Source organism: Brassica rapa, chromosome A07, assembly GCF_000309985.2.
Source record: "Brassica rapa cultivar Chiifu-401-42 chromosome A07, CAAS_Brap_v3.01, whole genome shotgun sequence".
In the NCBI taxonomy this organism is placed as follows: domain Eukaryota; kingdom Viridiplantae; phylum Streptophyta; class Magnoliopsida; order Brassicales; family Brassicaceae; genus Brassica; species Brassica rapa.
The window spans coordinates 7737353-7809441 of record NC_024801.2 but is presented as its reverse complement, the minus strand read 5'-3'; the positions used below and the strand labels follow the sequence as shown (position 1 = coordinate 7809441).

Sequence of the window (72089 nt, the reverse complement as noted above, 5' to 3'; positions counted from 1 at the left end):
AAAAGGTAGATTTCGTAGGAAGTTTATATATATGTAGATTTTTTTTATTACGTGTAGACTTCCGAAGGATAGAAGCGTGAAATACATTTCTGTTTTTTTTGTTTTGTCATAAGGGTTAAGTAGTACTTTCACTACACCTTTAGGTTGGTTTTGCATTTGACTGCAAGTGAGGTACACTTTTAGGTTTGACTTGAATATTTAGGTTGGTTTTAGCAAATGTCCAAGGGAGGATAAGAAGTTGAGGTAGTCCTTGGTGCCTGAATCTTAAAATATATTTTAGAAAACAAAATATACTTTCTCATCAAGTTGGAAAATATTCATTCCTACTCTACAACAATAAAACATTTTTATTTAACTGATATTTATGAGTTCTTTTTCAATTTGTGAGTTCATTATTTCCATGATGATTCTTGATAACAAATTAATAAAATTTGAAAAACTGATATATGACCCGTACAATGTACAAATGTATCAGTCATATTAAAGTGACACTACAATTAACGGGAGAAACGGCTTATTGATGCCCGAACTAGGGATTGCTGAGAAAATACATACTCTAACTTTTACTACATGCCAAAACATACCTTCACTAACTAAAATTTTTGAAATTCATGCCTAAACTAAGAGTCGATAAAAAATACATATCTCAACTCCTATTGCATGCCAAAACATACCTTAACTAATCAAAAATTTGAAATTTATGCCTAGTCTTTAGAAGTCAACGCTAATCCCAATCTATACTATTATTTGCGAAGTAATTTCTCGTAACGGAGCTCTCACGTTAAAAATCAGGGCAATCTTGTAAATTGGTGAAGACTTGGGCTTTAAGTCGGCTGTGACCAAACGGGCTTTCTGCGCGCTTCGCTGTCGATCGATGTCATGATATGAACATCGATCGATTATTCCTCTTCAATATCGACCGATGGTCGAGCTCGATGGTCATCTCGGGTGCTTGCTCCAAATATCTCCAAAATGCTTCAAAATCACACTTATTTCCAAATCACTCATGATCTTATAAATATAGTAAATATACTCTATAATATAATAAGTATTAGTAAAAGCACCTATAAACCATGGATAAAAATAGGTCAAATCCATGGTCTATCAACTCCTCCAGACTTACCATTTTGCTTGTCCTCAAGCAAAACAAACAGGCAGTTTTTCTGAAAGAGGTTTTAAAACAACAGGGACTCACATGATTTAAAACTTAGAATCATAACCTCTACAATATTGCAATCCACATCTAAAAATTCCTAATCACAAAAGCACATTATATCATATCCTAGTTTAGCAACCAAATTCATCTAGCCAACAACTTAGCAAATCTTGTTTGACATTCCCCTCTACCAACCTCATTTCTTAGCATAAATAAAAGTGTAGGCTTTACCTTGGGGGTATCGATCACAGGATGCAAGGACTTCCAAACAAGTATCTGGACATGTATGTAAACATTAGTTTCTATCATCTCTCTCTACTAATTTTTTCTCTTAGTCAAAGTCTGCTTATATTAGCAAGATCATTGACTAAGATTGGATAAGCTTCCATGAATCAAGCCTTAATGGTGGTTGCCACTAAGTCATGTTCACTTCTTTTTGATCTATATTCTAGGATTATTTGTGAAGCAATCCTTAATGGTTGTAGCCACCAAGTCATGTTCTAATCCTTTACCTATAGAATTCTTATGAAGCAAGCTTTAATGGTTGTAGCCACCAAGTCCTGTTTGAATTCTGATATCTTGCATATTTCCATTGTTTTATCCATCCATCCATGTGCATTTTGATCATATAGATTAGGACTTAGCCATGTTTAGGTTGCATTTTGCATACATGAGTCCTTATCAGGTATTGGAGTACCACATGGAGTTCTTGGAGACATTTGGGTGCATTTGGAGCTCAAAAGAAGTGTTTAAAGTGATCATTGGACGAGCAGCGCATGGGAGCGACCTTTCCGGAGCGACACCGTCAAGTCGCTCTGACCTCCCTATCAGAGCGACCTTACCAGAGCGACGGGGAGAAGTCGCTCGCGTTTTCATCACTCGGAGACTGCGAAATCGAGCTCGGAGCGACCTCTCGCAGCGACCCATCCAGGTCGCTCCTGAAGCCTGGAGCGACGTTTCGGAGCGACTACTGGAGGTCGCTGCGTGCCTATTGTTTGCTCGAATTCAAGTTTACTCAAGGGCCTTTTGGTCATTTTATTATGTACGTTTTTACTTTCTAAACCTATGTTTTAATACTCTGTAAGCCACCAGGAGGAGATTATCTTTTGTTCTTAAGAAAACCACCAAAAACCTTTGGAAAGTCATCTCTTTGAATCAATTGATCAGTTTGTTATTGCAATTCTGTGTTCTTATATCTATTTTCTGTATTTCTCTACATGATTAATCTGAAATCCAATATGGGTTTAAGCGGAATCATGGAGATTAGTGAGTAATCACCTTTTGAATTCATGGGTTAGAGAGATTAAGGATAATTAGGTTAGAGTTAGGATGTTTTAGTGTAGATCATTATTATTCCTTGCTAGTAGAGTATTCATAATGCATCCTCTGAATTGGCCTCTCAGAAGTTGATCCTTAGGCATTTCCCACCCGAAAGGTGTTCGAGGAAATGCCCGAGACAACTCTTCTAAGCTTTTAGCATACTTTGCCAAACACATTTGTTGTTAGATGTGCTAAGATAGCCATTAGACTTGTTAGTAATGATTGTTTTCATATTATTCAACCAAAGACATTTGATGTTTGAAATGTGTTAGTAGATGAACATTCATCTAGACATAGAGTTTGTTTAGGATTGTGTCTAAGCTTAAGGTTGTTAGTTTGATTGATCGTTTGCCATCCTTAGTTTGAAACTTGATCACCCAAGGTCGTATGCCCATGAGTTCTCTTTTCCCATAGTCAAGAAAGTATCATTCCGTTATTGCTTTTTAGTTTTAGTCATAGTTTAAAACCCATCAAATCATTGGTTGCACTTAGATTAAGTGAGTACTTGCATTCTCGGTGCTTTGATTTCTCTCAGAACTGGTTCGACAATCTTTTATACTACATCATTTGTCTTAGGAGCCTTGAAAACTCCTAACATCAAATTCCTTCCTAATAAATCTCTAATAGATATATATATATATAATAGTAAATATTTTTTTTCTTTTTTTTATCTATCTATAATTTCGAAAATAGTGAAAGAAATAGTGATTAATCTATCTACACAAGGCTTTACCTTCCAGACTTGTTTGAAGAATCTGATCACATGCATACCAAGCCCCAAGACAAGCAGTTGTATCAAATTTAGTGTTGGAGGTCAGCTTTGGTTCCTTCAAACAATCTCAGCAAGTGTGAATAGTTGACATGTTGATCCACTTTAGTATCTCTAGTACTATCTGCAATTGGTAAATCTAGAATGATGCAAAAGAGTAGTTAGATAACAAGCAAAATCTATAAGTTCAGTATTCCCTTCTTGACTTAATAAAACTTTTTGAAAAACATTTTAAAACTCATAAATAAATTACTATCAGTAAACCTCCCCCCATACTTAAACTACACTGTCCTTTTTGTAAATTCAGTCGGAGTTATGGTGATAACTAAATCATAAGAACTTAATGTAACCAGTTAGAACGATATACCAGACCGGAATGGATGTCACCTGATGTAGAGATGTTGATATCGGTCGCGGCAGATTCGACAATGTCGATAGATGTCGACAGCTTCTCGTCGGTCGATACTCACGCCAATTGTCTACTCGGATCTTTTTTTATGACCTGCAATAATTAAAAACCAATATGAATAGTTTATAAATAAAAACTAAATAAATATTACCTAGTAGTGGGTTGCCTCCCACTCAGCGGTTTGTTATAGTCATTTAGCTTGACTTTAGAGGTGATTGGGCTAGTAGTGTTGAAAGCTGGAACTTGTTGGAAAACAAGTATCCATCTCTTCTTTGCGTTTGTTGAACCATGTACCAGTGAAATCTCTCATAGCTTCATCCCCTCTACGCCATTTTTCTTTCATTGTTGCAGTTGTGTTTTCCATCCTATGCGTGTAGCGTAAGTGTCAGCTGAGATCTCCTCTCCATGGTAGTGTGTTTCGGACATGTCTGATGTCATCTTTGGTACTAGCTGGCCTCGGTTTGTAGCGTCGTCGACCGATGTTCTTTGGTGAATGTCGGTCGATTTGTTGTTGCGTCTGTCGATCGATGACGATGCTTCTGGTCGACGGGCAATGTAACTCTGAATCTCCACCAATTCTCCTTGTATAGCTTTAATCTTGGAAGTCAGCGCACTAATGTCAAGATCGATTGGAAAATAGATGTCATCACATCTCCCACCAAGCCTCTCTTCTGTAGTTTCCAGAGCTCTATAGATCCCTTCTACCATATGATCTATCTCTTCCCTGGTGTAAAAAGTTTCTTGTGACTTCATCGTATATAGGCGTGGTGGAATTTTGTCGACCGATGTTAGCATCTGATGTGTGTTGACGAACGTCGATTGATGTATGTTGATCTTTGTCGATCGACGACGATCGAGCAACGTCGGTATAATGCTGAATTCTGGCTATGTCTTGCTTCATCTCCTCTATGCAAGTAGTTAGCCAACTGATATTATCATTCAATGAATAGTAAACACCATCAAGCTTCATCTGAAAAGCTTATTTATTCTTCTCTTGTTCTCCACAGATTCCATAGAACATCTCACTGATCTCGTCCTTGGTGTAGATCTCTGGTGCCAGCTTGGTCTGTGTGAATAAGTTAGCATGTTCAGGAAGACATATATAGCTTGGCTCATCTCTCGAAGTTCTTTCCAGAACTCTTCTGATATCCATGTTGTGAAGACGGATGGTGTTTCCATCTAGATCTCTGGCGTATCCCTGTTCATCTCTGTAGACTCCATACTCATCCTTTTCTTCCAGAAGAATTTTCTGGTACCGTGGGAATCGAAGGATCTTCTACAGAATTCTGGCTGTCTGTCGACCGATGTTGGGGCGTCAACGTCGATCGATGGTCGAGTGGGATTGCGAGACCTTAGTTTGAAGCTTTTGTCTATGCCACCTTCTGTGTCATAGTACTCCTTTGTATCCTTCTGATGGTATTCTGGAATATTGCGTTGATGAACGAACAAATTTTCTGCTCCATTGGTTGTCTGAAGGATGTCTGCAATATCTTCCCGAGATACATTCAGTATATGTCCGTCTATTGCTCTTGCGAGGCCATCTGGGTCCCTGAAAATACAAAATTCGTCTGGAATTAGATACTCGTTATTAAATTTATCTTTTTCCCTTACAGTGGTTTTTTGTTTAGAGCGAATGTCGATCGATGTTGAAGGATTTAAGTCGATCGATGGTGAAGGGTTTATGTTGATCGATGGACGGTGTGTACTGTCGATCGGATGCGTGTATCGTGTTCTTCCCCAAGCAGTTTCTGATCGATGTTGGCTTGTTTCATCGCGTCTTTGCATGTTGAGAAGTTCCTCATATGTGAAACCTTCATGTAGTTCATCTGCTCCTGGCTCATAGACTGATGTTTCTACGGCATGGCTTTCGTGATGGTGATCATCTGCCCAACTGCCAATCGAATAGTCTCCCTCTCTTACTTGGTTCACTTCCGCGTCGATCGATGAGTAGTTGGCGATGTCGGTCGATGTGCGTTTTCGGTTTCTCTGAGGAGGTTGAGTATCGATCGATGGTGAGATAGGTATGTCGATCGATGGTGCATTCTTTTTCCAAGAGGAATGATATAGAAGTGTATCCTCCTCATCAAGTATGGCTTTGTACTTGGTAGCTCGTTCATCCTCATAGTCTTCATCACACTCTTATGTATGCATGTGTTGTCTGGTGTATGCGGCAATAGTGGGGTTGTAGTAGTCGTTCTCCCAATCATCTGGACAACTATCGACCGATTCTTCATGTGGTGTGCCAGTCGATTTATGATGGCCACTGTCGATCGATGTTGCTGTGTGAGTCTCGATCGATGCTGAGTATTCTGTCTCGTACTCGGCTCCACAATGGCAAGCTGCAATGATTCCTTGACATTGATTCTTTTGGAGGACATCTGTGGCTTCTTGACTGGAATGGGGTCATAGTGGGCATTAGGATCTATGAGTGTTAGACACAATTTGTTGGTTTGCAAGTTGCACACTGCTCCCACTGTTAACAAGAAGGCTCTCCCAAGTAGCAGAAAAGATTTCCAGTTTAGCTTGATGTCCAAGACATGAAAATCAACTAGAACTATGGCGTTACCAATCTGCACCTCTAGGTCTCTCACAATTCCTCATGAGTTCCTCTGGGAATAATCCACAAAAGTGAACAGTTCCAGCGAAGGCTCCACCTGCAAACCCAGATGGTCTGCCATGACCCTAGGTAGGATGCTGACTGATGCTCCTGTGTCGCACAAGGCATGTGGGAATTCAATACCCTTCACCGTGCATAGTATTATAAACCTCCCAGGATTACTCTTCTTCTTCAATGTAATCCTCATCCTCATATTCTCTCTAGCTTCACAGAACATTCTCTTGATGTCTTCTTCGTTCTCTCTAGTTTCTCTGAAGAATATCCATAATATGTGGGTATAATAAGCATCCTCGAACGGCTTATCTATAGGAATCCTGAAAAACTCTCTTTCGGAAATTTTCCTTTTCCTTTTCATTAGCCCACCCTCCTCTTCAGATGTTTCGCCATTTTTCCTTTCTTCTCCTTAGGGTTCTTCCAGTAGGAATCCTATCCTCTTCTATAGGATCTTCTCCATCATCTGAAGGCGTCCTGACGGTCTCTAGTGGGTTTTCTGAAGGTTTGGGTTTGGGCCTGAGTGCATCAAGATGTGCATCATCTATCTTTGGCATATGTACTCGGTAGGTAACAGGTGCTCGTCGATCGATAGGAGCCAGAGGTTGTCGATCGATACTGGCCTCTGTTTGTCGAGCGATAGTAGATTCTCCATGTCGATCGATGGAGGTATCAGCTCGTCGAGTGAATCTTACTTTATCAGGGCTGGGCGCATGTGGATGTTTCGCTGCGAACTCCTTGTGAGTCAGGATCCTCACGGCATTGCAAGATACGGTTGACTCCGTTGGTGTCATCGGTCGATGCCCCGGATATCCTGTCGGTCGATTCGGACTGGGCGACGTCGATCGATGTTCGAAGTCTAGCATCGATCGACACCAATTCGATCCGCCGAACTCATCAGACTTTCCACTTCGAAATCTCCTTCCTGCAGCTTCTCTTCCTTCACCACTTGCCAAAAACCATTCTCAATGATAGCATTCACGTGGTGTTTCATCACATCATCCCCTACCACTCTTGTCAGGGCTTCCTGCTTCTTGACATCATCTCATGTCTGCACAACCTGCATCTCAAGCTTCTTCACATGAGTTGTGGGAACCGAAATTCGAACTGTCGATTTCCGTTTAAATTAGGAAAGTAGGAGAACCCTAGTTTCCCAGTCCATATATCTGCTAATACCACACTCCAAGCAATCAAAACACGAGATAACAACGATGAAAATATAAGAAATCGTAAAAAGAGCAAAATGTGTCTTATTCCGAATTCGCGTATGAGCTTTACAACAAGGTAGAAGCCCCGGCTATGAGAGATGTCGACGAGATTCCTAGTTCTAACAACCTATGACTGCAAAACCTAGTTGAGTCGCAGCTCGAAATAACAAAAACGGAAAGTTGCGTACTTGCTCTAAGTGATAAGTTTTTTTATGTGCCTCTCGCCTAGGACTCTTTATATACTCGCTCCTAGGTCGGTTTACGCTTTTCTCTTTCTGTCCTTAAGCCGTAATAGCTTAAAAATGGAGATATTCCATTTTTCTCGATCTTCGTAATTATCTTCGAAAATTTCGTATTTATCTGCGAAAATTTGACATTTATCTTTCTTTTCGAACCAAGCATAAACCGTCCTACGGTTTACGAGCTTTTGGTTAAGAAATCGTAAGTGGGCTTCGAGTCATGTCTTAGGTCTCTTTGGACTGCCTTTTGACTCGTAACGTTTATTACGGCTTCTTTCGATAAAAACAAACTTTCCGCGGTTTTTATCGTAAAGTTCGATTGATGACAACGAGAAACATGAAATGGGTTAGCCATGGCATGCGGGAGATATCATTAAAGAGAAGACGAGAATACACGGATTCATGTCGTATCGACGTTTTGGGAGAACTCGGTTGCTACATGCTCGGTCGCTACGTGCTCGGTCGATACATGCTCGGTCGCTACGTGCTCGGTTGATACGTGCTCGGTTGCTATGTGCTCGGTCGATACGTGCTCGGTCGATACGTGCTTGGTCGCTACATGCTCGGTCGATACGTGCTCGGTCGCTACGTGCTCGGTCGATACGTGCTCGGTCGCTACATGCTAGGTCGATACGTGATCGGTCGCTACGTGCTCGGATGCTACGTGCTCGGACGATACGTGCTCGGTTGCTATGTGCTCGATTGATATGTGCTCGGTTGCTACATGCTTGGTCGATACGTGCTCAGTCGCTACGTGCTCGGGCGCTACGTGCTCGGTCGATACGTGCTCTGTCGCTACGTGCTCGGTCGATACGTGCTCGGTCACTATGTGCTCGGTCGCTACGTGCTCGGTCGATACGTGCTCGGTCGCTACATGCTCGGTCGATATGTGCTCGGTTGCTAAGTGCTCGGTCGCTAAGTGCTGGGTCGCTACGTAGCGACCGAGCCGTGTACGTACTCGGTCTGACGTAGTGACCGACCCATGTTCGTGCTCGATTGCTACGTAGCGACAGAGCTTGGCTTGTGCGTGGTCCGATGGTCATACTTGAGCTTGTCTGTGGCCGATTTGGATACATGTCTGTTGCCTTCGGACAATCGGTATTTAGTGGTTCGATTGAGATTTGAACAAGATTTTACCGCAAGGCTCTTTGTAAAGATTTCTTTATGAAGATTACTTTTCGTAAAAATGTTCATACCGATTTTTACGGACTTTTACATTGATTCCGTCGTGACCAATTTTGACCCCAACAGTTAGCCCCCCAGCTCATTAGAACCATGAGCTTCTAGCGTGAGGTTCTAGTGAGTGGCTTGGCATGTTAGCCAAGTTAGGTGCGTTAGGCGGAATTAATGGTTGAAAAGGTCCGTGGTAAATGGTCTTCTCGCTCTTCTAAAAGTAGACTGCGGTAAGATTTGGGCTGCGCCTTATGACGGCTGCCTACGTACCCTTGTTTAAATGGATCAAGCCTTTCGTAGTTCGTCTTGGACTTAAGGTTCTTATGACTAGTTTTCCAGCGAGACCTTTACGGTCTAGCTTTTATGTAGAGGTTATCAGGCGTGTTGCTGCCGATGGCATTTTATATGGGTGTAGAAGGAAGACTACGAGTTGTCATCTCGTAATCTAAGTCTGTGTAAACTGCTATATCTGTGATCTGTTTCGAGAGTTTTATGCAGTGTGTAAACTTGCGGAATTTCTGAAAAGGCTCGAATATTGGCAAAGAGACAAATTTTGGGATCTCGTATCAGGGTGTTTGATACTATGCCTAGAGATGTTAGAGACCAGTGCGCTGGGTTTAAGGCAAGACCTAGGTTTACTCTTGGTTTTAAAGGGTGCGATGACTAATTCAACTTACGTATCCCGTTTTAAAGGGTGCGATGACTAATTCAACTTACGTATCCCGTTTCAGTTTCATCTTGATTCCATACCGATTTAAAGTCCGCGATAGGTTCTCGGCTTATACGACTTGTATGGTTGGAACCGAGCATCTCTCCAAGGATAATTTTAAGCCTCCTGGAAGTGCTGACCAAAAAAATTTGGGTTTCTTTTAAAGCGCTAATATCCTTGTGTCGGAAGTACGAGAGTCATCTCTACGAGATGGTTAAGTATGTTTAGGACGCTAAGAGTTTCTTGTGATCAGCAACAAACTTAATCGTAAAAATTATTATTTTGTGTCTTCGCGAAGGATATGTTTTGAGAAGATGTTAGTGCGCATGACTGTCTGGTCTTCCAAGAAGGTGTTTTTTATCGAGGAAGGAAATTTTGTCGAAGAATGAATGTTGAGGTGTCTGCGACGTCTCGCGATGCTAAAGATTTGTTATTCTTTCGTATGCCGCGTTTTGTGCTTGAAATGTTCGCGGGTTTGAAGATGTTTCGCGATGTTGCAAGGGTTTAGTCTTAGCCCTGCGTTTGCGAAACATTCTGGTTTGACTACAGATGTTCGCAGCCAAAATTGTTGTTCCTATTTGGATTTTAATAATTTGATATGCGATCGAAGAATTAGGACTGAGGTGTCGCGTAAATTTGCCTATTGGAAGAAATGTTTTCCTTCATAGTGCTTTGTGAAGTGTTGGCCTTCCGAGATCTATTTCGTGCATTTTTGAGGATGTTTCGTATAGTTCTAGAAGCTTTGTTACGAATTTTTTCATACATGCTGCGTATTATGGGTAAAACGTTGCGGACTTAAAGTGAATTGTGGAGCGTATTGAACTTGGTCAATTTTCGAAAAGTTTAGATTTTCCGTTAACCGTTTGGTTGTTAGGACTGAGTATCGTTACGAAGAATTTATCATATGACTTCCGACTGTGGTCTATACGATAGTTATTCTCTTAATAATCACACGACGATTTTAGACAAATCGTAGATTGGCCTTTAGCCGTTAAGTGATGGAACGATGGTTTCTCAAATAGTTTGGCTTGGCGTGAGGGATGTGTTCACTCAGATAGCCAAGGATGTTATAGGCCAAGGATTAGACCATGGTATTTTAACATTTAAGGTCATGTTAGTTTACGATCGTCCTTAAAGGGGACGGCAAATATTAGTTTGGACCTTTAGTGGAAGGACCGAGGGCCAAATAGTGCTTGTCGAGATTGATAGGCCAAGTTTGCCGGGGTTATCCAAGCTAACATGGCTGTTAGTCGTAGAAAACGATTCTCTGCTCTAGGTTTCAGTTATAAGACAAATATTTCGTATAATGTGACCTATAGTCTTATGAAAATCAAGTGTTTTTTATCTGAGGAAGACGAAGCCCAAAAGATTTGCTACATAACCAGTGTGGAGTCAGCGGCGGGATGACTGCTTTTTCGGATGTGACCAAGGGAAAAGAAAAGCAGAAGCCAGCGAGCCGTAGGGTTCTTCATAAAGCATGTTAGGTTAACTTTAGAAAGTTTCTTCGTAAGACTTGGTATGATTGTACAAAGGATTTTTCGCGTAAGTAACGGGGACTGGTTTCACGAAGGTTGTAAATCGGTGATATGTTTACATATGTCAAAGTAGCGTTGTTTCTGCGGGTTTTACGAGAAACGTTTCTGCTGTGATTTTGATCTTAGGTGAAAGTCTCTTTGAGTTACTCATGGAGTGTTACCGAAGTTTATTTCAATAGGATATAGTCGCAGAACGTTTTTCATAGGTTTTTTGAGAGGATTCTCATGACACATTCGTTTCTGGAACAAATTGGTCAACCAGAGGTGGATCTAGCCAACCATCGGAAGGAAAGTGCTCCTTTTAATGTGCACGATGCTACATCTATTCTCGAGTTTTCTTCGTCGCAAATGTTTTCGATGCTTTTCCGTGACTCACTTGGTAGAACGAAAACTGAAAAAAAATGCTTTGGTGATTGAAGATTTCTCTCAGAAAAATTTAAACGAAACTGGCTTTCTAAAGGTGGAAAGGGCTTCAATACTTTGGCTAATCTTCGAGTTTCAGTTTGATATTGGTATATGTTTTCTGTACGCATGATTGAGACAAGAAATGATGTATAGTATTTGAGATTATGTTCATGATCGTCTGGATATGTTGCTAGTGTTTAGACGAATTTTAGATTGTCGTTTGCCTATTTGGGACGATTTGTTTTGACGAAATCGTTTTCTTGACAATTTGCAAAAGTTTTTGAAGTTTGGGAGTACGAGTATAGTATACGTACCTACTCCCCTTTTTTCTTTTATTTTTTTTACGAAAAAAAACGGTTGAACTGATACTTTGAAGGGTTGTGTACGTTTTTTCTTCTGAGGTTTGGAATAATCGATAATCCGACAAAACTTAAAGACGACGCTTGGACTGTGATATGGTTGTTTCCACGTTGACGACTTGGACTATGGCGGTTCCGAGAAAATTGCTAGTAACGAATCGGTTTTAAGACGACGTTCATGTCTAGTTTTTTTCTCTTTAGGAAGCGAGCTTGATATGCGTGGCGATCGTTTCTTGATTTTCGGAGAGTTTAGATCAGTTTGCAAGATCTGGCTGAACAGTTATGGAACGATATATCGAGATAGAAAAAAGAGCCAAAGACTTAATTCAGTTTTACGTTTCCTAAAGTTCTATGGCAGTCTCAGAGGCGTTTTTATTTCTTAGTAATTTCCTATGAAGATTTCAAGTCTGATTTAAAAAATTTCAAGTCGGAAATACCTTAGTTCTTTCGAAGATGCAGTTTTGTCTCTTCTCATTTTTGCTTGCTTATTTCTCCTTCCTCTTCTCGTGTATGTTCGCCATTTTCGATATTGGTGTTTATCCTTTGAAACTTGACATTTATCTTCCGAACTTGACTGTTATCTTCTCCTTAGATACGACGTCGATTTTTATAAAAAGGTTCAACGTAATCGTATAGTTGAGGCGGCTAAGGTGTTAAGTTGACTGTTGCCGTTTTATACCATTAATTTGAATCCATGCGAGAAAACAAGTCTTTGCGATTTTTTTTTATCGTAAAGTTTCAATGGCAACTCCAATCTAGACGACACAAGAGATGTTTTGATCGAGATTCGAAGGAGAACGCAAAGATGGACGTAAGGGCGAGCAAGCCAAGGAGTTTAGACGAGTCTAACTTGTTGTCGTCGTAAAATCTCAACCGAAACTCCGATTGAGACGAAACGAAAAACGTTTCGATCGGGATTCAAAAGAGAACACAAAGGAGTAGCTTTTTGAGGCCTGAAAGGTCGCTATGTAGCGAGCTGGAAGTCTGAAAGGTCGCTATGTAGCGATTAGAAGTAAGCCAAGAAGAGTCCTACTTGTTTTCGTCGTAAAATCTCAACGGAAACTCCGATTGAGACGAAACGAAAAGCGTTTCAATAAGGATTCAAAAGAGAACCCAAAGGAGGATCTTTTTGAGGCCTGACAGGTCGCTATGTAGCGAGTGGAGGTCTGACAGATCGCTACGTAGCAAGTAGAAGCAAGCCGAGAAGAGTCTTACTTGTGTTCGTCGTAAAATCTCAACGGAAACTCCGATTGAGACGAAACAAAAAGCATTTCAATGAGGATTCAAAATAGAACGCACAGGAGGACCTTTATTAGGCCTTACAGGTCGCTACATAGCGTGTGAAAAGTTGGCTTGAGCTTGGTTGCTATGTAGCGACCGAGCCGTGTGCGTGCTCAGTCGCTACGTAGCGACCAACCTGTGCGCATGCTCGGTCACTACGTAACGACCAAGCCGTGTACTTGCTAAGTCGCTACGTAGCAACCGAGCCCTGTCCATGCTCGGTCGTTACGTAGCGACCGAGCTGTGTGCGTGCTCGGTCGCTACGTAGCGACCGAGCTGTGTACTTGCTCGGTCGCTGCGTAGCGACAGAGCCGTGAGTGTGCTCGGTCGCTACGTAGCGACCGAGCTGTGTGCGTGCTCGGTCGCTACATAGCGACCGAGCTGTGTGCGTGCTCGGACGCTACGTAGCGATCGAGTTGTGTGCGTGCTCGGACGCTACGTATCGATCGAGCTATGTAATCGATTTGTTGTGCTTCCTTTTTCCGCGATTAACCTAGGGGTTTTCGATGGTTTTTGGGAGAACCAGTTTTACCCTTCCAAAATATTTTCGAAAAATGTGTTTTGGTAAAATCCTTACGCATTGAGATTTCTTTTGTTCGGTAATGAGCCAAACTTACGGGGTTTGATAAGATTTATCATTTCCCTTTATGTTTAGAAAGAGAAATCGCGAGCTTGTTTCATCGCACTTCCTGTGGCGAAAAGTCGCAGCAAGGTTTTCCATTTTCTCAAGAACTGTGGCGTTTGCGTAGGCTTTGGCCATAGGTGCAGTGGCGGCTGGGGTTGTCTTACCAGCGTTATTGCGAATTGCGATTTTGTCTTTCGTATTTCCAGACATTGTTTTGATCAAGCTTTTGTGGCTGAGAGTTAGATTGATCAGTATTCCCCTCTTTCTAGCACCAAACTGTGGGAACCGAAATTCGCACTGTCGATTTTCGTTTAAATTGGAAAAGTAGGAGAACCCTAGTTTCCCAGAGGTCCTGAATATCTGCTAATACAACACGCCAAGCAATCAGAACACGAGATAACAACAATGAAAATATAAAAAATCGTAAAAAGAGCAAAAGGTGTCTTATTCCGAATTTGCGTATGAGCGTTACAATAAGGTAGAAGCCTCAACTATGAGAGCTGTTGGAGAGATTCCTATTTCTAACAACCTAAGACTGCAAAACCTAGTTGAGTCGCAGCTCAAAATAACAAAAAACGGAAAGTTGCCTAATTGCTTTAAGTGCAAAGTTTTTTTTTGTGCCTCTCGCCTAGGACTCCTTATAAACTCGCTCCTAGGTCGGTTTGCGCTTTTCTCCTTCTGTGGTTAAGCCATCATAGCTTAAAAATAGAGATATTTCATTTTTCTGATCTTCGTAATTATCTTTAAAAATTTCGTATGTATCTGCGGAAACTTGACATTTATCTTTCCTTGCGAACCATGCATAAAATGTCCTATGGTTTACGGGCTTTTGGTTAAAAAATCGTAAGTAGGCTTCGAGTCATGTCTTAGGTCTCTTTGGGCCGTCTTTTGACTCGAAACGTTTATTACGGCTTCTTTCGATAAAAACGAATATTCCGCGGTTTTTATCGTAAAGTTCGATTGATGACAATGAGAAACATGAAATGGGTTAGCCATGGCCTGCGGGAGATATCATTAAAGAGTAGACGAGAATACACGAATTCATGTCGTATCGACGTTTTGGGAGAGCTCGGTCGCTACATGCTCGGTCGCTACGTGCTTGGTCGATACGTGCTCAGTCGCTACGTGCTCGGTCGCTACGTGCTTGGTGGATACGTGCTCGTTCGCTACATGCTCGTTCAATGCGTGCTCGGTCGCTACGTGCTCGGTCGATTCGTGCTTGGTCGCTACGTGCTCGGTCGATACGTGCTCGGTCGATACATGCTCGGTAGCTACATGCTTGTTCGCTACGTGCTCGGTCGATATGTGCTCGATCGTTACGTGCTCGGTCGCTACGTGCTCGTTCGATACGTGCTTGGTCGCTACTTGCTCGGTCGCTACGTGCTCGTCGCTACGTGCTCGGTCGCTACATGCTTGGATGATACGTGCTCGGTCGCTACGTGCTCGGTCGATACATACTCGGTCGCTACATGCTCGGGCGCTACGTGCTCGGTCGATACGTGTTCGGTAGCTTCGTGCTTGGTTGCTACATGCTCAGTCGCTACGTGTGCGGTCGTTACGTGCTCGGTCGTTACGTGATCGGTCGCTACGTGCTCGGTCGCTACGTGCTCGGTCGATACGTGCTCGGTCGATACGTAGCGACCAAGCTTGGCCGGAGATCGGTCGCTACGTAGCGACCGAGCCGTGTACGTGCTCGGTCGTGACGTAGCGACCAAGCTCGAGCCAAGCTCGGTCGCTACATAACGTCTGAGCCATGTTTGTGCTTGGTAGTTATGTAGCGACCGAGCTTGGCTTGTGCGTGGTCCGATGGTCATACTTGAGCTTGTTCGTGGCCGATTTGGATACATGTATGTTGCCTTCGGACAATCGGTATTTAGTGGTTCGATTGAGATTTGAACAAGATTTTACTGCAAGGCTATTTCTTTACGAAGATTACTTTTCGTAAAAACATTCAGACATTGATTCCGTCGTGACCGATTTTGACCCCAACATGAGTGCTCAAAGTCTCAAATTTTGTGTTTAAGTTGGTGTTGACAGAATCAATCTTCCCATTTAAGTCCACTGTCATTCGCTGCTATGTCTCAAAAACCCAATCAAGCATCTCTTCAATCTTGCTCTCTTGAATAGGTCGCGGTGGCTTCTGGTAGTAGAAACTTCCATAATATCTGTTGTTGATGTAGCTGTTGCTGTAGGGTTTCTGATACTGTGAACTCTGGTTGAAATTACCACTATTTCCATAGGAATTTCTGTATCCACCCTGGTTCCCAGAATCTTGGGATACAGTTCCACCAATGTTGTTCACCTCTTCTTCTTCCTCTGCTCTACCCTCTGTGTCTACAGCTTCTGCATCTTCAACCAAGCAGACCTGCTTCTTGAGAAGCTTGTGAACACTGTCCAGCTTTGCCTTCACCTCATCCATGTGATCGTTCCCAAGGATGGTGGCAGACTTCTTCCTCTCAAAATCAGTGTTCTTGGTGCTGTTGCTAGATGCTAGGTTTTCAATGACCTTCATTGCCTCTCCTGGATTCTTGGTGTTTAACTTCCGATTGTTGGAAGCATCAAGAGCCATATGGTACTGCACCGCGATGCCTCTGTAGAAAGTACTGAGAAGTTGTACTTCATTGAATCCATGGTGCGGACAGTCTCTCTGATAAGACTTGAATCTGATCCAAGAGCCTTTGAACGGTTATGCAAGCTCCCGAGAGACGGTAGTGATCTTGCTCCTCAAGTCTTCAGCGCGTACTTCATCAAAGAAATTGTATAAGAATGCATTCTTGATGTTGCTCCAGGATGTGAGAGATCCTGGTGGTAGCTGCTTAAGCCAATGCGAAGCTTCTTCAGCAATAGAGAACTTGAAGAGCTTGCATAGGAGACAATCTTGAGGGACTCCTTTGACTTTAATAGCAGATATCAGATCATCGAACCTCTCCAAATTGTCCATAGGATGCTCGTGAGACAAACCATGGTAGGGTATCTGTCTCACGAGTGTGTAGTATTGTGCCTTCAACTCAAAATCCCTCTGAATAGTGGGAGGACGAATGGCTGATCTGTTGGTATAGAACTGATCTGGACGGTTGTACTCAGCCAACGTCTTGGGTCGTGCAACCTCATCTACGGGTGAAGTAGCACCTGTAGCATTAGCATCAGACTCAGGGATTGCAGCCCCCTGAGCATTTATCCTCTGACCAGCTGCATTACGCAGATGACCCTCCTGGTCATGCAGGTCTCCATTATCATCTCGCACAAGTATCAAAGTCGCAACCATGTCTCGCGGCTCAGTATTGATCGATGTCTGGGATGGAGTAACGATTGATGTCGGATGAACGATGTCGGTCAATGGAAGATGAGTGTCTTTGGTCAACAGTGGTTAGCGAGTATCGGTCGACGAAACTAGTGTCTGGGTTAACTGTGGTTGAACGAAATCGAGCGACGAACGGGTATTGTTGTCGATCGATGAGGAGCGCGCTTCTTTTCAGATTGAACGCTCCAAACTTGCTGGATCTGGTGAGAATAGTAGTTGGGTTTCCTTGCTGAGCATGTACCTCAAAATCCATGAAAAAGTTTTTGTGTCAGAAACTTAACAAAAATTGGATCGAATAGGGGATCAAAGCTCCCCAGCAACAGCGTCAAATTTGATACCACTCAAATTACCCTAAGGAGTGATTTATACTCTCTCAAATAAGAGGTCGAGTTGTAGTACTTAGGGATCAAATTCACAGGGAGCTACGGAAACTAAGAAATCTAATATGATTTGTTAAGCTAGATGGTTTTAGAGATTTAAATGTAAATTGCAGCTTTATATTGAACAAGTGTTTGTTCAATAGATTGATTCAGGTTTTGGTGCTTTAAAAGAAAATAGTTAGACTTAGAGTTTTTATTCAGGAAACTTGAAATTATAATCTTAGAGATGCCTAATGAGTTGCATGCATGATAATGTAAAGCTCAACTACTTTATATCAGACGTTTTATGCCATGACATTTTAGTATAACCTATGATACTCTTTTTCGCTCAAGTATTTTTACTCATCCTTAACATTATCCGGTAACAACTATAACTATGATTTCAAGTTACCTAAATTGATAGCAGTCACTTCATTTTGGTAAGGGTTAGTTAATGTTTCTGTTTTTTTTTTTATCATACCAAGTTTCGAGTCAATAATTCTTGAACACGAACTATATCGACTCATCATTTAAACCATGTTTTTCCACCTAACATATATATTTGTACATATCCATAACATATATTTCAGCTACTACTTTACGTAACACATAACAGTTACTTTATCAGATAACTTTTATCTTAGACATTAAAACGTTTTACTACATTGGAGGGCAATCTTATTCAAACCCCCACTGTGCTTACATATTTTCCAATGAGGGGCTGCTTAGAGGAACATTTTCATTATATTACTGATACCATTCAAATTATCCTAAGGAGTGATTTATACTCTTTCAAATAAGAAGTCGAGTTGTAGTACTTAGTGATCGAATTCACAGGGAGCTGGTGAAGCTAAGAAATCTAATATGATTTGTTAAGCTAGATGGTTTTAGAGATTTAAATGTAAATTGCAGTTTTATATTGTACAAGTGTTTGTTCAATAGATTGATTCAGGTTTTGGTGCTTAAAAAGGAAATAGTTAGACTTAGGGTTTTTATTCAGGAAACTTGGGATTATAATTCTACATATGACTAATGAGTTGCATGCATGATAATGTAAAGCTCAACTACTTAGTTAACAAGTCCATCAGTATTCGCAATGTTTGGACTTGTCTATTAACTAGATCTAATGATCTCAACTATCGTATATCGATCAATAGAAAGTGTCGATCGATGATCCTATAGGGATATCGATCGATACACCTTTCCCTCCGTCGATTGATTATTCAATAATAATATAGATCGACGCGCTTCTAGTCAAGCATTATGAGCAGGTTGATTGAATGTTTACTAAGCTCACTAGATCAGCTCTCGCCTTACTCATTGCAAGAAATTTAGCTCAGTTAGAATGTTTTCAGGATGAGAATGAAGATCTCGCTTTTATCTATCAATCCTAGGACAGATTCTAGATAGCTAATCTAGAGACATGCATTAAAGAATAATTTAATTGACAATTACCACAACTCAGAAATCTATAGTTGGGGCTTATCCCTCTTAACCTATTTAAACCCTAAAATCTAACAATGGAACTACTCAGACATGGCTAAGCAATTCATAACAGCAATTACATAAGAAAACTTCATTAGAATAGTAAATAAATATTAATGGAGTTCCAATCACAAATTATAACTTTGGATCTTCTCTCCAATCTATCAAAATCCTAGAAAACCTTGCTGTGAAAATAATAAAACTAGAAAAGCACACTTTGCCTCTAACATGGTGGCAAAACTTATATAATTAGGTTAAAACTCGTCAGGGACAATCTTGTAAATTGGTGAAGATTTGGGCTTCAAGTCGGCTGTGACCAAACCGGCTATCTGCGCGCTTTGCTGTTGATCGATGTCATGATATGAACATCGATCGATTATTCCTCTCCAATATCGACCGATGGTCGAGCTCGATGGTCATCTCGGGTGCTTGCTCCAAATATCTCCAAAATACTCCAAAATCATCACTTATCTCCAAATCACTCCTGATCTTATAAATATAGTAGATAGACTCTATACTATAATAATAATTAGTAAAAACACCTATAAACCATGGATGAAAATGAGTCAAATCCATGGTTTATCAATTACATAAGAAAATCAAGGTCGCCTCTGATCAGACCTTCAAAAGACCAATCCTTCCTTCCTATTTCTCCTCCCCGCAAGCCTTCCTTATCATTACCTTACTATATAGGGATCATGCACGTAGCGCGGTTATGGTCAAGCCTACCGCACCTTGTGCACGCCCTACATCTCTTGAATATCCGGATCCCTAGTATAGTGCACAATATTTTAATTCAGTTAATATTCAATGTAACATCTAACAATATCTAAACCCTTGATGTTATTAAATTAATCACATACCCTGAACTCTCCAGCCAATAAGATCCTACTCTTCCGTGGCCTCCCCGGTGGCCTACGTGTCCTTGGTGGGAGTAGCTTCATACCATCACCACCGGTGGCTGACTCCGAGTCGAACTGACAGTCGTGGACCGGGTTAATTGTGCCTCCGTAAGCTAGCCGCCAATATTCGTTACTGTACTCCTCAGCCACGAGTGTTTCAGCACTCTGATTGGAGTTAACAGCGGCTGCAACCGCATGAGTGCACGGTATGCGTAGCGTGTCAAATTCCTTACAAGAGCAACTCTTCCTTTGCAAATCCACTCGATAATATATCCCCCCATCATCACGAACCTCAAACTCTGCAATGATTATATGCCTAACATCATACCCAGTTGAGACGGAGAAGTTACGGGTCAAGACCTCATGGACTTTAGGCGTCACGGCACCTGCGTTAGAAACTGATGCTGCTCTTTGACACGAAAACCAACCCATCATCATTGACCGTATGGACACGATCAATGAGACAATGGGATACTCCCGGGCTGTCGAAAGTGCCGCGTTAAGAGACTATGCCTGGTTGCTCGTCATTATGTTGTACCTCGCACCCACGAACTGCGACCTGGCCCAGTGCTCCAGACCAGTCCCCATTATTTCTCTTACCAATCCTGGGCGTGGAACAACCCCCAGGCCCCCCCGTACCTCTGGCGTATCATATCACCAACGATACTAGTTGTTGCATGGTGGCGGAACCCCCATCTTTCATTCACAGAGAACATGTGTGCTGCCTCAACTGTCCTTATCTCAAACCTAGTGCTTCCTATAACCTTAACCACATAGACTCGCCATCCGCAGTTCGCACCCCCCACACTGTAGGACCATCTTCCCTGGCTCCGAAGGTTTCACCAGGTATTTGAACTTGTTAGCAATGGCGTAAAGATACATATGAAGTTTAAAGGCATCCCTAGTCTCGAATACTCGTCCAACGTATAGCTGGTCCTTCGAAGCCATATCACGCCTCCTGTAACGTCAACAATATGACTCTTCATGTTAATATGTAACCCACAGAATATCATTTAACCTTCTATGTAGCGCCTAACTTATCAGTTACCTATAATCTGGCAATCATCAGCTCCTCCTTCGTAAGGGATGCCCACGGGGACGCTGATCTTATCAGCTTGACTACTGTTCCAGGTGCCCATATTGAATGCCAAACCAACGTCTTCTTCTTGCAACGACAGTTTGTCAGCAGCCTTATCATATGGCAAACCAATACTAATAACATCATAACATGTTATCACTAAGTATTACATGTAATTCTCATTATCCGTTACTATTATTTGTAAACATCAGTAAGTTACCCACCATCGCCATGACAAGTCTGCGTTTGCCCTGAAGGCAGGCCGTCCTGTGGCCCTACATCTGCCCAAAGCGTTGTCAGGCTGACCACGCTTGCCCCAGCAGGCTCTTTCTCCTTACCCTTTCCAGACAGCATCTCGGGGGTTGGTGCAAGCACACCGGTACCTGCTAATTATAGCGAAAAAAGTAACTGCTACCATGTGGGCCACTTAAAAATGGGGCATACATTGGTTCTCACGGTTACGTATTATCACTGGCGGAAACTCCTCAGGCGCCATCTCTGATAGGCTTATCACCCCCCCCCCCCAACCGCCGCTGGCTCGTCAGATTGTAGTGCCAAATGCGACGAATCAGTATACGAGTCACTTGAATCGCTATCATACATATCATCCCTGCATCCCTCCCCCTCGTAAGGCACCGATGCCTTTTTTATCCTCTCGAACTCTTCCGTTGTGCAGATTTCCCTGAGAACATTTTCGCTGGCCAAAAAGTAACCGTCACGACGAAAATCTGTCACACATTTTACCAAATCTTAGCACACTCCAACTATTTTAGTATCTAAACCACATTGCTAACTATAATTACTTTTATTTCCTTACCTCGATGTTGTCTGCGCTCGGGAGGCCTCATCACAACCTCATCTTGTTTGACTTCATCTTCCTCCATTCTCTGACGCCGGTATAAAGATACATCTCGGTCGCCAAAGGTTATGTACAACTCCAGACCCCCATGTTCAACCCTTACCGCCATAAACATCTCCACATCGCCGTCTGCTTTTATCTCCACCGGCGGAAATGTGTACTCTCCAGATGTGGTGGTATACTCCGAGAAGTCGTAAGTTAACAACACTGGCTTGGTAGGCAACAAGATCTGATCGAGTTTGTATTTTGCCCGAACTATACCTATGACTGTGCTGTAGCTATCGTTTCTTTCATGATAACGTCATATTTAACCCTAGTGTGATCCACATGGAATTTTCAAATACCTGGCCCTCCTCTTTCCCAGTCTCCGACCTCAATTTTCACCAACTGGCCCATAGTTCCTGCAACGAAGAAAATCAGTTATAGTTTGTCTAGTTTTATCAAATAAAACCGGTGTTTTTACACAAAATCAACCTCTCCACGAACGAAATTAGACTGTGGGGATATTTATTTTCGCATACCTTCCTACTATGGCGATAACGTTTACTGTCAACGGAGATCCAAACTTCTTCACTTCCACTCACAGGTTTCGTTTTTGCATATCTCCCAAACAAACACTCTCTCAAGCAGCTAAGTCTTACAACCTATCTCTACCCTCCACAGTGCAGCAAATTTAAAATTGTAAATATCTTTGGTTTCTTTACCGATGCCACAGAGATTATTGCGTCTAAGATTTTCAACACACAAACCGGAAGAAACGTGTGGACCGTATGAGTGTAGGCCAGGCTATGTTGCACAGTGAAGTATGCTTTCTGTCAGGAAATCCAGCGCGTCCTTTTCCAAGCTGCAACTCGACGGATTCTGTGTCAGACGGGAGGGGCAAAACCGTCCATACCAGGCGAGAGAGGTAATGCTTGGGCCGCTAATGTCAGTTCACGGTCACTATTCTATAATGGGCCTGTGTTTAGGATATTGAGCTCATTGTCCCTATATATATTAAAATAATAAAATAAAATAATTTTGTTTTATGTTTTCGAATTATACTTTTCAAGTTTGAATTTTTTTTAAAAAAAATTTTGATTTTTTTTTCAAAATTTCTTTTTGTAAATCGAAAACTATATTTGAAACTATTTTTTAATATTTTTTAAGTATTTATTTTGATATTTATTAGAATCCTAAATTTCACATTCTAAAAATCCTACTCTACCCCTCAACTCTAAACCCCAAGTCTAGATTAGTTAACCCTATGAGTATAAATGTTTTTTTATCCTTCATTAAAAATGAAGGTAAAAGTGGTTAGTGTAAACATGAAAAGTGGTACTATGAATGTGGTATTTGTGGTAATTTCTCCAAAATCTTTTAAGAATCTTTTCAGTTGCATTTTTCAAATTTATTTCTGAAAATTGATTAATTTAAAATTTTCTTATCATAAAATATAATCATAAATTTAATTTAATTTATTTTTAATTTATAAACGAAACTTAAAAATTATATAAAATATATTAATGATAATAACAACTCAACATTATTATTTTTCAAAAATAGATTTTACAAAGATTCTGTTGGAAAGAAATATCCATTTCTATTTCTATTTAAATTTTAAAATAAATATCTTATTTATTAAACACATAAGTCATGACTTATTACATGTGTCATTTTTTTAATTAAACTATCTTTTTGAGGTCACAATTTTAAATGTATCTATCATGTAACATTACAATTTATGTCAATAATTTCTAAGACAACTATAATATTCTTATTAATGGTTAAATTTTAATTTACACCCTCTTTCGAAGATGAAACATTTAATCTTTTTACATATGGTGTATATAAAGTTTTACTCAATTATTATTAGCGTTTATATATTTTACTGAGTACTATGTCATCCATACCTTCTGCATGTCGAAGGTAGAAGATACGGACAGTTCCGTCATTCTGCACTCATTAAACCTAAAATTAAAATATAGTCCAACACATGCACCAACTCCTTCGAACCCAAGACCATAAGGTTAACCAACACGGCTATAAACACTAGGGCAAGCTGATTTTCTTAGTATCATTCATATAAGATACATATTATACATTCATGTATTTTAAAAATTAAAAATAGACTCAAAATTAATCCATGAGTAATCCATGATAAATCCTTGATTTTTTCATTAGGTGCTAGGTCATGCCCGAACGTACGGATAGCGCCTAGCGATTTTATTAGCAAGCTCTAAAACGCTCTCTGTGCACCCGCTTATTCGCCAGAAAGCTGTTACATGCTGATCGACCATGGCGAATTAGATTTATTCGAGCAATTAATCGCCCCAAAGTGAAAAGTTCATTGTTTTGTACTTGTGCATCTAAAAATCGCACGCTATGCTATAGATTTTATATACTTGGGTTAAAACTCGTAAGATTATGACAAAATACAATGAAATCGTGAAAAACAAATACAAAAAACAATTGTTGAGTTGCATGTCGAAGGTAGAAGATAAGGACAGTTTCGTCATACTGCACTCATTAAACCTAAAATTAACAAATAGTACAAAACATGCACCAATTCCTTCTAACCCGAAACCTTAAGGGTTAACGTCCTCGGCTATACACACTAGGCCATGCTGATTTTCTTAGTATCATTCACATAAGCTACATATTATCCATGTATGTATTTAAAAAAATAAAAATAGACTCAAAATTAATCCATGAGTAATCCATGATAAATCCCTGATTCTTTCATTAGGCACTAGGCCGTACCCGAACGTACGTATTCCGAACAATGATGGTATGGTATACTTATTATTATTTTGTTTTCAAATTCTTAATGAATAAATTAAAGAAAAATAATATTTTAATAGAAATATTTTATTTTCTTGTAGGAATATTGTAAGGGATAATGTATCTCATGAAGGAACAGAATGATCAATCTTTTTCCAGTGTCATTTCGATTATGGTTGATTTTTTACATTCAAACCATGCAGTTGTAGTGGTGGTTTAGCTTAGGTTTGTTTAGCTAAGTTTTTTAAAGGTAAAATGTTAAGATTTTCTAGCTAAATTTTTGTTGATGGTTTTCTTTTTCAATAATAACATTATTGGTTTAAAATCATTGATTAATGATAACACATACATTATTTTTATAAAAATTTATTATTTTTAATTAACTTATTACTTAGAAATAGGAAAAACTAAAATAAGTAAACCATCCAATGAATGCATAACCAATTTAGCAATTTATCTATAAAATTCAATGAATATCTAAGTAATAAAAGAAAAAATGAGAAAAGAGACAAAAAACATAATTTATTTAAGATATTATGAAGTATTCATAAGACTTTTAATTAGATTTGTTAATGTATAGATTACTTACACTATTTTAAAGATTTATATTAATTAATTTATTTATTTTTATTAAAAGAATAATCTTTTATGATTTATATTTTAGATACTAGAGTACTAAGGTTGCTCTTACATAATTTTATATATATAATGTCTCAGCTGTACGTCCCTAGAAAATACAACCATCAATTAGAAAACAAACACATCATTAATTAGAAGAGTATTAGGATTATGTCATCATCACATCTTGCTATCATGTGTCTCATCATGATTTCTCTTGTTCCTCTACATCAATGTATGTATAATGCAATGATGCATATATAAAATATATTCAAATTTCTATCATTTTATCATGACAGGCATTGCAACTATGCATATACAATTATATTCGCAATTTTAATCCTATTTTTTCTTATATAGTGGGAAATGCAGATGGTTTAGAATTCGACAGAAAATGCGTCCGTCTCCTTGGATGTACCGGAAGACGTTGTATTTGCTGTAACAACGCACCGGAAATATTAAAATGTTATGATACACAAGCAGCATGCATGGCTCATTGCACGAACCCAACTATTTGAGTGGCTTAAATGTTAAAAAAAAAATAAAACATAACCATGTATCTCAATAAATATAATATATATTATAAAATAAAGATGTTAATAAAATTTTACTTTGGGTATCACAATATATTTATATATATATATCTAGCATCTAATTTATAATATACGTATGATTAAGAATAATACAAATTTGTGTAGCAGAAAAAAAAATGATTTTGTCGTTGTGTGCAACACTGTTGACATGCTTCGACATTCACATTTTCTCTCTTCTTTTTCTTTGTATTTTGTATTCTTGATCTGCTCTTTTTTTCTCTACTTGCAGTTTGTACATGGTTTTAAGCTTCTCAATAAAAAAATATCTTAAGCTTTTCTTTCTCGCTAAAGTTTCCCCTACTATATACTACCATGTTCCTCGTTACTTTTCCTCATACTTCCACACAAACAGATATAATATCGATCCACACAAACCTCTCGTCGTCAATCGATGGTGACGTGCTAAGACGAGCCGACTTGTTCGTGGCCAACTTAAGCCCAGAAGATCCACATAATTATAAGACTACCATTGGCCGCCTTTTACCTAGTATTTATGTGTCTGCCATTGTATTAGGAAAAATACAATGTTTTATATCTTTATTCACATCATATAGTTTTAGGGTTTTCAGTAGATTTGTAACGAAGATCCAAAACTCCTTTAGAGCTCGTATTGGAACTCCATTGATTTATTACTCTATTCTATTTATTCATTTTATTAAGACTATTGATATGTTTTGCTTTATCATATCTGAGTAGTTTTCCTTGTTAGATTTAGGATTAATTAATGTTTTGATGCATTAGCCAAAACTATTGAATTGCTAGGATGATTACATAGATATCAATCATTAGAATTGCATGTACATACTACATGTCGAACAAATAAATATCAATCATTAGAATTAATGTTTGACATGTACATACCACATGTCGAACAAATAGAAGAGATTCCTTCATATGAAACAAAATACCTCTCACCATTCACCATCACTGTCTCCTTCAATGGCTTATTAAAGTTTACCTCCACACAAATTCTCGCATATCTAGCTCTTTTAAATTTTAAAGTTGTCAAATCTACTTTGATCGGCCGCCCTAAACCTTTGGCTATTCCCATCAGTATCGTCTTATGGTAGAAATTCACTGGAATATGTGATAAACGAATCCAAACCGGTGTCGTAACTATCTCATCCTTCAACGGGTCGAACACAGGAGACCATGCTTGTGCCATAAGGTAACTGCCAAACGCCCTCCACGAGCCACCTGATAGTGCAGCCATGTACTCCTCCTCCAACTTAAAGCGTACCATAAAGAAGTGTCTGGGAAGATCCATAACAAACATCGACCTTTTAGGCTTCCATAACTCCTTTATCTTTCAACTCAGACTCAAGATCGGGACGTTTCTCCCCAGAACACTAACGATCATATATCTCTTCCACAAGCCATTCATAGCCGTCAACACCTCCTCTCCTATCGTTATCACCGGTTCTCCATCCTCCCCATTCGGAAATTCCAATCTTAATCTCGACTCCACAAACTTTTCATCCACAACTTCCTCTGGGACAAGCATCCATCCCTCATTGCACCCTACTACTTTCCTCACCCAAGATCCAGGAGCATCTGGCGGCTCTCCCGGTGGCCTTCTCTTTTCTCTGATATCCTCCATAGTAGCATTTTTTCCTTCCTCCTCCAAAACCCTAAGATCGCCTCCTGAAACTCTAGCCGTCATGTTTTATGGAGACTTTCTCTGGCTCTTTTTCAAGTTATAATATATTAATATGCAGCTTATGTACTAGACTTATAAAAACATTCATTGCAATTAACTAAAAAAACCCACTATATTATTTTACTTAGTTAGTCAGAAAGAGTTAATTTGATTAGTTAACTGTTTGTTTCATTTTTAATCTAAAGATTTTTTTTCAGAAATATTAAAATTTTGAAAACTAATTTACCAATTCCAGATACAAAGATTATGAATTTCATTCTTATATGAATAACACCATGACTTTAATATTAAATATAAGTTGTTTCTTGAATCTTTGTATTCTTTTACATTAGTATGAAACAGTCTATGTTTTAGATTTTACAGAGATGACATTATTTATAGTGTTGATACAATTCATGTACAGTATCCAGTGTGTGGGCTTTTATCCAGTATCCAGTTACCGAACAAGAAAACTACATAAGACCCAATAGAGTTGTGATAAATCGTAGAGTATTAGTTTATGGAATTACCCTTCATGAAGCTAGCGATTTCCTTTGTAAATGAGTGGCATATGTAGTAAACAAAAGGGTAGCGTAGAGGTTAAAATAGATAGGATCCTGCTTTATCTTGGGATTATCGATCAAAAGACAAATGGACTCTTACTCAAGCAAGTTTTTGAACACACAGGTAGTATTTTCAAGTTTCTTTCCTCTTTATGTTCTCACTTCTCTCAGTCATGTCTCTCTTTTATAAATGATATCATTTTATTTTTTTAATTGACTGAGATATTTGGACAGGTTTGCATGACCATCTGGTTCTGCAGGTGGAGCCTTCCAAGGAGTCATTCACTTTTGTGGATTGTTCTCAGATGAGCTCAGGAGGAATTGTAAGAGACCTAGAGGTGCATATTTGTAATGCCCTAGTTCCAGTTGATTTCCATGTCTTGGATATCAAGCTAAACTGGAACTCTTCTTTATTACTTGGGAGAGCCTTCCTGTCAACAGTAGGAGCAGTGTGCAACATGCAAACCAACCAATTGTAACTGACGCTCATAGATCCTCATGTCCACTACAACCATGTTCCAGTCAAGAAGCCAGAAAACGTCCTCCAGAAGAATAGATGATCCAGTTTTCATCGCAGCATGCCACTGTGGAGCCGAGTATGAGACAGGATATTCGGTGTCGATCGAAACTCACACCACCACATCGATCGACAGTGCCCACCAGAAACCGATCGACAGTCCGAAGGAAGAATCGGTCGACAGCAGTCCAAGCGATTGGGAGAACGACTACTACAATCCCACCATGGCAACACACACCAGAGACACCATGCATACAGAGGAGTATGATGAAGATTATGAGGAGGAACGAGTTATAGAGTACATAGCCATTCTTGATGAGGAACATCTACCTCTCCATCATTCCTCTTGGAAAGGGAATTCGCCGTCGATCGACATAATTGTCTCAACATCGATCGACACTCATCTTCATCAGACAAGCCAAAATCGAGCATCAACCGACATTACCTACTACCCATCGATCGACACAGGAGTCGACCGTGCACGAGAAGGGGATTACTCGATTGGCAGTTGGGCTAATGATCACCATCACGAAAGTTATGCAGTCAAAACAGCAGTACATGAGCCAGGAGCAGATGAACTTCATGAAGGTTTCACATATGAGGAACTTCTCAACATGCAAAGATGTGATGAAGCATATCAACACCAAGCAGAAGCTTCTGGGGAAAGAACACCTTTCAGCCATACTTTCGACAGAGCCAACCGCCCGTCAATCGACGACAAACATCCATCAACGATCGACATCCGTCTGAAACCACCATCCACTGTAGCGAAAACCCTAATTATGATAATCAGTATCTAACACATGATGAGTTTGGTATTTTCAGGGACCCAGATGGCTATGCAAGAGCAATAGGTGGACATGCACTGCAAGTATCCAGAGAAGACATTGCAGACATTCTTCAGATGGCTAATGGAGCAGATAAACTCTTCATGCAACAATGCAACAGTCCAGCACATCAGCATAGGGTTACAAACGAGTTCTATGACACAGCTGGTGGCATAGACAATTGCCTCAAGCAGAAGTATAGACATCCTACTCGACCGTCGATCGACGTTGACGTCCCTTCATCGATTGACAGACGTCCAGAATTTGGCAAAAGAGCATATGACCGTTATGGAACTAAGAGATTCCACTGGGAAGAAAAAGATGAGTATGGAGTCTACAGAGATGATCAGGGACATGCCAGAGATGTAGACAGACACATCATCAAAGTATCCAAGGATGATATCAGAAGTCTTTTGAAGAGAGCTTCGAGAGATGAGCACAGCTACATATGTCTTCCAAAACATGCTAGCTCATTCACACATACCAATTTGGTACCATAGATCTACACCAAGGACGAGATCAATGAGATGTTCTATGGAGTCTGTGGAGCCCAAAAAAAGAATGAAGATGATTTACAGATGAAGCTTGATGGTGTCTACTATCTACTGAATGATAGCATCAGTTGGTTAACCACATGCATGGAGGAGATGAGGCAAGACATAGTCAAGACCCAAACACAGCGTGCAGCCGAAGCAACCGCACCATCATCGACCGACAGACACCATTCAACATCGATCGATGACGACCCACACCACTCACATCCAATGAAGTCTCCACCAGATTCTTACACGAGAGCAGACATTGATCAGTTGGTAGAAAAGATCTATAAAACTCTGGAAACTACAGAAGAAAGGCTTGATAGGAGATGTGATGACATCTATTTCCCGATGGACCTTACAGTGATACAAAGCTCGTCGACCAGAAGCATCAACATCGATCGACAGACGCAACAACAAATCAACCGACAGTTGCAGACGAACATCAGTCGACGAAGCTACAAACCTAGGCAGGCTAGTACCAAAGGTGAAATCAGACATGTCTGATACACACAACCATGGAGAGGAGATCTCAGCTGACACTTACGCCACACTTATGAGACATCAGTTCAACTTTGAAAGTCTTAAAGATAGATTGCAGAAGATAGAGAAAACAACTGCAACAATGAAGGACAAATGGCACAGAGGAGATGAAGCAATGCGAGACTTCACTGGTACATGGTTCAACAAGCGCAAAGAAAACATGGACACTTGTTTCCCAGCGAGTTCCAGCTTTCAACCTTACTAGCCAAATTGCCTCCAAAGTCAAGCTAAATGACTATAACAAAGCGCTGAGTGTGAGGCAACCCACTATTAGATAATATTTAATTGATCTTTATTAATTTAGTATTTATGCTGGTTTTTAATTATTGCAGGTAAGAAAAAACAAAAAAAAAAGATCAGAGTAGATGATTACTATGAGTATCGACCGACGAACCACTGCTGACATCGAGCGACAGAACATCACCTGCTGTGACCGATGTCAACACATTTACATCGATCGACATCTAATTCGTTCTGGTATATCGTTCTTAACTTGTTACATTGAGTCCTTATGTTTTAGTTATTCACATAACTTCGGCTGAATTTACACTGGGGACAGTGTAGTTTAAGTATGGGGGATGTTCACTGATATTAGTTTATTCATTAGTCTTAATAAAATATTTTCAAAAAAAAAATTTATTAAGTTGAGAAGGGGATAATGAACTTTTTTATTTTTGTTTATTATCTAACCACACCATTATAGACTTCTAGTTGCAGATAACACTAACGATACCAAAGTGGATCAACCTGTCAACTATGTTACACTTGCTGAGAATGATTTAAGGAACCAAAGCTGACCTCCAACTTAATTGAGCTCAACTCTGCTTGTCTTGGGGTTTGGTATATATGAGATTGGATTCTTCAAACAAGTCTGGAAGGTAAAGCCTTGTGTAAAAATATCACCATCTCTCTCTTAAATTTCGAATTTAGGTTTTTATATTATAAAAAATTATTATTATTTATAATTAGAAATAGAGAAATTTAGGAAAAAATTCGAACATGACTTGGTGGCTACAACTATTAAGGCTTGCTTCATAAGAATTCTATAGGTAAAGGATTAGAACATGACTTGATGGCTACAACCATTAAGGCTTGATTCACAAATAATTCTAGGAAATAGGTCAAAAAGAAGTGAACATGATTTGATGGCTAAAACCATTAAAGCTTGATTCATGGAAGCATATCCAACCTTGGTCAATGATGTTGCAATTAAGCAGATTTTGACTAGGGGAGAAATTAGTAGAGAGAGAGAGAGGATATGAACTATTATTTACCTGCAGGTCCAGATACTTGTTTGAGCATCCTTGCATCATGTGATCGATATCCCCAAGGTTAAACCTACACTTTATTTATATAAGAATTGTGGTTGGTAGAAGAGATTGTCAGACATGATTTGCTAAGTTGTTGACTAGATGAACTTGGTTGCTATACTAGGATATGGTATAGTGTGCTTCTGAGACTAGGACTTTCTAAGGTGTTGGTTCTAAGTTTTAAAATTTGTGAGACCCTGCTGTTTTCAACTTTCAGAGAGACGGCATGTATGTTTTGTTTGAGGACAAGCAAAAAGGTAAGTCTGGGGGAGTTGATAGACCATGGATTTGACCCACTTTTATCCATGGTTTATAAGTGTTTTAACTACTAATTATTATATTATAGAGTCTATTTAGTATATTTATAGGATCATGAGTGATTTGGAGGAAAGTGATGATTTTGGAGCATTTTTGGAGATATTTGAAGTAAGCACCCGGAGATGACCATCGAACACGACCATCGGTTGACATTGAAGAGGAATAATCGTTCGATGTTCACATCTTGACATCGATCGACAGCGAAGCGCGCAGGAATCTCGGGACAGAAGAAACATAATGGGTATGGTGATATTATGCTTTGGCCCATGAAGATACAGCTGAGCGTCAGCTGAGATCACGCTTTATAAAGTCATTGTCAACTGATTAAAGATTGTATCGTGAGATCTTCTTCTGTAACAAACAAACTGATCTAGTGAATTCCAGGATGGAGATCCTGAAGAGAGAAGTACCCAGGGTTAAGGGGAACTCTATAATATCTTGTGTCTTTGTACTTTCTTTACATTCTAATCGCGTAAGCACACGAGTGAGCGAGAGAGAGAGAGAGAGAGAGAGAGAGAGAGAGAGAGAGAGAGAGAGAGAGAGAGAGAGAGAGAGAGCGATAGAGATCGAGTAGAGAACGAACGAGATATCAAGAACGTATCTTCTACAATATCAATTAACCATCAATCACAAATTTATTTCTCAACTCGTCATTATCTAAATAAATTCAAAACTATTTTGGAAGTTCCAAGGAACAATAATAGAACGACAATTCCACAGAAACAGCTTAAACAACAAATCATCATCTTATCCTGTAAGAATCAACACAATCAAAGATTATAGATAAAGATAACGTTGTGACTCGCGTACTTCACTCGCAAGTAGAACATAATTCAACAATTCTAAATAAACAACTTCAAATTAAAGATAATGGAAATGGATTTTCAATTAAACACCAAATCCTCCTCTTACCTGCAACACAATCAGAGATTCTTCACTCTTCAGAAAGATGATCAAAAGGAATAATAAATGAATTGTCTCTAGCAGCTTTCTCTTATAGGATTCAAACAGAATGATCTCGACCCTCCATTTACTTTTAATCTTAACCCTACACGTGTCAGCTATATTAAAACCGCGCTCCTTTCATTTGTTTCTTCCCGGTAATTTTTGTTACTTGATCATATATTGGGCTCTAATTGAATTTCCTAAAAAAATGAATAAGGTTCTAACTGAGTTGTTAAAGAAAAACAAGTTCTAATTGTTTGACTTTTTCATTTGATTAGGATTGGTTCTCGGGATACAATGCAAAAGAGAAATGAGTAGTAGAGACCCATAAGTTGTACGCATCAATTGTCTTTTACCCTTTGCATTTTACCAAATGAATCACCATATTTTACATTTTCAAAACAATAAAATACATGAAGTTTTAGGGATTTGAAAGAAATTAAATCGAAAGCAATTCCGGATTGACACCCATTGCGGTTTGGCACTAAGCTTCAAATCCTTGCATAAGTATACTTTTGAGACCCTTTGAGTATAGAAACCAAACTAGTTTAAGAAGTCTTCACCGTTTCTTTTGAATTCACTCGTTTTGCTTGAGGACAAGCAAATGGTTTAAGTTTAGGGGAATTTATGAGGCACAAATTTAGGTACTTTTAGCACATATATTGTACCTACTTTAAACCTTTAAACTCATCGTTTATTCACTTCACATGCATATTAGGATAGTTTCACATGCATTTCACTTTAGACCCTAAGATCTTTGCATACTTTGTTTCTTTGTGCATACTAGGAATTTTGAAGGATCTAAGGAGGCCAACAAAGCTTGGGGAAAAGAACAAAGGAAGAAGCAAGAATTTAGCACCAAATGGAAAGATAAACAAGATATCAACTATTACAACCACATGTATCAGTTGACAAAAGTCCAAGAATCAGTCAAGAATGAACGGGAAATTTTGAATCCAAAATCAAGATCCAATCTTCATATCGACCCGTATCAACCGATAGGAAAAATGTATCAACCATGTATTTTTCATAATCAGGACGATATCATGCTCATGAAGCATATCAACAAATCTACAATTTGGTTTGTCCATGCGCCCTCTCAACCAAATGACTCCAATCAACTATTGAGCTATGTTCAAAAACACCACACTACACAAAGTCACATGCTTATACCATTGTAATATCATCTTCGGACAATGAGTCCATTCATACCACCTGGTCATATAGGCTCCATATATGTCTAATGAGCTAAGAGACTCCGGTCTTTTCTGAGGCCATAGGTCTTTCCAACAAATCATCTCCTCCAGGTTGTTAGGCGGTCCAGTCCATGACATCCCGGGGAATCTCGAGAGGCGACGTTCTTCTCCCTAAACTATGATGAACTTGTGTGAAGATATGACTCATATCATCCAAGAAAAACAAGTTATATCCCGACTTCTAACATTAACCAGGAAATAAGTGGTAAATTGTTGGAGATAAATAAACCATGAAGAAAATCATCCTCGAATTAGCATGATGACGAATTTCTAGTTATTGCTTCTGGCTTCCAGCTTCCATGTCGCGTTTTCCTCCTACCCCTGGGCCAAAAAGGAAAACTTCTTAATGTGGAAAACATTTCCATATATCATGCTATAGAAGAATCTATCCTAGATTTTAATATTGTTATCTTTAAAAAGATTCCAAAAATTATATAAGATAGGGATCGACTAATAACTACTTTCAACTTAGATACATGCAACTAAAACTAGGGTTTATATACCAATATGTTGTATTTTTGTTCTTAAGATCAGTAAAACACTATTTTTGATTTTTTTTATTGTTTTACTTTCTGTTTATGTAATGTCACGAAGTACCCTCCTTATTTTACAGTAAGAGATGTATATATCAATGTATGTTAAAAATGTAAAATATCAATGGATTCAAGGAATAAATATATAACACCGAGGGTAAACCATGATTTGTGTTATAAAACACATCCAGGGCCGTGCTTTTTTTTTGAGCAACATCCAGGGCCGTGCTTATAATGTAGTAGAAAAGGTTTTTGCCTTAGCCCCAGGTATAGGATATTCGGGCCCTAATGTCTAAAAGTTTGTAGTAGCGTAATTGCTAGTGGTTTGTAGTTAGAGATGTCAAACAGGTTTACCCATCCCGTTCCGTCCCGTACCGCAGCGGGTTAGTCGTTGAGCGGGTTACAGCGGGCCTGTCCCGCGCGGACTGCGGTCTTCAAAATGCCGGCCCAAACCCGTACCGCAAAATATATAAGCCTTCGCGGGCCGTCCCGCGGGACGCCTCCTTATCAAACCGCCTACTACAGTTTTTTTCATGAATGCTCAAGTATAAGAGTTGTGTAAGAGAATTGAAGAGAGCTCATTTAGCTTCACTAAAGACTTATCAAAATCAATGCCACAAAGCTCCGTTTGTGCTTGCGTTTTTGTGTTAAAAGCCTTCTTTTGTTATCAACATAAGCTTTTGTTGAGTTTGAATCTGATTGAGTTATTATCTTTGTAATAAGTTGGCTCAAGTGTTTTATGTCTTCATCAAACCATCTCTCTTTTTAATTATTTGGATTGCAAAGAAAATCGTGAATCACTTTACCAAATTATACAAGTGACGTTTAATACAACTAACTTTTCTCCTAAACAACTCCACTGTAACCAAATTTAATTTAAGAAAAACACCACTTCACAATACTGAAAACAAAACCAATCAACTTAAACAAGAAATATCACATTGTAATAAAGCAATTCATAGTTGTGTGTAATAAAAAGAGAAAACCAAATCAAAACAACACCAGAGCTCGAATCGTCATCGCTGGAGCTGGAGTCGTCATCGCCGGAGCTCGAACCATCATCACCGGAGCTCGAATCATGCATCATCGCCGGAACTCATGTTTTATGGGAGAAAAGTCACAAGAATCATTTTCTCTCTCTCTCTCTCTCTCTCTCTCTCTCTCTCTCTATCTCTCTCTCAATATTTTAGGCGAAAGAAGAAATGGGGACTTAGGGTTGCGGGTCTTCAAAATCCCGCGGGTTAAGCCCATCCCGCTTTCGACCCGTCCCGCTTTTGACCCGTCCCGCTTTGAACCCGTCCCGCGAGGCCCGCAATTTTGCGGACTTACCAAATGTATTTATATTTAACAAAGAAGTTAATATTTTATTTTAAAATTCAGTAATTGATAATATATTTGAACATTACAAAATAAGTTATATTAAGTCATTTGACATTCCACTTACAGTTTATGATTTAATATGTGTTTTATAGCTCTCATTTATTATAATCTATAACGTTTCTGTTTATAATTTTTAAGATGTTTTATTATTTATAAAAGTTTTGTATTTTCAAATATTTTGATCACTCTTCAGGACTGTAATGTTAATAAAAGTTTTTATAGAATGAAATTTAAGGTCTTACAATTGAAGAAAACCACATTGAAACCTCAAATACCTCAGATTTGAGGTTTAACTAGGGATGGCAATCAAGGATCTGGACCGCGGACCTGGCCCGTAAAAGCATGTTGTGGGGAGGGATTGAGCCTCCATTTGGTAAGCCCACAAAATTGCGGGTCTCACGGGACGGGTTCAAAGCGGGACGGGTTCAAAGCGGGACGGGTCGAAAGCGAGATGGGCTACAGGTTAACAACCTCCGGGATTTTGAAGACCCACAACCCTAAGTCCCTATTTCTGCTTTCACCTAAAACACACACATATATATATATATATATATATATATATATAGAGAGAGAGAGAGAGAGAGAGAGAAGGCGATTCGACGTGATATAGCTCCGGTGATGGTGGTTTCAGGGTCGATGATGCTTATGGTCTCCCAAGTGCCTTCGATCTGCACCGGTGGAGCTTCTTTGAGTCATTATAAGAAATTTGAAAACTCACTTTCCACCGAAAAAGAAGATCTAGTTCCCGCAATGGGTTCTTCATAGTCTTGTCTATATGTATTTGTTCACATTATCATACATTTTGGAGTTTCAGGTTTCAATATATCTTTAACGGACTTCTATTATTCTTATTTGCAGAAGATGAAGTTGATGGTGAAGAAGATAAATCTTCATCTTTTTGTTGCTTGTTGGTGATAAAGATGAAGAACAAGAAGTGTGATTGGTGTTTTCTTTTTATTTATTTATGGGATTAACATCTTTGATTTGGTGTTGGTTTTATTTAATTTTGGATTCAGAAAACTAAAACATTTGTTATGAACTTATGAGTTATAATATTTGGATTCAGAAACTAAAGTATTGTTTATTTTTAAAATGTTTGGAGTCTAACAAAAGTAAATAAACTAGTGTTTTGATCCAACTAAAATCTTCAACTAACAAGTGTATTGCCTTATCCAGTTCAGTCATTGACTAAACTTACTTACTGATGCGTCATGAAACTGATAAAGCGTCTTGAATCATGTCTTGAAGCGTTCAGGAGCCATATGTATGTTTGTAATTTAATGTCCCGCGGGCCGATCCGCAAAGACCTACGTGTTTTGCGGTACGAGTTTGGTCAGCCATTTTGAGGACCGCAGCCTGTGTGGACCTGACCCGCCATGACCTGCTCGAAGACGAACCCGCTGCGGTACGAAACGGGATGGGACGGATCAACCTGTTTGACATTCCTAGGTTTAACAAACCTCAAAAATAAAGTTGATTTTGGAGATCTAAGCACCTCACTCAGGGGCGAAGCCTGGTTATGTAGTGTGGAGTCATGTGCACCCATAATTATATTGATATTCAAGTTTTTGTAAGTAAAATCATTTGAATTTTGCTAGTTTAGTGGATAAAAAATAGCTTGTACACCCTCATTTTCCTAGGTTCGATCTTTACCATATGTATTATTTTTTATAATAAATAGTGCATCGACTAAATGAGGTCTAGATTCGCCTCTGACATCACTAGATACATTGTTATATTTACTATCCTAATTAAAAATAAAATAAACATTGTTTTTAGAAACATTAAATAAACATGAATTTATTTTAGTAAAATAAATATGATCTCTGATAAGAAAAATAAAACATAAATAATTAAAATTAAAATTAGCTTTAATTGAGAATGAACTAAATATTTTTAAACATTTATTAAATTTAAGATATTTTTATTGACTATTCACTTACTCATCTACGGCTGGTTCAACCCTAGTTATTATATAAAAATAGATTTGTGGCAACAAAATAATTTTCTTAATACAATAATATAAATAACATCTCGGTACTAACCAATTATGAAGTCTTAAAACTTTTTGATAATCTGAACCAACTAACTAACGAAACATCACCATGGAGAGAGATAGAGAGAGGGAAATGAGTTGTATTTTACGCAAAAAAAAAACAGACAAACAACAACTGGCACTAAAGGAAAAAAAACCAATTTAATCTGTTATTATAAGTTTATGCTCCAAAATAAGAAAAACAAAAAAACAACAACTGGATATGAGAAAACAAATAGAAAGTCTATTTGATAAGATGAGGCAACCTTCCATGTCTTTACGCGTCATCATCATCCTTACATTGAGATTTCTCTGCTTTTTCCTAATCATTATTCCTTAATCTATTTTCTCCTCTCTTTCTCTCTCTCTGTCCAGATCTCAAGTCAATTCTCCCAGAGCCTATCTTCTCAATTTGATCTTTATTTGTTCATTCTTGGATCTGTAGCAGCAGCCTCAAGAGGATTAATTCAAGACCCTCTTAGAGATCTTCGGTACACCATTTGGCTGATATGTGAAACATATTTACCATATAATTTGACATTGTTTGTATGTAAAAGTATATTTAGGGGATTGGAGAGAAGCGATCATGTCCTTTAGATCACATTCGACAGGGAGCAGTCAATTTGCAGAGAAGATAACCGATGATCCGGTAACGTATAAGACGGCACAAAGCACCGTGACATGCATATATCAAACGCATATATCTGGGTTTTGGAGGAATGTGACGGTTCTATGGTCAAAGAATCTAATGAACCATTCGCTTACGGTCATGGTCACAAGCGTGGAAGGCGATATGAATTATTGCTGCAAGGTTGATCTTAAGCCGTGGCATTTCTGGAACAAGAAAGGCTACAAGTCCTTTGAAGTTGAAGGCAACCCCGTTGAGGTGTATTGGGATTTCAGGTCTGCGAAATTCACGAGTAGCCCCGAGCCGAGCTCGGACTTCTACGTGGCTCTAGTCGCGGAGGAAGAGGTGGTTTTGTTGGTGGGTGATTACAAGAAGAAGGCTTTCAAGAGAACAAAATCAAGACCCGCTTTGGTCGAGGCTGCCTTGTTTTACAAGAAAGAAAACGTGTTTGGGAAGAAGAGTTTTGCTACGAGGGCTAAGTTTTACGACAGGAAAAAAGAGCACGAGATCAACGTGGAGAGCTCTATCTCCGGGACTAAAGAGCCAGAGATGTGGATAAGTATTGACGGGATTGTCTTGGTACAGGTCAAGAATCTGCAGTGGAAATTCAGAGGGAACCAGACCGTGCTCGTAGATAAACAACCTGTTCAAGTCTTTTGGGATGTTTATGATTGGTTGTTCAGCGCGCCTGGGACAGGGCATGGTCTGTTTATATTCAAACCAGGGAACGCAGAAGACAGCGACATGGAAGGAAGTGGTCATGGTGGTGAGAGTGATACAAGCACAGGGAGCAGGTATCATTCGACCAAGAGTGGCTCTTGGCCGCCTGAATTTTGCCTCTTTCTTTATGCTTGGAAACTTGAATAGTAGTCTTATCAAAAAAAAAAGAAGCTTTTGTCAAGAAAATGTATTATACGGGTTTGATTGAACTCGAATGGTGACATAGCGATTAACATTATCACAAATCACTAGGGTACGATATATACATATCGTAGTCAAGGTTTTGTCTGTTCATCTATTGTTGTTTCTTGTGCCTGTAACTTATTCTCACTTTTCGTTTGTTATTGACAAGTTAACAACATCACAATCATGACTTCTAGTGATCAATTATGCTGTAGGATTAATTGTAATGCTTTAATTGCACCTCATAACAATCGTTTCTACCAAAGCGCTTTTCTTTGTTGTTGTTGTTGGTCTTTTTCTTTTTATCACTAAGCTATGAATTTTTTTCTTCGTCATAATATGGTTCAAATTATCCTAAAATATTTTTTTCTCTCAGATAAGAGATTCAGTTGTATTATTTATAGATCGAATTTACATGAAGCTTGGACACATAATAGGCGGCTAATCATATTAAAATAGTAAATAGCAGAAAACACGTAAATCAGTTGGTTGCGAGATATATAAGAAAATTGCTAAATCTAGGATTTCAAACAATCAGAATTATGATGTATAGATGCTAAGTGTGTGTGATAACCCATCTTAGAACTCGAATACAATAGTAAGATATTCAGCTCTCGTTGTGAGTCTAGTCAAATGACTAAGTCTTTGTTCCAGTTCTCGCATGCGAACAAGGAATGAGTATTGATCGATACTTCTTTAGACAAGCATTAACGTTTTAATCAATATGTTCACTATGTTAACTAAACCAGCTTTCGCATGTGTCTAACAACCTATAGTTCAGTAGAATTATTGTCAGATAATAAACTTACTTTCACAAAATATCATAAGTTTAGAGTTCTACTTAGATACTTTAGAAGATAAGTAATAAGATCAACTCTGTTGAAAGATCCTAATAATTCATCCTATCAATTCCATGTTTCAGTAATTCATCTTAAACCCTAACAAACCTAGATATAACAAAAGAAACTACTCAGACATGATCAAGTAAAGCATAAAGAATAGTCTAGATATAATGCATAAATAAAATAAGTTAGAAAAAAATGGAGTTTCTCTGAAAGAGTTATTGATTTTCTCTCCAAAAGCTACTAAGTATAAGGTCATGATTAATTTCGGTCTCTTAACTGAGGTTCTTAGATTCGGTTAAGAGACGGTTTTTATCTTTTAACTAAGAAAATCTAAGATCTGTCTCTTAAATAAGAGATATAAGAGACGTTTTTAGCCGAAAAGTATAAAAAGAAATGTTAAATCATGAGTTAAGAATCCCAAATAAGAGATTGGGTTAATCATGCTCTAAGACCCTAAATATTATGGTGTGATATTGTGTAAAGATGGTCTCTTGCCTAAAACAATGGAAAAATCTATATTAGGTTTAAGGTCGGTCATGAGTAATCTTGTAATATGTGGATCTTCTTGGCTTGAGTCGGTCTTGAAAAAAGTTATGCCTGCTACTCGCACTCGTGTCGAGCGACACTAAGAGTGTAGTATCGATCGACGCTCCTTCTAAATCTCGGCTTTGGCTTTGATTTTTGGGACAACTACGAGTTTCCTCATCCATAAGCTCTAAAAATGCTCCATAATCTCCGCATTGCTCTAAAATATACATAGACCTGAAAAGTCTCTAAAATAGACTCCAAACACATGCAATATACTCTAAAAAGGATTTATACCATGGCTGAAAACTAGTAAATTCCATAGTATATCAAATCTCAACCTCAAAACAAAAACATTAATCTTGGAACCAACCCTAGAAAAGATTGAAGATTATTTACGTGAAATCAAGTATAGTTCTATAATATTATCTGAGAAGATAGTTTTATACGTGATGCTTTCATGTTCAGTCTCATGATGCTCAATTACATTAATATCCTAAATAAATTAAAAATATTATGTAATTATAATTATTAATGTTTCTCTTTTATTTTTATTAATAACTTTTTAAATAGCAAAAAAGAAGATACATATAAATCTTCCTAAATCTATTTGGGCTGTTTTATGAATTATACTTACACTAATTTGTTCAAAAGTCAATAATATATGTATACTTGATTAATTTTAACAAATAATTTTTTTTTAATAATGTGGATTTTTGAAATATATAAATGCATGTAATCAATTATACATAAGAAGACATACTATCTAAATTATCTAAATATATCCATATATTTTATACATGTCTTTTTAATCAAATACTCATTTTTATTGCAAAATATTTTCTACTATATTATTATGTAATGCTTATTTTGTAAAAACCAGACATTCCCACATAATGCATGAACTCTATATTTAATTTTAACCATTGTTTTGAAAACTGGAAAGGACTGACCGGTCGAACCATTACTCATTGCTCTATTCGATTACAGGTTGTGTTAAAACCATCTCCTATGTCAAACCGAGAAAAGTGGTGAAACAAAGAGTTATTGAACCAAATACATAAAAAAAACATATCATGTATATCTAAATATAAAATATTTCAGCTAAACCAAAATTTTAATAGAAATCGAATGCCTAAAATATAAGTTATATAATAATATTTTTTTTATATTTAATTTAAGAAAAAGTATTAAAACTATTTACAATAATTTTTTTGTACTTTTATTTCAAAAGAATTGTAGTAGTTAAATTTAATTAACAAGAATATATATATATAATATATATATATATATTAACAAGAATATATATATATATATATATATATATTAATTTTATTTCAAATTGATTTAAATATTTAAATTATAGAATATAATGAGATTATCACTAAGAAAACAAATCTAATTTCTAATCATACTGATATAATTAGTTTATATTATTTTTTCTATCAAAACTGTGCTACCTTTATCAAAACCGTATTATTATTTTGTATCAAAACTCAAACTACTTTTTATCAAGGCCTTGAATGTTGGGAGTGGTTTGATGCAGATCTGAAGCGTTTTATTTTTTGGTCGCCATTCACCCTTGATAACACATAAACTGGGTTGCAATCATATAATAATAATAAACTAATAGTTGTTTAAATAAATAAAGAGAAAGTTTGAAACACACATGATGAAGGCTAGGCCTGGGTATTTTAACCTAGACCCAAAAACCCGACTTGGAACCGATCCGAAAATACCCGACCCGAAACCGAACAAAAAATTTATAAATACCTTTTGGATCTAAATTTCTTTTACCTGAAAGAACCGGAACCAAAAATAACCGATCCAAATAGACCCGATCCGGTAAGAACCAATTTGTACCCGACTTAAAAACATGTATATCCAAAACTATGATTTTTGTGTTCTATTATATATATATATATATATTATTTTATGATTTAGTTAAAATATTTTTTGTTAACAACATTTGTTATAATTTTGTAACATTTTTTAAGTAATATGAAACTTTAAAATGTAAAATTTAGAGTTTAAAAATAATTTATTTTACTTATTAATAGTTTCATTTAAGTTATTTTGTAAAATTTTAGATATATATTACGGGTAAGTTTGATGGAGTTAGGTATATCATGTCATTTTCAGATCCTAAATACCTGAACCCGACCCATACCCAATATGAACCTGAAAACTTACTGGTATATTATGGGTATTTTATTATAGACCCGAACCGACCCGGACCCGAGAAGAACTGACCCAAACCCGAATCAAAATTTTTTAAGTACCTATTGGGTCCAAATATTTAGGACTCGGACCCAAAAGAAACCGGTCTGAACCCGATCCGAAGATCCGAACGCTCATGCCTAATTAAGGCTCCAAGTGGTGAGAGCGGATTGAGTGGTGTGGGACAGGCGGATTATGAAACAATTGTGATTCGTCTAAAATGAACATGTAAAAACAAATGATAACATATGTAATGAATAGTATAGCTGCATGATACATATGCTACATTTATATTTTAAAAATTAAAAAATTAAAATACTGACATAATTTAAACAAGTTTGTATTCACAAATGTATTTTATTCTTGGACATTTACCCCTTTTAAGAAAAGTTATTTATGAAACTTGAAAATATTTGTGTTAATTTAAAGATTGATCAAAGTATATGTTAAATTTATAAATTAACAAAAGATTTTCAGTACCTTATATTTATATTGATTAAACATAATTTATCTAATAATATAAATATTTAGCATAATTAATTTATTAACTAAAGAATACACATCTAAACTTTGATTTATGTATATTATATAGATGAAATATTAATGATTGTGTTTGTGTTTTTCTATATTTTATTAGTTAAAAAAACATTTATCTCTAACCACACCATTTAACTTTCTTTTTAGATGTAGTGCGGCTCAAGAACAAAATTTTACTCCCTTACTTTATTTTTATAATTTATTATTATTTTACTTGTCGATATTAATAGCAAAAATGGTAGTTGAATGGTGACATATTGCCCGTGGTGCGTTTTTGTTGTTCCGTTTAGAACATTCAAGGCCTAATATTATACCACCTATATAGTGTGGTTGTCAGATGAATATGTGTGGTTTTTTTTTGGTTACTCAAATCTTTTTTTTAAAAATAGGAAAAAATAAAGTATTTAATTGTAAAATAATATATATGTGTGTGCTTTAAATTATATTAGTATCATTAATTTTTAGGTTGTAAAATATAAATATATTATATGTATCTTGCAATTACAGTGATCATTATACATGTCAAAATTTATATTATTTTTTATTTTTTAGACGCAGTTTTTCCACGATATGTGTTTTCTTTAGACTAACCGCAGTTAAAGCGTAATGCATTATCCAATCCGCTTGTTCATGTAGCTCAATTTGCTGTTACCATTTAAAATCCAATACCGCATTATTAATGGGTGAATTGGTTTAAAATCCTAAAAAAATGAAAATACCTATGATGTGACTAGTTTGTGTCTATGGAGAAAGGTATCACATTGTGGGATTTAGGGTATTTGGTTAATTAGGATAAAAATCTAGTGCATGGGTGCAATTTTTCTTATTTTTTCTATCAAATCGCTTATTCCACAAAACCGCAGAGACTGTACTGCACTTTATCAAAAACATAGTTACCATTTGAATCTTTATATTATCAAAACCATTACCATCAGGCCTTTAATAAAAACTTTTTTGTGGATTAATTCACTTTTTTGAAAGATGCATCTGGATAATTTTTTGGGTTTTTGGTAAGACAAATTAAAAGTGAGAAATAGCTGATTGGTGACCTTATGCACCTGTTACAATTGACTAGAGATTTTACCGCGCTACGCGCGGTTTATTTGTCTATAAACATTAAATCTTAAATTTTTTAAAAAATTAAGTTTGTTTTTTAATATTATATCATTTATTTGTTTCGATATATTTTTTTTGTTTGAAATATCATTAATTTATGTTAACATATTAAATGTCTCTATTAATTTTTTCGTAACCATGTTTAAATATTTCTTAAAATTTAAAATACTCAACATTTAATAAAATAAAAATGTTTTGTATCATCTTATGTATATTATATATTTTCTTATATATGGTCTGATTGATTTTGAATTATTTTTTGAAGTATAGGTAAATAAAATTTATTTCATATAAGTATATGATTTTATAAATGTGTAATAATTTTGAATACTTAAATCTGTCAATTTTATAACCAATAAAATGATTCAGCAATTCTTTAAGTTTTGAAGCCATGATTTATTTTCAATATTAAAATTATTGGTATTTATTATTTTGTAAGTAATTATTTGTTAAAAGAATGTGAAGTATGTAGTAGATTTCAATATAAACAATTCTTTATTTAGTTACTACATAAAAGTATTTTGGATAGAATGCATTACACATATGCATATTAGACATTGGTAAATTAAAAAAATTTATAACCTTGGAATATTGTTTGTATGTTACAATAGAAACGTATTTCCACTACTCTTAAGCTTGAGAAGGTGTTGGAATAGCGAGAAATAATTTAGAATTTTTTATAAAAAAAATTAAAATAATTCTCAATGCATTAATTGGTGATGTTCTAACCAAAGTTGATCTTTACACAAATTCATTTAATATAACATTATAAATAAACGACAGACAAATCTAGCGGTATATTGATAGATTGAAGGTAACAATTAAAAAAATTGTAATGCGATTTACTGAGTATAATCAAAAGCAGCTCTAAACAACTTATTAAATTCATAAATTTTTATCTTATATTTTTTTGTTAAAATATATTTAAGCTTATTTCTATTTTGGGTGGGTCATTCCATCAAATCGTTTAGAAGGGGGCCCCCAATCTCGTATTTGATTTATATTGGCATATATGATTTTTAAGAATTTCAACACTTTTAAAATTTAATTTGTTTCTTGATGTAGTTACATTTTATTAAATTTTAATATTTAATTAAAATATTATATGCTAATTTTTAAAAAAATAACCTAGATATTTAGTTAATTTCTTCTAGGTACTTTTTAGTCATTTTAAACTGATTTTAACCCTTTTTGGTTTTGAGAAATTGATTTTAACTTTATTTTGATATAATTATTTTTTTTAATACACTTAAGACATTTTTATGTTAGTGAAATTTAGATGTTTAGTTTCCAAAAGAAAAAAGTCTAAATATAAAAATATAAATTTAAGTTTAGTTTTATGTTGCTTTTCATTTTGGTTAGAAGATATTGAAGCTCTAATGTTTTTAAAATGCAATTACAATGCTGACTAAACATAACCAATTGGTTTTAAAAAAACATTGTATGGTTAACTTTGAATGTGTTAAGACGTTTTTCTGGAATCAAAGAACATGTAATGAACGGAAATATATAGTGTTGAGGATGTTGCTCTGATAAACAAATAAATTAAAATATATTTCCTAGAATATCATAGACCATATACGAAAACAGTCTCAGTGTTTTCTTGGCCAAACATGTCATAATAAGTGACCATGCTAGCAAATATATATGTATCATCTATGCATGAACATGTCCTTTAAAAGTTGTGACAATCTAACATCGTAATAGTCATACTAATGAGGAGAAGATTGTCAAACCAAGTGGAATTTCTGGATTATCATGAAAATATAGAGAACTTACATGGATTTTAACATCAAAGACCAAACTGATATACTAAAACCAAAAGGAAAAGATAACATTTCAATTTACAATTTGGTGCCTCTGCAGATCCTTGATTTGAGCTCTGCAGTTCTTGGCCTAGTTCTCCTAAATAGAAGCACAAGAAATATGATTCAAAACACAATCCCTGGTAGACTTTAGATAGAAAATAAATGTGAGACTTAATTCCATGATATTTTGAGAACCATTGTAGGTTTTGGAGAGCAGGCATAACCGCTTTAAGCAAAGACTCGAAGTATCATCCTCCCATAGAAGTGATTTCTCATTTTTCTTAATTCCAGGATATTTTGTGAACCATTGTAGGTTTCTTGTGCTTTGCGATGTGGATCCTACAATGAGAAAGTAACATGAGAAAGAATGACTTTTACGAATCAGAAAAATAAAACTATATAGTCTTTACCTTCTGACCGTTGGAAACATTTTTCCATTTGGAGACAGAAAACGGTCCCTAGCAATAACATAAGTTTCCAACATCCTCTCATTGATCAAGACTTCAAATCAGAAAGGTTCGAAGTTTGCCTTCTAAAAGATTCTTATTGTCATGAAGAGGACGTGAAAAGAATCCATCTCTGAAACACATACCCATTGGTTCAGAGAACAAAACATCAGCCTTCTCAGGCAACTCAACATCCTCAATTTTTCCCTTGATGACCTACACTTGTTCCAACCAACGTAAAGAACATCAGAAACATGAAAAATGTACTAACAAAACTGGACTACAGATCTTACCGTGATCCGCTCAGCAAGCAATGGGTTTCCAGCAATCAGCTTACAGGCATAATTAGCCATTTTTGACGCTTCCACAGCATACACGTGCTTGGCACCAGCCTAAACAATGGACACTTATTAGAAAAACGGAATCACAATGCAGATTCTAGAAAGTTTTGGGGCCGAAGTTTCTTAATTAAATGCATATCAGTGCAGCAAACATTGACAAAATGCCACTTCCTGCACCCACGTCAACCACAATACGCCCGGAAAAATCTGAACAATTCTCCATGACTGCAGCATGATAAGTACCTGAAGACATTAACATGACATAAAAAGATCAATCATGAGGCAAAATATCTTTGTGAAGACAACTAAAGAATGCTCATCCTTCCCAACCAACAGAAAAATTACAAAACAAAGCTGAGGTGACCAGTGCATAAAGGATTGGCGTTTTACTGTCCTCACATAATCCTGTAGCATGTTTTGCTGATGTAGAAGTTTGCCATAGTAATGGAAATACATTTTGGCTGAAGCAGCCTCAATCTTATTATCGAACTTGCTTGAACTATCTGACACTGTTCCGTTCGGCAAGCATGATCCTAGAAACAGAAAGAATGAGAAGTTGTCAAAGAGTGATTACTTTGAATCATAAAGGTATGTGGCCACTAAGAGACGTCTAATTCATTACGAACAATGGGGAGCAACCAAAAGTTCTATGCATACACATCAATTATATAAGATCAAAAGTGCATCTAAAGACCTTTCTTTTCAGAAAAAAACAACTTCCAACATGAACGCATATAAACGTTTCCGAAGAGTCACCTTTTTCAACAGAATCCTCTTTCCATTGCTCAAATGAATCAGAAAAATCCTTGCTTTCAGCAGAAGTAGACGACGACTGCAGATTTGTAGGTGGAGAGCTGAAATTTTCCGGTAGTATTTCATGGCCATGGATGTATCTTCTTCAGAGTTTTTTTAATTTAGGATGAATTTAGGTTTAGAGATATGACTTTATATAGGAGAAATATTGAGGGGGAGGTGAAACAAAACATTCAAGAATAACTTTAAGATCATTATTGATTGAGAAAGTAACTAAGGAAAATAATCAGACATTGGAGAAGATGAAGTGGAAGAGTCGGGGAGAAACGTTTGGAGACAATACAGATAGAAATTTGAAGAAATCCCGCAAAAAGCTCAGTTTACACAACAATTGTGACATTGCAATTTTAAGCTCTACTAGATTTTGACCAGCGCTTTCAAAGCGCGGGTTTATTTTTGTTTTTTTTTTCAATTGACAAATATTTAGTAAATGTCACATTTTCATATATTTGTGTTTTATTTTATAAAAGACTTAAAAATTTTATTTTTATTTATCGTATTTCATTTTAAATGACTATTTATGTTTAAAAAATTAAAGTTTATTTTTTTAATGAATTAAGTTGGTATAACTCTGATAAATTAATTTTATTATGGGGTTAATATTTTAATTAAAAAATTATATACTTTTAATAAAAATTTATACTTTTCAATTAAAAAATTCAATTATTTTTATGAATGCTTAAATTATATTAAGAAAAGAAAAAAATAATAATTAAGAATAGTTGAAAAAAAATGATTTGAACTTGGATTCAATAGCCCAAATGAAAAAAAAAGTGAGAATTGAATCTGATTTTTTAATAGGCCCAAATGGCCCAAGAGAGATTAGATGTGGGCTGGATCCAAAATTAATGACCCAATATAAATTTATTATTAATATTACTTAATTGCCCTTAATAAAACATGCAATGTTAGACTAACATTGAGTAGACTAAGGTAATTATGACAATAGTCAATCCTACGTGGACACACTCACAGGACTTGATATCCCTTTTAATATTGTTAGATATTGCCTAATTCAAAAAATGGAATATGCTCTCGCTCAGCTATTGGTTTAAAGCAAAGTGAGGAAATGATTTTAACTTAAAAAAACGTATGCATTTCCCGCACATAATAATTTCCAAATAAGGGGCAATATTCCAAACCCTAAAATTAGAAAAGTCCCCCAAATCCTCTCTACCCACCCACCCCCATGGCGTCGGAAGACCCGATGAACAACACTGCCGGCACCGACGACGAGACTATAGCTCAGCGGAGAAAGCGACTCCGACGAGTGAGCTTCGCCGACCGGGAGATTACTTCCGTCCACATTTTCAAGCGCGACGAAGATTACGAGACGCCGCCGAGTCCGTCCGCCTCGAAGCCCCGAAACGTTGAGACATCAGAGTCTGAGGACAAAGTAATTAGGTTTTTCGGTGAATTAGCTGATAGCGAAGACACTGAAGGAGACGAACCTGTGGAGAAACTCTTCCTGAGGCCCAAAAGTTCGCCTTCTTCAGGTGGTAGCACTATTGCTTCTGCTACAACTGATGACGGTAAAACTTCCTTTGATTTTTAATTCTACTTTAAAAATATGGATCTTGAAATTGAAATCGACTTTGTTTTCTCCGAATCAGAGGACAGTTTCTTCGGACCAGTGTCTTCCCATTTTATCAACCCTGGGAGACTCTCAGACGCTACTACGGTCTCTGAAGACCACCATGATATGACGATGGACTCCACAGCGTTTTCAATGCATTTCCGGAGTCTTGTAATGTCCGAGTCTGGAGACTTGAGGACACCCACGAGCAGCCATCGTGTTCCGGTAGAAGTAGATGAGAAAACACCAACTCAAGTTACCTTTAGATCTGATGATACAGGGAGTGCAATGGTGTTAACTTACCCTAAGAAGCTGTTCCCTAAATCCCCTGTGCCGGTTGACAAAGGAAGTGGTGGTGGAGATTCTAACGACATGAGTCTCGTAGGTGATGATTCTCGAAAATATGATTACGGGCATATAACTCCTGCCTTAGCTGCTCTGCTGGGAGATGAGAGCAAGGAACCGGTTCCTGCATCTCAAGACAATAGTGTTGAGGCAAGATCTCCAGTGCCTGAATTCTCCCTGTTCCCTCAAAATGGAAGCATTCCTGTCGGTATAAATAGCACTGATGCTTGTCAAATGCTGTCACCTTGTGGTTCTGGCATTCACCCTCGAATGGAGCTGCAGGAATCAGGAAGGGAAAGTGCGTATTTTATTGGTAGAATGCAGCAGTCTTCTTTATCTTGTGCTACGCCTTCTCCTCAACAAGTTGGAAGCTTTATGAGCAGGGAAACTCTCGCACTAGTTGAGAGCTTGTCAACCATCCAGAAAAGCAAATCCAGACTTGGATTGATTCCACCGTCCCCTGCTTCTGCTCTTTCTCAGAGAATTGAGAAATCCAAGCTTCAATTGTCCGGACGCCGTTCTGCTACTACCCCATCAACTATTGGCAGGGAAGATACAGGCGTCCGCCCGACAACACGTAAAGATATCCCCATTACTAACTTGGATGATTTGTTATCTACACATGATAACCGAAAACCAGTGTCTGAAAATCATGGCGCACCTGATCAACTTAGCTGTGGTGCATTGAGCCCTGTTGTTGACAGTAGCGATGTGTTTACATTCTTAAATCCAGAAGGAAACTCTAATTCTAAGATTGAGGGTTCACTCTTGAAAGAACAGGAAAGAAATCAGACAGCCAGCACCCCTGATAAGTTTGTGTCATCTCTAGCAAAATCGTCAGATGCGACTACCTCAGCATTGAACAATTGTGTTACTCTTCAAGATCAAGAGCAGAAAAGCAAAGCCATCGGCAATTCTGAGACTGAAGATGGACGCTTGGCCAAGGATTCTGTTAGTAATCCTTCTCTGAATACGTTATATGACCATATGGATTCCCTGCTTGTAGAATCTTCTGCTATACTCAGCGAGACAGGCTTCTTGAACGGCTCTGCTCAACAAAACGAGGAAGACAGCGTGCTGAACAAAAATAAAAAAGGAACCAACAACATCAGGGCTGCCCATTGTGAAACTGAAGTTATCTCAACTGAAGACTGTCCTGTTCTAGTGACACAAGACCGTCCTGGTACAGCTGGTTCTTCACCTTTGGACAGAAGTAGGAATGAGGCTTCACATGCTAAGGTATAATTCTAGACCCATGAATTTTGAAGAACTATCTGTCCATGGGGCAAATGGATTACATAACCGTTTCTGAAGGGAATAGATCTTGTGATCTCTGACTCTGAGACTGTAGTAACTCTTCACATTGGCCTTTATACACCGACAGCTGAACGAGAGCATTCAGATTGAATATTTGGACTCAGATCCCATCAAAGACATTGAGCTGTGCATTTAAGAAATGATACAACTAATGTTGAACAACATTTTTGAAAATTTGCAGGGGCCATCCAGATTGAAAAGGAAAGCCAGAGATGTTGATCCTGCTGCCAAAAGTTGTAGCCCTAAAGTCAGACAAAACACACAGGATATTTCAAATCCAGTGATGGACCACCCTGATGGAGACGATGTTAGCAACTGCCGCGTAGTTCTTGAACAGGTAAACTGGGTAGAAGTAAGTACTGTTGATAACCTGGTATATCAATGAATGTTAGTTCCACTTTTTCATACAGTTACGTTACCGTTTCCACTACCTCGCAGATTCCAAGAAAGGTATCAGAAGAAATTAATCAAATGTTTGCACCATTGGCCAATAAGCTGAACTCAAGACAGGTATTATTTCTCTCTGTTAGATCCCAGTATGGTTACTGAGATTGTTCTCCTTTCAGCTTTTGTAGTTTGAGAACTAATGTTCCAAAATTGTAGGTATGCAAGCTGGAAGATATGTTAACATACTTGAAGAAGGTTCATTTGCGTGAGATGCTTTGTCTTCAAATTAAATCTCAGGTCCGCCTAAAACAAAACACTTTGCTATCATGTACCCTACGTATATGTAAACTGATGATCTTGTTCTAATTGTAGAAAGTATGTAACGACTTGAGTGATGCTAAGACAAAGAGGTTCTCCCAGTACTGCCTTTATATATTCTTCAGAATAAAATAGTGTCAAGTGTGTAACATTCATTGTGTGTTCTATTTCAGACGTGCTGAGAGTAGATCGTTACTCTGTAAGTTAGCATATGAAAAAGCCAACCTTGAGTTGTTGCACCTCAAGCAAGAGATAATGATGGTAATTACTTTGTTCCTCGTTTTAAAATCTCTGTTGATTCTGCTTGCTTGATCTGTATCACTTTTCCATGCAGAAAAAGTCTCAAGTAGTTACCACTGGTCTACAAACATCTGAAACATTGAGGTTGAATTGTGCCAAGCTTTTACGTCAACATGGTTCCAATTCTACTGGCTTGTTAACTACTGTTCAACCACATGAGGTAATTACACCACTTTGGAATACACATTAGGGGAATATGTTGGTTTGTCTGGTCCTGACAGTGTTTATAAGTAAGACGCCTTAACTCTTTCACAGGCTCAGAATGGTTTTTGGTAGACATGGAAATTTTTTTTAAGAAAGATGAGTTTTCATGCTACTGGTAGAAAAGATGTATTTGTTTACATCTCAGATGTAATGTATCGCCCCCGGGGTTTCATGCTACTTTTGTAGATAAGAGATGGATGCTATTACTTCTATTATTTGTACTTACACTTATCTATTAACATTTATCTAGGCTACTACTATCAAGGTAGCAGAGAAAACACAGGAGATCGAAGAATTGGACTCAAAAATCAAGACCTTGATCAAATGTTTTCCTACGTGCGACAAGATAACAGGAGAATCTGCATATACAGACGCTGTTATGATTGCTGAAGATGAATTGAAAAAGAAAATGAGTTGCAGGCTTATACGTCAGGATATTCTGGTAACTACTGTATTATTTGAAATAAGTTATTTCTGTAGACATGGAGATCTTAAGCAAGTATTCTTTTTTTGCTATGTGAGTAACTCTTGTGTTGTTGGCAGGTCTGGAAAGTTGACAGTTTAGGAGAAAAGAATGATTGTCAGAGCATTGTTCTAAATTATGGTGGCTTGATTCACCAAAGGTTGGTCCTATTTTGTTTATCTTTCAATAATATTTATAAGGAATATGTTTCCTATATAATGAACGATATGGGATTTTTTTTGGAAATTTTCTTGGATATACAAGGCTCACATTAAAGCCTGGACATGCTTCATGTGTAATAATTTCAAACAATTTGAGTGATGCATTCATCAAGGTAAGAGTAACGAACTTCTTTTCCTTTCATTAAAAACATCTTTCTTTCGTTTCTAACCAAGCAAGGTATTGTTCTTCAGCATCTACCAGACATGAATGTTTCAACTGCGTTTAACTCCTTGTTTAATGCTGAATACTCCCGGGAGTATGTTGGTACCAGTACGTTGTTGGAGATTACACAGGTGAGTATGTGTCGTAGTTTTGCTGTTATTGCTCTCGTAATACTATGATAGCATATTAGGTAATTTTCTAATGTTGATGAGCTATTTTTGTGTCACTGTAAAGTCATGTTTGCTTTCTCTTTCGTGTTTGTAAGTTCCTCTAGAAGAATCACTGTTTAGAAATTACTTTTTTGTGTGCTTTTTTTTTGTCTCATTTTGATCTGAACATGCAGAAAACTAGCCTGGTCGTACATAATCTACTAAATGTGGCGGAGGAATTACAGTTAGCTAGAATGGAGATACCTAATTTGGTCCAAGGACAATTTGAATCTCCATCAGGTGATAGATTTTTCCTCTTAATTTTCCTTATAGTGGTTCTAGGCTAGCTAGTATGACAATAGTGGCCAATTTCAGAAATCCTTTAATGACTAGTTCGAGTGTTTTGTTGATTGCAGCAGATCAGCTTTATTTGCAAATTAGCTTTGTTGATTGCAAAAGCTTGAGAAAAGTAATCATAACTCTCGATATGGCATGCTTGACCCAGTAAGTAGATTACGGTCATGCTCAGTAACTAACTATCATCTTTGTGCATAAAAGACTTTGGATAGTGAAACTGTTTGTGTTTTTCTCTATTGTAACAGTGGGATGTATCCCGGCGACGTAATTCCTGGCGAAGTTTTAGGAACAGAAACAGACGGTGTAGCTTCGAAACAGTTGATGAAAGAGATAGAATCTGCAGTGGATGGTGTTGGCGTTGGATATCCTCGGATACTGAGACTCTGTCGTTGCGTTTCCAAGTTGTTGCAATCACAAAGCAGGAGATGATGGTCTCATTTCGCAACACTTTCACATGTTTCTGGTTTGTTTTGTATATATACGGCACAACGTTTGAAACAGAGTGGTGAGACAGTGACATTGCTAGCAAAGTCCACTAAGCTTTAGTCCAGCATAATTTATTAAACATAAATTGCTACTTAACAACACCCATTAACCCTTAAATCAACTGGTGTGACGCATTGTAAATAAGTGAAAAGAGTGTAGGCCACTCTTATCCCATGTTACATTGAATCTATTCTAGATTTTGGAGTGATGGGTTTACTTCATATGCTACCATGTTGATATTACTTAAGGAATCTCCTATCTTGTCCCAATTTGTAAGACAAACCTTTAAATACCTACTGGTCAAATAAGTACACACATTCTTCCTTATCCATACAACGTTTTGTAAGCCTGAGCTGTTTTTTTTTTTTTGGGACAAAGCCTGAGCTCTTAATACACACATAGATAGATTCATCAAGACTATGTTCAAACAAGAGCTTCCATTACACATGGGTCTACTACATACATAAACAGCTCACAAAATATGCACAACAGAATACTCCCATCTCCGGTCTGAATCTGATAAAGAATCAACCGTGACGCAGCCTAATTTCAGAGTAAAAAGTAGTAGTAGCTGTACACAACAACAGACACACCCAACCCCCAGGAAAACTCTATACAAAGAAAAGTAGTCACCAAACATTAGAGGAAACCAGCTGGTCGTCTGCTGCGACAACAACAAGAGGAGTCCTACAGAGTGGGCAAGTGATGTTCCAGTAGTCTATCCATTTCTCCAAGCATGTTTTGTGAAACAAATGGCCACATTTTAGCTTGTTGATCTCTGAATCCTCTTCGAAATTCGACAGGCATACAGAACACTCGTTGTCCGCCTGTTTCTTGCACTTGCACAAGCTCTCAAACTTCACTGTGGGGGTCCTGTTCCTGAATTCCTCAAGGAAACTCTCAGGCTGGCAGACCCGGAAATCAAAAGTCTCTGAAGTTTGATTCTCTGAAGATGCAGCTGCTGCTGCTGCTGCTGAAGAAGGACAGAGACGGATTCCTATTAGCTGAAGCACTGACCTGAGAATGCCTTTGAAGATGGAGATTGACAATGCTGTGTTAACTAATATCACGCATAGCATTCCTTCTGATGGACCAGGAAGGCTTGATAGACCCATCTTTCAACTCTTTTGGATGTTTCAAAAGGTATGTAATTCTCGGAAGCCGATCAGATCTTTGTTCTTCTCAGAGAGATGTGATCTGAAAAACAACAACGTGGGCTAATTAGTACATAAGAAAGAAGGCTCAAATGAAAAAAAATTGAGAATATATTAAAGATTTAATACACTTCAAGCAAACCACATAGATCACAATGAAAATGCAAATCTCCGTAGGCATATATTATAGTAGTTAGTAGTCACAAGAAGAGTAAGTATAACCAAACACAACAATCTGCTCAGAGAGCACCAAGAAAATTCCATATTTATGAAAATTTACAAAAACTTCCTTCAAACCGAACTAAGGGCATTGATGAAATGGAACGGTTTAACATGTTTGTTCAACTCTATAAAGTTAGCCTTATCAACCGTTCACTTTAGAACATACACTGAGAGGTTCCATATGCTCCAACCCATTCATGTCAAACCTATGCTCAATAAGTTTAACCGATGATTCTAGTTTAATCAAAGTTATGTTAGTGAATCAAACAATATTTGGCTCCTCTAAAGCACTGAGATACTTTATACTAAATCAAGAAAATCTGAAGGATTCAAGATTTGGCTCTAAATAAGACTAATTTCAAGTCTTTTCAACTCTGATCAAAACACTGAGATAATTAAAGTTAAATATCAAGAATCACAAGAAAGGAAAAAAGGAAGTAAAATGCCAAGGACTTAATTAATCCTTCAATTATATTTCATACCAAGAAACAAAAAAAAATCAAGAATCTTTTGATAAAGCATCATCAACCTTTTTCTGTGCGAGTTAAGTAGAACCGATACAAGAAGAATAAAAAATGGGGCAAATCCAAAAGCATACAAACCTAGAGACAAGTATGAGAGGCGATGATCACCAATTAAACGAAAGACTGAATCTTTTATTTAAAGTTTTGTGTTTCTGTTGAAAGTAGTGATGGGAATCTGAGAAGTGAGAGATGGATGAAAGAGGAGCTTCTTCCAATTGTTGTTTATAAATAGCAAAGCACATGAGAAAGCTTCCAACATCTTTAACCAAAGAAGCCTTAACTATGGTTAGACAAAGTAAAGACAAGCTAAAAGAAAAAAAAATGAAGACAAACTAAAAAAAAAACTAAAAGTATAAATGCGTAACCAAACTACACCAAAGTTTGAAATCATAAAAATCCAGTTTAATATATTGTTCTTTTTTTTTTGAGCAACTTTTAATATATTGTTCAACAATCGAATTTATCATTTTTACCCAAATATGCACGTTTAAATTGTTCAGTGCTCAATCTTGAATTCAACTCTCCTATGCTATACTAATGAGTTACGCATTCGAAACGTTTAAAACTCCTTTTTAAAATTTCTATGAGTTTGGTGGCCACTGTGTTAATTTGTTTATAGCTATTAAATTGAAGGATAGTAGGTATCGTGGAGAGCTATTGCTAATCGCAATTTATGAGAACATCACAAAAGATACGAACCAAATTTTATTAAGTATTATTTTAGCTTAAACTAACATTAGATTCTACAAAATTGTCATACAAAAAACCGACATAAGGGCTATGGAATTGATTCGAAAATAAAGTGGTTTAAAATTGTTCTTGTCGTTTTCCTAATCTGCAAGAAGAAACATGGCACGGAACATTAGTTACATTGTATTAAGTAAACCTTACGTTGGCCATGTGTCCTCTCTTGGCCCCCATTGGTACTGCGGCCTTCATGTTCCATGATTTGTTTTCTTTCATCTACTCATCTGTCTACTTCCTCCTCCTTTTGAATTATTTTGATGTAGACGCCAAATTGTAGTTTGGCATTTTCTACATCTATATTTGTAAGAATACTACAGCGCTCCATGTTACAAAAAAAAAAAAAAAAACTACAACGCTCCACATGGGTCCCGACGTTATCAAAACAAATAAGGGTGCTAACCATTAAGCTAACCGCTTTACAAAACTTTCGAACTGAAGCTAATGATAATGTTCAGAACTAAATATTTGTTTAACTAGGTTTGGATGGCCCAAACAAAACGTAGAAGGAACACAAACCAAACGTTGAGGAAACGCACCAACAAACAATTTCATAGATTCCACACTAAATTGTACACTCAACTAAATATATGATCATTGAAACTATCATTATTTAATTAGCAGAATATGTATGTTTTTGAAACTCCTAACTCCAATTTATCATTGCAGAAGTCACTTGGTTGTAGTGGCGTAATGATATATGCTTATCCTTTTTGTACTTTTGGGCGTATGCTTTATTTGTAATGGTTTTTTGAGAACTCCTTACCATAGAAACTGACCAATCTTAAGGTTAAGTGAATACTTGCCAAACATTTAGAAACATGGCTAAATTCAAAATCAAACTTACATAATAGTTATAATATATAGAAATAAATATAGCAAAAAAGTTAAGAAATAAAGTTGTTTTAATCTGTTCTAAAATTTAAAATCATTGCGTTCATTTATATTTTTTTACTGCAATTTACTTCATTGATTTCAAATCAAGACTAAGACCATTTTCGGTGTATTCCCTTTTTTTCTAAAATAAGGGAAAATATACATGTGTTTTTCTCAAATATATTCCTCTATTTTTTTTCTAATTTTAACAGTTTTATTTTATTTTACAAGTAACACCTTTTATTTAAAATTTTAGAAAATTAATTTCATTCGCTTTAATTTTTTGAAGATTTTCATAAAATTGTAAAATTATCTAGACTAAAAATTTATTAAAGATACATTATAAAAAAAATAGACATCACCTAACCATCAATATTACTATATATTTCACAAATGATCAATTTAAGTATTTGGCTTATCAGGTGGAGTGTATATGGGGGGAATAGGCCAAGGCGTTCTCGATCCAGGGGTCAACGAAGTTTGAATGCTGTCTCTTTAAACACATTCAAACTTGTTATAGTAAGACTTGCTGTTCGGCTGCAACCGAAATATTTTAGAACCACTGGGGACGCGGGGAGAATGGAGCAAACAAAGAATCACTTAATTTTTATCTTCATGGCATTGGATGAAAAACAGTATTTATATTGGTGGTTTGGGTTGGTTTTTTCAACACCTGGATATACATTTCCAATGTATCGGGGGAAGTATCAACAGCAAGTAGGCTTGGTGCAAGATTGTGTGTTTGTTTTACATAGGTTTGGTGAATGCTTGAATGTAGTTTTGGTATGGTGGCCCTGGGCCTTTGAGGTTACGACATTATCGATATCATTAAACTTGTATCTTCTGGCTAGAAGGAGCAACATAAATATTTTTATGCTAGAGTCTTTATGGAGTTTTATGGAATGGTCACAAAGAATGAAATATATTTGGATTGGAGAAAGAGGGTATCTTTACACCCGTAGTTTTTGCTCTTTGGAGCAAATAAAAAATTATTTTTTTAAATGAGAGTTTTAAGTTGGAATTGTCGAGGAATGAGCAGCAAGTGGACTATAAGCTATTTGAGCGAGATAAGGCATAAACATAAGCCGGATTTTTTTGTTTTTAGTAGAAACAAAGCAAGAACCAGAATTCGTCCAAAAATTTCAAGTTCACTTTGGATATGATAATCTGGTCATGGTAGATCCATTGGGGAGAAGTGGAGGACTAGCACTTTTTTTATAATAATGAGTATCAGGTGAGGGTATTATATTCTAGCAATCGAATGATTGATGTTGAAGCGGAGGCTCTTGGTAACGAGATTTATCTTACTTTTGTTTATGGGGATCCAGTTCAAAAGATGCGAGAGCAAGTGTGGGAACGTTTAACTAGGCATGGATTGGCACGTTCTGAACCCTGGTTTATTATTGGTGATCTCAATGAGATTACAGGAAATCATGAAAAAGACGGGGGGGGATCTATGAGGAGTGCAGATTCTTTTATTCCTTTTAATAATATGATACGAAATAGTGGTTTACTCGAGTTCCCGACCCGGAGGAAAAAATGTCATGGCAAGGGAGAAGAGGAAAAGGAAAAGGGGCAGTGACAGTTAGATGTCGGCTAGATCACGCTTTGGCAAATGAAGAGTGGCACACTTTATTTCCATGTTCTTTTACAGAGTATCTAGGAATGGTGGCTTCTGATCATCGGCCAATGGTGGCTTATCTCGAGGATAAAGTCACTAGGAGGAAAGGACAATTTAGGTTTGATAAGAGGTGGATTGGACAGACGGGTCTTATGGAATCAATTACAATGGGTTGGATAGACTATAACGAAAGACGAGCTGAAGGAAGAACACAAAATATCGTGGAAAAAATTAGTAATTGTCGTCACGAAATTGCTAAGTGGCGGAAAGATAATCCCCCTTATGGAAAGGAAAAAATAAGTGAATTACAACAAGCTCTGGAAGCGGTCCAAACAGATAATACTAGGTCTCAAGAGGATATTTTGGAGGTATTTAGGAAATTACAAGATGCATATAAGGACGAGGAAGATTACTGTTGGGGCCAAAATCGGTCACGACGGAATCAATGTCTGAAAGTCCGTAAAAATCAGCATAAACGTTTTTACGAAAAGTAATCTTCGTAAAGAAATCTTTACGAAGAGCCTTGCAGTAAAATATCGTCCAAATCTCAATCGAACCACTAAATACCGATTGTCCGAAGGCAACGGACATATATCCAAATCGGCCGCGGACAAGCTCGAGTATGGAAATCAGACCGCGGATAAGCCAAGCTCGATCGATACGCGGCGACCAAGCATGCACACAGCTCGGTGGCTACGTAGCGACCGAGCTCGAGCCAAAGCTCGGTCACTACGTAGCAACCGAGCGATCGTCCCGCTCGGTCGCTACGTAGCGACCGAGCTCAGCCAAGCTTGGTCGCTACATAGCGATCGAGCGATCGTCCCGCTCGGTCGCTACGTAGCGACCGAGCTCGAGCCAAAGCTCGGTCGCTACGTAGCGACCGAGCGATCGTCCCGCTCGGTCGCTACGTAGCGAACGAGCTCAGCCAAGCTCGGTCGCTACGTAGCGACCGAGCGATCGTCCCGCTCGGTCACTACGTAGCGACCGGGCTCAAGCCAAAGCTCGGTCGCTACATAGCGACCGAGCGCTCACCCCGCTCGGTCGCTACGTAGCGACCGGGCTCGAGCCAAAGTTCGGTCGCTGTGTAGCGATTGAATCTTTCCGAACATCGATACGATACCAATCCTTGCATTCTCGTCAAACCTTCGAATGCTATCTCCTGAAGACCGTAGCAAGCTCAGTCCATGTTTCCCGATATTCTAATTCGTCGATCAAACTTCGCGGATTAGAAACCGCGGAAAACTCGCAGTAAACGTATCGAGTCGGAAGACGGCCCAAAGAGACCTAGAACACGACTCAAGGCCCATCCTACGTTTTTCCTAACCAAAAGCCCGTAAACCATAGCATAGTTTACGCTTGGCCCACAAGGAAGGATAAATGTCAAGTTTCCGCGGATAAATACGGAAGTTTTGAAGATAATTGTGAAGATCGGGAAAAATGGAATATCTCCATTTTTATGCTATGACGGCTTAAGGGCAGAAGAGTAAAAGCGTAAACCGACCTTGGAGCTAGTATATAAGGAGTCCTAGGCGAGGAGCAGAGGAGAGAACTTTTTAGATTCGGAATTCTCTGCACTTAGAAACTTTAGGCTTTATTCTCGACAAGTTCGGTTTCTATGACTGGCACTCAATTACTAGACGAACTCGCCCAGGCAGTTCGATCTCTTGTCCAGCTCTATCAATTGAACTACGTTCGGCTTGATCCTCGAAAGGGGTACGTAGACAGCCTTTAACAAGGTTCAGTCCGAAATCAATCAAAAACCTTTTATATATCTTTTTCGTCTTTTGTTATCGAGCTGTGACTCAACTAGGTTTGAGCTTTTAGGCTGCTAGAACTAAGTAACTCGCTGACAGCCTTTGCGGCCAAAGCTTTAATGATCTCTTGTAATGATCGCAACGCTCTTACGCGGACTCGAAATAAGATCTACTGTTTTCTCTAAACTCGTTTGTTATCTTTTCATGATTTTCCGCATATATTCGATCACTTGTCGTTGGCTCTCGCAGAGATCCGGGACCTCTGGGAAATTTGGGAAATTAGGGTTTTCCTAATTTCCTTATTTAAACGGAAATCGACAGTGCGAATTTCGGTTCCCACAGTTTGGCGCTAGAAGGAGGGGGGGGTTACGGATTACTCTTACTCATGGCCACAAAACGCTTGATCGAAACGATGTTTGGATATATGAAAGACAAACTCGCAGCACTGACTGCTCCTATGGCCAACGCTTACGCAAACGCCGTAGTTTTCAACAAAATCGAAACTTAGTCGCAACCTTCCGCCACAGGAAGAGCACTAAAACAAGCTCGCGATTTCTCCCTGTAAACAAGAAGGGAAACGATAAATCTTATCAAAACCCCGTAAACAAATCTCGATGCGTAAGGGTTTTACCAAAACACGTTTTCCGAAAACATTTCGGAAGGATAAAACTTGTTCTCCCAAAAAAACCGCTGAAAAACCCCTACGTAATTCGCGGAAAAAGGAAACACAACAAAACGATTACACAGCTCGGTCGCTACGTAGCGACCGAGCACGCACACTGCTCGGTCGCTACGTAGCGACCGAGCACACACACGCTGCTCGGTCGCTACGTAGAGACCAAGCACAGACGCTGCTCGGTCGCTACGTAGCGACCGAGCACGCACGCTGGTCGCTACGTAGCGACCGAGCACACACGCTGCTCGGTCGCTACGTAGCAACCGAGCACGAACACGCTGCTCGGTCGCTACGTAGCGACCAAGCACGCACAATGCTCGGTCGCTACGTAGCGACCGAGCACACACGCTGCTCGGTCGCTACGTACCGACCGAGCACGCACACGCTGCTCGGTCGCTACGTAGCGACCGAGCACGACCGAGCACGCACACGCTGCTCGGTCGCTACGTAGCGACCGAGCACACACACTGCTCGGTCGCTACGTAGTGACCGAGCTCAAGCCAACTCTCCACTCGCTACATAGCGACCTGTAAGGCCTCAGAAAGGTCCTCCTTTGGGTTCTCTTTTGAATCCTCGTCGAAACGCTTTTCGTTTCGTCTCAATCGGAGTTTCCTTTGAGATTTTACGACGAAAACAAGTGGGACTCTTGTCGGCTTGCTTCCACTCGCTACGTAGCGATCTGTCAGACTGTCAGTCGCTACGTAGCGACCTGTAAGGCCTCAGAAAGGTCCTTCTTTGGGTTCTCTTTTGAATCCTCATCGAAACGCTTTTCGTTTCGTCTCAATCGGAGTTTCCTTTGAGATTTTACGACGAAAACAAGTGGGACTCTTGTCGGCTTGCTTCCACTCGCTACGTAGCGATCTGTCAGACTGTCAGTCGCTACGTAGCGACCTGTAAGGCCTCAGAAAGGTCCTTCTTTGGGTTCTCTTTTGAATCCTCGTCGAAACGCTTTTCGTTTCGTCTCAATCGGAGTTTCCGTTGAGATTTTACGACGAAAACAAGTGGGACTCGTCTCGGCTTGCTTCCACTCGCTACGTAGCGACCTGTCAGACTGTCAGTCGCTACGTAGCGACCTGTAAGGCCTCAGAAAGGTCTACCTTTGGGTTCTCTTTTGAATCCTCGTCGAAACGCTTTTCGTTTCGTCTCAATCGGAGTTTCCGTTGAGATTTTACGACGAAAACAAGTGGGACTCGTCTCGGCTTGCTTCCACTCGCTACGTAGCGACCTGTCAGACTGTCAGTCGCTATGTAGCGACCTGTAAGGCCTCAGAAAGGTCCTCCATTGGGTTCTCTTTTGAATCCTTGTCGAAACGCTTTTCGTTTCGTCTCAATCGGAGTTTCCGTTGAGATTTCACGACGAAAACAAGTGGGACTCGTCTCGGCTTGCTTCCACTCGCTACGTAGCGACCTGTCAGACTGTCAGTCGCTACGTAGCGACCTGTAAGGCCTCAGAAAGGTCCTCCTTTGGGTTTTCTTTTGAATCCTCGTCGAAACGCTTTTCGTTTCGTCTCAATCGGAGTTTCCGTTGAGATTTTACGACGAAAACAAGTAGGACGCTTCTCGGCTTGCTTCCATTCGCTACGTAGCGACCTGTCAGACTGTCAGTCGCTACGTAGCGACCTGTAAGTCCTCAAAGGGTTCTTCCTTTGCGTTCTCCTTTGAATCCTCTTCGAAATGCTTTTCGTTTCGTCTCAATCGGAGTTTCCGTTGAGATTTTACGACGAAAACAAGTGGGACTCGTCTCGGCTCCCTTCCACTCGCTATAGCGACCGAGATGACATCCTCACTCGCTATAGCGACCTGTCAGGCCTCAAAGGGGTCCTCCTTTGCGTTCTCCTTTGAATTCTCATCGAAACGCTTTTCGTTTCGTCTCAATCGGAGTTTCCGTTGAGATTTTACGACAAAAACAAGTAAACCTCATCTTAAACTCCTTGGCTTGTTTCTGCTCACCCTACCTCCATCTTTGCGTTCACTTTCGAATCTCGATCGAAACGTCTCTTGTTTCGCCTCGATTGAAGTTACCATTGAGACTTTACGATATAAAAAAAAAAACCGCAAAGACCTATTTTCTCGCATGGATTCAGATTAATCGTATAAAACGGCAATGGTTAACTTAACACCTTAGCCGCCTTAACTATACGATTACGTTGGACCTTTTTACAAAAATCGACGTCTTATCTAAGGAGAAGATAACAGTCAAGTTCGGAAGATAAATGTCAAGTTTCAAAGGATAAACACCAATATCGGAAATGGCGAACATACACGAGAATAGGAAACAGAAATGAGCACGCAAAACTGAGAAGGGAACTGCATCTTCGAGAGAACTAAGGTATTTCCGACTTGAAATTTTTGAAATCAGACTTGGAATTTTCGTAGGAAATTACTTTGAGGCTGCCATAGAACTTTAGGGAACGTAAAACCTAGGCGGATAGTCTAGCGAACTAAGTTTTAAGCGATTTTTTCCTGTCTCGATATATTGTTCCATAATTGGTCATCCAGATCTTGCAAACCGATCGAAACTCTCCGAAAGTCGAGAAACGATCGCCACACATATAAAGCTCGCTTCCTAAAAAGAGAAAAAGTTAGAGACATGAACGTCGTCTTAAAACCGATTCATTTCTGGCAATTTCCTCGGAACCGACATATCCCAAGTCGTCAACGTGGAAACAACCAAATCACAGTCCAAGCGTAACCTATGAAAAACGTCCCGCGACTAGATCGTATTGTAATAAACTTCGGTAATACTCCATGGGTAACTCCAAGCAACTTTCACCTAAGATCAAAATCACAACGGGAACGTTTCTCGTAGAACCCGCAGAAACAATGCTACTTTGACATATGTATACATATCACTGAGTTACGACCTTCGTAAAATCGGTTATGTGATATGATAAATTATCGTATAGCCCACAGTCGGAAATCATATGATAAATTCTTCGTAACGAAACTAAGTCCTAACAACCAAACGGTTAACGGAAAATCTAAACTTTTCGAAAATTGACCAAGTTCAATACGCTCCTCCAAGCCCGCAACGTTTTAACCGTAATACACGGCATGTAAGGAAAAATTCAGAACAAAGCTCCTAGAGCTATACAAAACATCCTAAAGAATCCACGAAATAAATCTCGGAAGGCCAACACTTCACAAAACACTATGAAGGAAAACGCATGTTCCCATGGACAAATTTACATGACACCTCAGTCATAATTCCTCGATCGCAAATAAAACTATTAGCATCCAAACAGGAACAACAATTTTGGCTGCAAACATTTGTAGTCAAACCAGAATGTTTCTCAAACGCAGAGCTAAGACTAAACCCTTGCAACATCGCGAAACATCTACAAACCCGCGAACATTTCAAGCCCGAAACGCGGCATACGAAAGAATAACAAATCTTCAGCATCGCGAGACGTCGCAGACGCCTGAAGATTCGTTCTTCGACGAAATTTCCTTCCTCGATAAAAACATTTTCTTAGAAGACCAGACAGTCATACGCACTAACATCTTCTCAAAACATATCCTTCGCGAAGACTCGAAACGGTATTTTTTACCATTAAGTTTGTTGCTGATCACAGCAAACTCTCAACGTCCTAAACAGACTTAGCCATCTCGTAGAGATGACTCTCGTACATCCGACACAAGGATAATAGCGCTATAAAAGAAATCCGAAATTTTGGTCCAGCACTTCCGATCCCCGGAGAGATGCTCGATTCCAACCATACAAGTCGTATAAGCCGAGAACCTATCGCGGACTTTAAATCGGTATGGAATCAGGATGAAACTGAAACGGGATACGTAAGTCGAATTAGTCATCGCACCCTCTAAAACCAGGAGTAAACCTAGGTCTTGCCCTAAACCCAGCGCACTGGTCTCTAACATCTCTAGGCATAGTATCAAACACCCTGATACGAGATCCCAAAATTTGTCTCTTTGCCAATATTCGAGAATCTTCAGAAATCCCGCAAGTTTACACACTGCAGAAAACTCTCGAAACAGATTACGGATATAGCAATTCACACAGAGTTAGATTACGAGATGACAACTCGTAGTTTTCCTTCTACATCCATACAAAATGCCATCGGCAGCAACACGCCTTATAACCGCTACATAAAAACTAGACCATAAAGGTCTCACTAGAAAACTAGTCATAAGATCCTTAACTCAAAGACGAACTACGAAAGGCTTGATCCCTTCAACAAGGGTACGTAGGCAGCCGTCATAAGGCGCAGCCCCAATCTTATCGTGTTTTCTACTTTTAGGAGAGCGAGAAGATCACTTACCACAGACCTTTTCAACCATTAATTCCGCCTAACTCACCTAACTTGCCTAACTTGCCAAGCCACTCGCTAGAACCTCACGCTAGAAGCTCATGGTTCTAACGAGCTGGGGGGCTAACTGTTGGGGCCAAAATCGGTCACGACGGAATCAATGTCTGAAAGTCCGTAAAAATCAGCATAAACGTTTTTACGAAAAGTAATCTTCGTAAAGAAATCTTTACGGACATGTATCCAAATCGGCCGCGGACAAGCTCGAGTATGGAAATCAGACCGCGGACAAGCCAAGCTCGATCGATACGCGGCGACCAAGCATGCACACAGCTCGGTCGCTACGTAGCGACCGAGCTCGAGCCAAAGCTCGGTCACTACGTAGCAACCGAGCGATCGTCCCGCTCGGTCGCTACGTAGCGAACGAGCTCAGCCAAGCTTGGTCGCTACATAGCGACCGAGCGATCGTCCCGCTCGGTCGCTACATAGCGACCGAGCTCGAGCCAAAGCTCGGTCACTACGTAGCGACCGAGCGATCGTCCCGCTCGGTCGCTACGTAGCGACCGAGCGATCGTCCCGCTCGGTCGCTACGTAGCGACCGAGCTCGAGCCAAAGCTCGGTCGCTACATAGCGACCGAGTGATCGTCCCGCTCGGTCGCTACGTAGCGAACGAGCTCAGCCAAGCTCGGTCGCTACGTAGCGACCGAGCTCGAGCCAAAGCTCGGTCGCTACGTAGCGACCGAGCGATCGTCCCGCTCGGTCGCTACGTAGCGACCGAGCTCGAGCCAAAGCTCGGTCGCTACGTAGCGACCGAGCGATCTTCCCGCTCGGTCGCTACGTAGCGAACGAGCGATCGTCCCGCTCGGTCGCTACGTAGCGACCGAGCGATTGTCCCGCTCGGTCGCTACGTAGCGACCGAGCTCGAGCCAAAGCTCGGTCGCTACGTAGCGACCGAGCGATCGTCCCGCTCGGTCGCTACGTAGCGACCGAGCTCAAGCCAAAGCTCGGTCGCTACATAGCGACCGAGCGCTCACCCCGCTCGGTCGCTACGTAGCGACCGGGCTCGAGCCAAAGTTCGGTCGCTGTGTAGCGATTGAATCTTTCCGAACATCGATACGATACCAATCCTTGCATTCTCGTCAAACCTTCGAATGCTATCTCCCGAAGACCGTAGCAAGCTCAGTCCATGTTTCCCGATATTCTAATTCGTCGATCAAACTTCGCGGATTAGAAACCGCGGAAAACTCGCAGTAAACGTATCGAGTCGGAAGACGGCCCAAAGAGACCTAGAACACGACTCGAGGCCCATCCTACGATTTTCCTAACCAAAAGCCAGTAAACCATAGCATAGTTTACGCTTGGCCCACAAGGAAGGATAAATGTCAAGTTTCCGCGGATAAATACGGAAGTTTTGAAGATAATTGTGAAGATCGGGAAAAATGGAATATCTCCATTTTTATGCTATGACGGCTTAAGGGCAGAAGAGTAAAAGCGTAAACCGACCTTGGAGCTAGTATATAAGGAGTCCTAGGCGAGGAGCAGAGGAGAGAACTTTTTAGATTCGGAATTCTCTGCACTTAGAAACTTTAGGCTTTATTCTCGACAAGTTCGGTTTCTATGACTGGCACTCAATTACTAGACGAACTCGGCCAGGCAGTTCGATCTCTTGTCCAGCTCTATCAATTGAACTACGTTCGGCTTGATCCTCGAAAGGGGTACGTAGGCAGCCTTTAACAAGGTTCAGTCCGAAATCAATCAAAAACCTTTTATATATCTTTTTCGTCTTTTGTTATCGAGCTGTGACTCAACTAGGTTTGAGCTTTTAGGCTGCTAGAACTAAGTAACTCGCTGACAGCCTTTGCGGCCAAAGCTTTTATGATCTCTTGTAATGATCGCAACGCTCTTACGCGGACTCGAAATAAGATCTACTGTTTTCTCTAAACTCGTTTGTTATCTTTTCATGATTTTCCGCATATATTCGATCACTTGTCGTTGGCTCTCGCAGAGATCCGGGACCTCTGGGAAATTAGGGTTTTCCTAATTTCCTTATTTAAACGGAAATCGACAGTGCGAATTTCGGTTCCCACAATTACTGGCATCAGAAAAGTCGGAACATGTGGTATTCATCTGGGATCTTAATACAAAATTTTATCACGCTTTAACTAGGCAACGAAGGGTTCGTAATAGAATTGTTGGATTACATGATGTGGATGAGAATTGGATTACAAAAGATACTGGCGTGGAAAATGTGGCAATTGATTATTTTGAGGATCTATTTAGTACCACCTCCTCATCGGAATTCGATAGTTTTCTTACAGAGGTTAAACCGGGAATTACTCCTCAGATGAATCAACATTTGTTGAGGCTAGCGATGGAGAATGAGGTTAAAGATGCTTTATTCATGATGCACCCAGAAAAGGCACCAGGGCCGGATGGCATGACAGCTCTGTTCTTCCAACACTCATGGCATATTATTAAGAATGATTTAGTGAGATGGTGAATAATTTTTTGGTCTCGGGAGAGATGGATACAAGATTAAATATTACTAATATATGTATGATCCCAAAAACAGAGAGACCTACAAGGATGACAGAATTGAGGCCTATTAGTCTTTGTAATGTAGGGTATAAAATTATTTCGAAGGTTTTATGCCAACGATTGAAAATCTATCTTTCATTGCTCATTTCCAAAACTCAGTCGGCATTTGTGGCAGGAAGGTTGATCTCTGATAATATTCTTATCGCTCAGGAAATGTTTCATGGATTGCGGACTAATAAATCATGTAAAAGAAAGTATATGGCAATCAAAACGGATATGAGCAAAGCGTATGATAGAGTGGAATGGGACTTTATAAAGGCCTTATGACAGAAATTGGGATTTGACCTTCATTGGATTAAATTGATGATGGAATGTATATCATCGGTTCAATATAAGGTTCTCATAAATGGACAACCACGTGGCTGCATTATCCCCCATAGGGGCTTACGTCAAGGAGATCCTTTATCGCCTTATTTATTTATTATGTGTACTGAGGCTCTAATTGCAAATATAAAAAAGGCAGAGAAAGGGCAACAATTAATGGGGATGAAGGTAGCAAGAGCTTGTCCGTCGATATCTCATTTGCTTTTTGCGGATGATAGCATATTCTTTTGTAAAGCTCAAAAAGAGGAGTGTCAAACCATTCTCGGGATTTTAAAGGAAAATGAGGCAGTTTCAGGACAGTTAATAAATTTTGATAAGTCTTCAATTCAATTTGGACATAAGATTGAATAATCTGTTAGGCAAGAGTTAAGGAATATTTTGGGCATTCAAAATCTTGGAGGAATGGGATCCTACCTGGGTTTACCGAAAAATATGGGGGGCTCAAAGATCCAAGTGTTTAGCTTTGTACAAGATCGTTTAAATAATCGAGTCAATGGGTGGACTTTTAAGTTTTTTTACAAAAGGAGGAAATGAAGTAATCATTAAATCAGTGATTACAACATTACCAAATCATACGATGTCCTGCTATCGTTTACCGAAAGCAACTGTAAAGAAACTGACGAGTGTCGTATCACAATTCTGGTGGAGTCCAGGGAGAAGCACAAGGGGTATGCATTGGAAATCATGGGACAAGGTATGTGCAGGTAAGGATGAAGGAGGTTTGGGGTTTAAAGACATCACTGATTTCAATAGGCGATGCTGGGTAAACAGCTATGGTGCCTAATAGAAAAACCAAACACTTTATTTTCTCGAGTTTTCAAAGGTCGGTATTATAGGAATGCTTCACCCTTGGAACCGATTCGTTCATATTCTCCGTCATACGGCTGGCGGAGTATTGTTTCTGCTAGATCTCTGGTTAGCAAAGGACTAATCAAAAGGGTGGGATCAGGGTCTTCTATATCTGTATGGAATGATCCTTGGCTCCCAACCACTCGCCCGAGACCAGCTAATAAAAATCAACACAATTTATATCCGGACCTTACTGTAGAGTCCCTCATTGACTCTACCTCGCGTACTTGGAATTTAGAGGCAATTCAGACTTTGGTGGATCCTCAGGACGCGAAACTTTAGAAAGCATACCACTGAGCATGACTCAGAGGGTAGATAGAGATGGATGGCACTTTGCAAAAAATGGGAAATATACGGTCAAATCAGGATATCAGGTCGAGCGAATTTATCCAGATAGAGAACGACCACCAACACTGATTGGTCCCACAGTTGATGTTTTGAAGCCTTACAGCTGGAAAATACGGTGCCCACCAAAGTTAAAACACTTCTTATGGCAATTGGTGTCAGGATGTATAGCAGTGCGGAAGAATTTACAAGCAAGGGGATTCAAGGGGATATTTGTTGTGCAAGATGTGGAGCTCCTGAGGAATCGATAAATCATGTGTTTTTTAATATCCTCCAGCTCTTCAGGTTTGGGTTCTTTCGAAGATACCATCAAATCCAGCTATTTTTCCGACTAGCTCCCTCTTCACAAATATGGATCATCTATTCTGGAGAGTTTTCCCGCAGATGGAGGATCATCAGTTTGCATGGATACTATGGTACATCTGGAAAGCTAGGAATAATAAAGTTTTATGTAATTTGGATATGAATCCTATGGATACGCGTAAATTGGCTGAAACAGAATCAACACTGTGGGCTGAGGCACAAGTAGTGAATGACCAGAGGACGACACCACACACAATAGATGTGATATTGCTGTCGATCCCAGGAAGATGGTGTTTTACAGATGGCTCGTGGAAAGAGAGGGTTAGTTTTTCAGGACAAGGTTGGCTCAGTACTTTGGAAGGTTTTGATGGATTGTTAGGGACGAGGAATGTTAGGGCTAGTCTCTCGCCTTTTCATGCGGAGATGGAAGCGTTGCTCTGGGCAATAGAATGTATGAAGAATTTACATCAATTTCAGGTTACGTTTGCAACAGATTGTTCTCAATTGGTGAAGATGGTTTCAGAACCAGAAGAATGGCCAGCTTTTGCAAATTATTTGGAAGATATCAAGATCCCGAAAGAGAGCTTCACCCGATCAGAGATTATCTATGTACCACGGACGCAAAATTCAAAGGCGGATAGTCTAGCACGCAGTGCTAGAAAACAACCGTCTTTTGTCGTTCACATGGATCCATGTGCAGATCACCCGGTTTGGTTTACAGAGTCTGTATGAGTCTGTATTGTTGATGACAAAAAAAAAAGTATTTGGCTTAAAATTATTTATAAGTAAAAGCCATATGAAGCTTTTAAAATATATAAAAATAAAAATTTAGTGTTAAATATAAAATTATAAGATTCACTCTTCAAATAAAAAAATTACTTTCAAATTATGATTGTAAAAATTAAAAACAAAAATCTTTATTAAAGAATTATTATGTAAACAAAAGATGTTTCTTTTGTATAAATTTTTTTATATTTCTCCAGAGGTAATTTATAATTAGAAAATGCTAAAAGTTTAAAGATTATTTTTAAAATGAAAAATATGACTGTAATAGCAAATGCTATTTGTGCGGAAAAGTTAGAATTTCATTAATACAAGAAATATGCAAAAATATCTGAATGAAGTAAATGTGTAAGCCACCGAGTGGAATAAAGAAAATCATTAGAAAAACAGATATTGTCGGCTCTATGTTTTTCTATCTCATGACCAGT

At 38.5% G+C, this 72089-nt stretch overlaps 4 protein-coding genes and 1 long non-coding RNA gene across 7 annotated transcripts; 3 read left to right on the top strand and 2 right to left on the bottom strand.

The window, feature by feature from the left end:
* The first annotated feature begins 22981 nt into the window (after positions 1 to 22981).
* Positions 22982 to 32829, top strand: LOC103828544. The gene is made up of 2 exons (XR_625323.3): positions 22982 to 25396; positions 25522 to 32829. It is a non-coding gene; the product is annotated as an uncharacterized LOC103828544 (long non-coding RNA).
* Positions 32830 to 37680: 4851 nt separating this feature from the next.
* Positions 37681 to 39932, top strand: LOC103828543. The gene has a single exon (XM_009104154.3). It carries the CDS (start codon positions 38743 to 38745, stop codon positions 39649 to 39651), a length of 909 nt encoding a protein of 302 aa, XP_009102402.1. The 5' UTR covers positions 37681 to 38742; the 3' UTR covers positions 39652 to 39932.
* Positions 39933 to 47019: 7087 nt separating this feature from the next.
* LOC117126813 (probable histone-arginine methyltransferase 1.4) lies at positions 47020 to 48109 on the bottom strand. The gene is made up of 7 exons (XM_033275932.1): positions 48100 to 48109; positions 47916 to 48058; positions 47691 to 47768; positions 47478 to 47576; positions 47331 to 47400; positions 47149 to 47239; positions 47020 to 47077 (listed from the first exon to the last, which is right to left on the bottom strand). The coding sequence occupies exons 1-7, from the start codon at positions 48107 to 48109 to the stop codon at positions 47020 to 47022; spliced, it is 549 nt and encodes a 182-aa protein (XP_033131823.1).
* Positions 48110 to 49342: 1233 nt separating this feature from the next.
* LOC103828542 lies at positions 49343 to 54832 on the top strand. 3 transcript variants are annotated; one of them, XM_009104152.3, is made up of 15 exons: positions 49343 to 49870; positions 49952 to 51498; positions 51758 to 51928; positions 52015 to 52086; positions 52180 to 52260; positions 52336 to 52373; positions 52455 to 52542; positions 52616 to 52741; positions 53036 to 53227; positions 53329 to 53408; positions 53513 to 53582; positions 53662 to 53763; positions 53976 to 54081; positions 54201 to 54285; positions 54384 to 54832. In XM_009104152.3, exons 1-15 carry the CDS (start codon positions 49528 to 49530, stop codon positions 54565 to 54567), a joined length of 3285 nt encoding a protein of 1094 aa, XP_009102400.1. In that variant the 5' UTR covers positions 49343 to 49527; the 3' UTR covers positions 54568 to 54832. The 3 variants fall into 3 exon arrangements, with proteins under 3 accessions (XP_009102400.1, XP_009102399.1, XP_009102401.1); XM_009104151.3 differs by having other exon boundaries at positions 49345 to 49870; positions 54198 to 54285; XM_009104153.3 differs by having other exon boundaries at positions 49346 to 49870; positions 51758 to 51913; positions 54198 to 54285.
* Positions 54833 to 55044: 212 nt separating this feature from the next.
* LOC103828541 (probable E3 ubiquitin-protein ligase XERICO) lies at positions 55045 to 56801 on the bottom strand. Its single transcript, XM_009104150.3, has 2 exons — positions 56603 to 56801; positions 55045 to 55821 (listed from the first exon to the last, which is right to left on the bottom strand). Exon 2 carries the CDS (start codon positions 55737 to 55739, stop codon positions 55254 to 55256), a length of 486 nt encoding a protein of 161 aa, XP_009102398.2. The 5' UTR covers positions 55740 to 55821; positions 56603 to 56801; the 3' UTR covers positions 55045 to 55253.
* Positions 56802 to 72089: the final 15288 nt, after the last annotated feature.

What these genes read in the sequence shown, in the direction of transcription:
- LOC103828542 (XM_009104151.3), top strand. Translation starts at nt 49,528, where the DNA reads ATGGCGTCGGAAGACCCGATGAACAACACTGCCGGCACCGACGACGAG. An exon ending in AACAGGTAAACTGGGTAGAA is followed by an intron (nt 51,929 to 52,014) that starts GTAAGTACTGTT and finishes ACTACCTCGCAG; the next exon opens with ATTCCAAGAAAGGTATCAGA. An exon ending in TGAGTGATGCATTCATCAAG is followed by an intron (nt 53,583 to 53,661) that starts GTAAGAGTAACG and finishes ATTGTTCTTCAG; the next exon opens with CATCTACCAGACATGAATGT.
- LOC103828543 (XM_009104154.3), top strand. Translation starts at nt 38,743, where the DNA reads ATGTCCTTTAGATCACATTCGACAGGGAGCAGTCAATTTGCAGAGAAG.
- LOC117126813 (XM_033275932.1), bottom strand. An exon ending in TGACGTGGGTGCAGGAAGTG is followed by an intron (nt 47,577 to 47,690) that starts GCATTTTGTCAA and finishes TCCATTGTTTAG; the next exon opens with GCTGGTGCCAAGCACGTGTA. An exon ending in TGCTTGCTGAGCGGATCACG is followed by an intron (nt 47,401 to 47,477) that starts GTAAGATCTGTA and finishes GAACAAGTGTAG; the next exon opens with GTCATCAAGGGAAAAATTGA.
- LOC103828541 (XM_009104150.3), bottom strand. Translation starts at nt 55,739, where the DNA reads ATGGGTCTATCAAGCCTTCCTGGTCCATCAGAAGGAATGCTATGCGTG.